At 37.9% G+C, this 59393-nt stretch overlaps 2 protein-coding genes across 5 annotated transcripts; both read left to right on the top strand.

Moving 5' to 3' along the window:
* Positions 1–3379: 3379 nt before the first annotated feature.
* trpa1b (transient receptor potential cation channel, subfamily A, member 1b) lies at positions 3380–47933 on the top strand. 4 transcript variants are annotated; one of them, XM_051882780.1, is made up of 30 exons: positions 3384–3607; positions 6058–6188; positions 6401–6560; positions 13214–13389; positions 14055–14162; positions 14238–14346; positions 15291–15436; positions 20853–20989; positions 21538–21586; positions 21811–21910; positions 22007–22107; positions 22281–22450; positions 22673–22837; positions 24463–24577; positions 24963–25129; positions 26387–26471; positions 26558–26617; positions 26717–26815; positions 27019–27089; positions 28852–29005; positions 30364–30453; positions 30774–30943; positions 33625–33754; positions 33862–34044; positions 34148–34216; positions 35337–35432; positions 35543–35661; positions 37968–38123; positions 43778–43893; positions 47792–47933. In XM_051882780.1, exons 2-29 carry the CDS (start codon positions 6093–6095, stop codon positions 43827–43829), a joined length of 3333 nt encoding a protein of 1110 aa, XP_051738740.1. In that variant the 5' UTR covers positions 3384–3607; positions 6058–6092; the 3' UTR covers positions 43830–43893; positions 47792–47933. The 4 variants fall into 4 exon arrangements, with proteins under 4 accessions (XP_051738741.1, XP_051738742.1, XP_051738740.1 ...); XM_051882779.1 differs by having other exon boundaries at positions 3403–3607; positions 6070–6188; XM_051882781.1 differs by lacking the exons at positions 37968–38123; positions 43778–43893; positions 47792–47933 and having other exon boundaries at positions 3380–3607; positions 6070–6188; positions 33862–33934.
* Positions 47794–50399, top strand: LOC127506391 (transcription factor 21). The gene is made up of 2 exons (XM_051882853.1): positions 47794–48333; positions 49453–50399. Exons 1-2 carry the CDS (start codon positions 47926–47928, stop codon positions 49534–49536), a joined length of 492 nt encoding a protein of 163 aa, XP_051738813.1. The 5' UTR covers positions 47794–47925; the 3' UTR covers positions 49537–50399.
* Positions 50400–59393: the final 8994 nt, after the last annotated feature.

Raw genomic sequence — 59393 nt, 5'->3', positions numbered from 1 at the left:
ATCCATGTGTGCACCAAACCCATCTGGTGGGTTTGCTGCCAAAAAGGTCTTTTTTTTTTTTTTGTTTCATCTGACCATAGAAGCCAGTCCCTTTTGAAGTTCCAGTCTTGTCTGACAACTGAATATGCTGGAGATTGTTTCTGGATGAGAGCAGAGGATTTTTCTTGAAACCACTTTCGGTGATTTAGGTGCTGTTTGATATTTATTTTAGGCTTTCTGAGAGTCAAGACTCAACTAATCTCTGCAATTCTCCAGCTGTGATCCTTGGAGAGTCTTTGGCCACTTAAACTTTCCTCCTCACCGCGCATTAGGACGATTTAGACACACGTCCTCTTCCAGGCAGATTTGTAACATCTTTAGTTGTTTGGAACTTCTTAATTATTGCCCTGATAGTGGAAATGGGGATTTTCAATGCTTTAGCTATTTTCTTACAGCCACTTTCTATTTTGTGAAGCTCAACAATCTTTTGCTGCACATCAGAACTATATTCTTTGGTTTTACTCATTGTGATGAATGATTAAGGGAATTTGGCCTTTGTGTTTCCTTTGTGTTTATACTCTTGTGGAACTGGAAGTCATGGCTGGATAATTTCATGCTCATGATCACCCTGGTGTGCTAAAAAAATGTAAATATGAAAGGGAATATACTTCAGAGATATTTTACTCATAAAAAATTCTAGGGGTGCCAATAATTGTGGCCAACATGTTTTGGAGAAAAACATTTATTTCATAATGTGATCCCCCCCAGATTTTTGCTAATTTTATTAATTAAAGATCAAAAGGATAAACGATGCTGATTTATTTTTACAGTCATCTTTGATCATATTTACCAAGGGTGCCAATAATTGTGACCACAACTGTATTATGGTTGTGTGTGTGTGTGTGTGTGTGTGTGTGTGTGTGTGTGTGTATATATATATATATATATACACACACACACACACACACATATACAAACTTTTATGTTTGATCAATTTGACAGCACTAATTCATATTAATTAAGTTTGTGTCTTTACAAAACATAATATACTTAATGAAATTAGCATTAGCAAGACAAAATGAGTCAGCAGTTTTATACCAAATACCACAGGATGTTATAAACATAATTTTAGATGTGGTGGAAATGACATTTGTTAATTCATTGAAAGGATTTCTCATATGATGACATTGTTAGCAGACAAATGAAAAGAAAAAAAAACAAAAAACAGCCAGTAATATTTGCATGCAAGTCACTTGCTGTTTATTATAACAATCACAATCCCTCATTTTAAATGATAAAGGACATACAAGCATTTGAATGGACTTGAAGTGGAACAGATGGATACAGGACAATCTGTTTGTCCTTCTCTGACATGGTAAAAAGATAACTATGCGTCTGTGTTTAGCTTTCTCTCTTATGTTTATAAATAATAATAAAGTAGGAACAGCTGCTCAAAACTCACTTGCCCAAACCTCATAAATATTTCTACCCACTCGAGAGTATTTCATGGACTATCACTGTAATGAAAGTTGCAGATGAGTTTTACAAACTGCCGAGAGCAAGATCCTCATGTTGATTATCTAGTATCCTACCCAGAGTTGACACTTGCGACCAACACTTGTGGTGTATTATGCAAAACATTCATGAATTTTGATTGAACTTCAGCTGTTGAAATCGTATGATGCAAGTAGTAACCAAGCACACCATGTCCACAGTGAGAATACAGTAATTCTTGATATCCCCCATGATACACGTAATCCCTAGTTAATGATGTATTTTATCAAATAATCCTTTTTGATAAACAGTATGCCCACTTTTAATTCCAGCCTTTCTTTTCCCGAATGAATATTGTATAATCCATGCAATCAAAAGCCTGGGGAGTCCAGCTGAGTCCAGCTTGATTTGATCTTGTAGCAAAGGACTGCTTTGTGATAAAATATCAAGGGGATTTACCTTAGAGACAGATTGGAGTGTGAGCTTTATCAGATCACGTGTGGACATGTTAGGAAGTTCAAGGGACAAAGGGCAGACAGTTTGAGAACAAGCCACAAAAATATGATTAATATTGAGGGTAGCTCTTTGAATGTGAGCTTGACAATGCCTGAATTCTTTTTGTAAGCATCTGATAGGGTCAAATGAAAAAAAAAAAAAAAAAAAAATTTATATTAGGCAGCAAGTGAACATTTTGTCCTCAAAATTGATGTGTTAGAAGCAGGAAAAATGGGCAAGCATAAGAATTTGAGCGAGTTTGACAAGGGCCAAATTGTGGCAGATTAGACGACTGGGTCAGAGCATCTCCAAAACTGCAGCTCTTGTTAGGTGTTAACTCAGTCCGGGGTCTGCAGTGGTCAGTATCTATCAAAAGTGGTCAAAGAAAGGAACAGTGGTGAACCGGCGACAGGGTCATAGGCGGCCAAGGCTCATTGATGCACCTGGGGAGCGAAGGCTGATAGAAAGATGTCAGAATACACAGTGCATCGCAGTTTGGGTTTTGCATATGGGGCTTCATAGCCGCAGACCAGTCAGGATGCCCATACTGACCCCTGTCCACTGCCGAAAGCGCCAACAGTGGGCACGTGAGCATCAGAACTGGACCACGGAGCAATGGAAGAAGGAGGCCTGATCTGATGAATCACGTTTTCTTTTACATCACGTGGATGACTGGGTGCGTATACGTCGCTTACCTTGGGAACACCAAGGATACACTATGGGAAGAAGGCAAGGCACGTACCACCTATCTAAGCATTGTTGCAGACCATGTACACCCTTTCATGGAAACGGTATTCCCTGGTGGCTATGGCCTCTTTCAGCAGGATAATGCGCCCTGCCACGAAGCAAAAATGGTTCGGGAATGGTTTGAGGAGCACAACAACGAGTTTGAGGTGTTGACTTGGCCTCCAAATTCCCCAATCGAGCATCTGTGGGATGTGCTGAACAAACAAGTCCGATCCATAGAGGCCCCACGTCGCAACTTACAGGACTTAAAGGATCTGCTGCTAACATCTTGGTTCCAGATACCACAGCACACCTTCAGGGGTCTAATGGAGTCCATGCCTCGATGGGTCAGGGCTGTTTTGGCAGCAAAAGGGGGACCAACACAATATTAGAAAGGTGGTCATAATGTTATGCCTGATCGGTGTATATAACAATAGAAAAATATCTGTAACCAACTAAGTGTAACATGCAAAATCTAAAAGCGATGGATTTTTTTTCTAATAAGTCATCATCTTTTAAATATTATTTGTAAAACTTTTCCTTTTAAATAATGCAAAGGTTTAACCAAAGACAAACCAAAAATCCATTTTTTAAAGATTTCAGTACTCTGAGGGAAGCCACAAGCCGTAGTTTTTCTTTTTTTCAAAAATCCTTTTTTCAGTTCTGGGAAGTAATAATACATGGGAAACCACAGGCCATTGTCTGGACATTTACTTTTACATTTACCAGCATTTGAAGTACTGAAGTCTCATGTGAAATTAGCATGGTCTTTAATGATAGCGTCAGATGACATTACCTCTGAGTGAGAGCCACTGTAACTGGATCTCCTTCAACCAACACAGTATATAACTCACTTCATACTGAGAGAGAGCAGGACCACAGCGCACAACTGCTCAACAGACACATCATCTAGGTAGGAAAAAGTTCCTTCTCTTTATGTCATTTAAACAACTATAAATAAGTAGTTTGTGATGTATGTGATATAAAATATATGACTTTATTTATTTTGACTTTATTTTTGATTTATGGTTAGTAAGTATTCCTAGATATGTTCAATTTAAGTACAATACCAGTGCATGATTTGGTACAAATCTTATGGTAAATATATTTTTAATAATAATATTTTAATTGGCTATCAACTCTAATTTCATAAATGTTATTTTTCATTGACTATTGTGAATAAAAAAAAAAAAATTCTTTCTTTATAATTTATTATTATGTTCTACTGCTGCTGGTAAGTTTCTTTGACACGTTTTTAATGATGAACTTTGATGAGTCATTGTTAGAAGAGGCATGGCTTGCATGCTTGATGAATTAAAGACTACCGGTAACACACATTATAGGTAATGGGTAAATTCTGGAGAACTACAATGTGTATTTTCTCCTGAAATTATTTGATGACAACAAAAACAAAAGAAAACAATTTACATCTCTGCACACCTGTGCGATGGGCCATATTCCAAGAGCAGACTGCTGCGTTTACAGTAGCCGGGGTCTATCTCATTTAACAGTGTTTGCTCACTGCTTGGTAACCATATTTAGTGCTTCATCTTGAATATAAAAAGACTTCCTGTATTTACTGTGTCTGTTGTAAATTACACAGATGGAAATTCATCAATTAGCGCACTTATGTGGCAGAGGATATAATGCATTTTCCTTGAAAATTAGATGTTCTATTACAAAGTTCCCAAATTGGACCATTTTCCAAGAACAGTCTCACACAAAAGATGCACACTGCACTGTCTTGATCTGAATTTAAAAGCACGTGGATGTTGTCAGCAAGTGTTTGGATCTTCAGTAATTTGACACAATAGGAGACTATGTGGACAACTGTAAACAGTAGTTGAAATGGAATAAAGCTTTTTCTGTAGTTCAATCAGACAGGCAGTTGTTTCTATTTGATATTCCTGCTTAACAGCTTCTGTACTTCCAGCACTGACTGATTATTCTCATATGGTCTTGGAAAATCATTTTAGTAAATCAATTTTATTTGAATAATTTATTTCCATTAAACTGTTTTGAAAAAACAGGGTCAATTTAAATAGCCAAAAGTCTATAGTTTACATCACATCAATGAGCCATGACTTGCAACTTACTATTCAGAAGTTGGAGGTATTCGGAGGAGGGACAGCCTTATTCTAGAGAGAATTTGATTGGACAAAATTAGTCAGTGCAGGATGAGTCATCAATAGTATCGTGCTGAAAAAAAAAAAAAAAAGAATACATTTTACATGCATAAATCTGTTAAAAATGAATTTTAGCAGTATGCTAGCATATAGATGTTCTCACATGGACTAAAAACCAAAAGATGTATGTTTTTGATGCAGTAATTGTAAAGTTGGTTGTTTTCTGGTTTAAATTTAGTGTATATGTATCTGTTTTTTCACTGTTTATGTTTTGTTTTATTGCTACTCTGATAACAAAAATAAATTATACTATCTATATACAAAATGTAAAAAGTTTAAAAGTTTAAAAATATATTTAATAATAATTAAGCAAGGATGCATTCAATTGGTCAAGAGTAAATTGGTTTAAATTAATAATATTTTCACAATATTACTGTTTTTACAATATTTTCATCAAATACATACAGCCTTGGTGAGCATAAGAGACTTTTTACAGACAAATCTTACAGATTTTACTCAGATTTTACTTTTACTTTTGAACTGTAGTGATTACCTCAGAGAGGTAATGCACATGGACTAAAAGCCAAAAAAAAAAAAAAAAAGTGTTTTCGATACAGTCATTGTATATATATATATATATATATATATATATATATATATATATATATATATATATATATGTTGTAAGTTGGTTGTTTTCGAGTTTTATTAGTTAAATTTAGTGTAAAGTATATGTTCTCATGTGTTTGTTTTATGTCAGATAAATACTCTGACATAAATACTTTGATAGCAAAAATAAATTATATTATCTATAGTTATTATATAAAAAAAGAACAAAACCAATAATTAATTTTGAATTGCACTTTCAAAAAGTAATTCCGCCCTCAATAAAGAAGCAAGTTGTTACAGTTGTCATTGTAAGTAAACAGATTCACTGAAGTGGAAGCTTAATTTTTTTTTTTTTATGGCCTGAACACCTCAGGCAATGTTTTTCTTAGATGTGCACTAATATCTGTGAGAGGCTCTTTTATTGCTACAATGCTTTTCTCATGCCACTCTCTGAGAATTTACATGGTAGACTGACATCGCTATCACTTTCACCTTGTGGTGAGGTTATTGTGTGCAAGTCCAGTCACCTGCTCTCAGTTCAACCTTGGGCATCAGCGCACAAAAGCAGCCACTAAAAGAAAACACAATCAATGCCATTCTGAGGTTGTTATTAATATCACTGATTCAGTTGTCTTTACAGAATATCCTCACTAAGCTCACCAAATGCAGGTTGGAAAGGAGTTTGTGAGGCAAAACAGCTTCTACAAGTGTGTGATAAATGCAGAGGAAACAGACCTGGATTCTGCGGATGTATTTGAGGTGCGTGTTGTTTCAACTGCATATATAATTTAGAGAGCTGAGGGCGGAGGGGAGCACAAATATTTACAGAAGATGATGCCATCAGCATGTGTGTATATGTTTAGTTCTCTATCCAGTACAGTAGCGGCCAGAAAAAATACCAGGTTACTGAAATTGACTTATGTTGTGCTTCACCTTTCCTTGACAATATGCTTTTATAATCTGTTCCTCAGTTGGCTTTCAAAGGGAAGGCTTCTGCCATTGACCACCTGATCCAGAAAAGTCCGGAACTAAGCTTCAGGGATGAGAATGGAGCTAGCCCACTGCACTACGCCTCAGCCGGAGGAAACGTGGATATAATTCGGCTTATTGTTTCTACTGTGGGTCCTGAGGGTAAGACTTACTCCTCGACACAGTTTTAAAGTCGCGATGTAATGGAAGTAGTGACAGATCTTTACTTCTGTATTGTGATGCACAAAAAAATGTAGAATGTTAACTTGGTTCTGTCCAACAGTTGTTGATTGGATGGAGGCAGATGTGAATGTGAGCATGCAGTAGATTGTAAGATAGAGGCAGAGTTTAACTGAAATAAATTATTGGAGATCGATATTGTCACCAGAGAGAAGTATGCTGTTCCCTATCGATACGGTTCACTCATATTGCGTCGTAATTGACTCTATGGGAAAACTTCTTTTTCTCTGAAATACTGAAGCCTGATTGAATCACACAGTGAAACTGCACAAACCTATGGCATTGCAGCCCGCAGAAATGGGCGGGGCTACCCGTCTATATAAGCGAGCAAATCTCACTGACTCTGCAGACAACACAAAAGCCTCTCTACTCGCTGTTGAAGCAAGCCTCTGCAGCGGACCCACGGCGCCTCACAACTGACTCAGCGCTCACCCCAGTGGCTATTCGGCGAAAGCACAGAAAGAGCATTTTCTGTCTAAAAGAGCAGCGATGTTTGATGCCAAATGTTTCCTGACTGCAGTTCGGACTGAGCTGAGTGCATCAATTGCCTGGGACGCACCCACGCCATGGCTGCACTCGCTGAGACCATCTGCTCGCTGCTCAACCAGCTGCTCACAAGAACGGCGCTGACAGCCCTGCAGCTGAGAACAGCGCTGACAACTCAGCAGCTGAGTATGACGCTACTCCCCTGCTACTATTAGGTGAGACTAATAGAGCATATTTCTCTGTAAAAGAGCATCTTTTAAAACGCCATGCCTCTAAGCGTGTCGCTTGCCGGGGCTGTGTCCATGGCAAGACGCGTTTATCAAAGACGGACGCTCTCACTGCAAGTTTTGCCTTGCTGCACTCACAGACTGTTTTCTTTAAGGCCACCTCTGCACTACATACACTAAATACCGCCAAAGCCATTGGCCGCACTATGGCCAGCCTAGTTGTGCTGGAGCGCCACTTATAGCTCAATCTTACTGAGATTAAGGAGAAGCAGTCCTGATGCCTCAGGGCAGAGGAGGAAAGGGTTAAGTCCCACCGAGGCCAGAACACCCTCAAGGCGTGCCCGTGTCCAGTCCCCTCTTCAGCTCAGGGCACTGGGGACGATGTGTTTAATACTGGTTCTGGGCCTGCCCTATCAGTCTGTGCACCCAAACCCCTTCTCGCTGTTATAGTGAACCTAACAAGTATTTACATTTCAGTGCTATGGGCATCAGTCCCCTGTCTCAGCACAGCGGCCTGTCAACCGAAACGCTTGGGCCCCTTGCCACCCGGGCTCAGGCTTGGAAAGCCATCCCTGAAGTGTCCAGATGGGTTCTGAACACAATCAAATGAGGTTACTCACTTCAGTTTGCTCACAGACATATCCGTGGCACATGTCCTCCATTCCGACGTGATGAATTTGCTGGCAAAAGAAGCTGTAGAGACAGTTCCACCAGCCTACAGTGAGACAGGCTTTTACAGCCATTACTTCCTCCTTCCAAAGAAGGATGGTGGCCTCAGGCCCATCCTCGATCTCAGGCAACTGAACCATGCTTTAATGAAATGGCCGTTTAAGATTGAAACAAATCCTCTCGCAGGTTTGCCCAGGGGATTGGTTCTTCTCAGTGGATCTGAAAGATGCCTGCTTTCATATCCAGATAGCCCCCCCATCACAGACCATTTTTGAGATTTGCGTTCGAGGGGGTGGCTTACCAGTATACCGTCCTTCCATTCGGACTGTCCCTGTCCCGTGCACTTTTTACAAAGTGCATGGATGCGGCCCTCTCCCCTCTGAAACAAAAGAGAGCATGCATCCTGAATTACCTCAACGACTGGCTCATATTGGCCCAGTCGGAGGCTGAGCTGAACATTCATAGGTCCTTGCTCCTCAACCATTTGGAATGCCTGGACTCAAGATCAACCTAGCCAAGAGCTCACTGTCTTCCAGCCAACGAATGTCCTTCCTGGAAGCAGTTCTCGATTTGACCCAAATGCGGGCCTGGCTCACAACAGAGCGCGCTCCGACAATTCAGCAGCTTGTGCCACCATTCAGAGTCTGGGTTTCACTTCCACTCAGAGCCTTTCAGAGGATGCGGGGCCTAATGGCGGCCACATCATCAGTAGTTCCGCTGGGCCTGCTACACATGTGGCCCATGCAGTATTGGCTGAAACCCAGTGTTCCAGCCCATGCTTGGAGCCTCGGACACCTACATATCAAGGTGGACCATTGCTGTGTCATGGCCCTGGCCCCTTGGATGGACCCTCACCTGTAACAGGCCGGCACAGACCTAGGGTTGGTCTTCAGAAGGAAGGCGGTCTCAACAGATGCTTGGACAACATGGGTTGGGGAGCTCTGTGTTAGGGCAGGCTGACATCCAACATAAACCACCAAGGTGGGCTCAGATCGAGGCCTCTGTACAAACTGGTGAGACGCCTCCTCTTATGGGCACAGCGCAACTTACGCTTGCTGAGAGCGGCACACGTGCTGGGCAAATTGAACCAAGGAGCAGACATGCTGTCCCGGGGCAATGTGTCCTTAGGGGAATGGACGCTCCATCCCCAGATGGTTCACACAATCTGGAGTATCTTCGGGAGGGCAGAGGTTGACCTCTTTGCCTTAGAAGACAACTTTCACTGCCCAATATTCTTCTTGAAGGACAGGATCTCGCTGGCCTGCGAGTGGCCCAGCCTTCCCCTGTATGCCTTTCTCCCAGTCGTCCTAGTCCTTCTTGTGGCCCCTCTCTGGCAGAACCAGTCATGGCTCCCCGAGTTGATGCAGCTGCTGGCAGAAGCCCCCTGGACAATTACCCTGAGAAAGGACCTCCTTTTCCAGGTGAAGGGGACAATTTGGCACCACCAACCTGAGTTGTGGGCCCTCCATGTCTGGCCCATCGACAGGAGCCTATCTCTGAGGCTAGAGCCCTGTCTACTAGACTCCTCTATGCCCTTAAGTGGCCTGTCTTCTCCTAATGGTGCGCAGTCCAGAATGAAGACCCAGCGTCCTGTAACGTTTCACTGGTGCTGTCTTTCCTGCAGGAGGTGCTGGACATGGGCCGCACCCCTTCCAGGCTCAAAGTTTACATGGCGGCCATAGCTGCGAACCACGCTCTTGTGGCTGGCCAGTCTATAGGCGGGAACGACTTAATGATTCGTTTCTTGAAAGGGGCCAGACGGCTGAACCCACCTCGCCCCCTTACTATTCCAACAAGGGATCCGTCTATGGTCCTTCAAGCCACTTCAGTCGGCTGAGTTTCGCTGAAGACTGCCCTTCTGCTAGCCCTATCATCAGTCAAGCAAGTGGGTGACCTGCAAGCATTCTCTGTGAGTGCGTCTTGCCTTGAGTTTGGGCCAAACGACTGTAAAGTTGTCCTCAAACCAAGACATGGTTATGTACCTAAGGTGCTCTCCACTCCATCGCTATCTTAGCCTTGCTGCCTTCAGGGCCCTTATCTTTAAGTGCCTTAGGCCAGGGCCATAGAATGATTGTCGTTCTGCGATTGTAGCACAGCGTTATTGGATTGCGTTCCAATAGCGTCAATTATGATGCAATACGAGTGAACCTTATTGATAGGGAATGTACTTGGTTACTAACGTAACCTTGGTTCCCTGAGATAACGGGAGCGAGTATCGTGTAGCTGGCCGTGTTACCACGCTGCACGACTTGGCACTTGCTTTCAGTCAAAAGATTCTGAAGCCTATGGCGAAATTTGCCTGCTTATATAGATTCGGCGGGCTGCAGTGCCATAGGTTCATGCAGTTTCACTGCGTGATTCAATCAGGCTTCAGTATTTCAGAGATAAAGGAATTTTCCCATAGCGCCAATTACGACACAGTACTTGTTCCCGCTATCTCAGGGAACCGAGGTTAAGTTAGCAACAGAGTAGGTTTCAAAATAAAAAAATTAAAAAATGCATAAATGAATTGTTTACAATAAAGTGCTGCAAGGTGTGATGTATTTTTGTTGGCTAAAACCCGGAAACAATTTAGCTACTTCCTGTTTAATCGTCCTGAAGGCAATGAATTTTTACTTCTGCCGATTGTATTTAGGCTTCAAAATTCATAAAAGTTGTGTTAATTTGTAAAGATTATCATGATGAACAAAACATGTAAGAATCATAAACTTTTATTGGTCACAGAGCTTATTTTCATGGGAATGGGAATATAAGTCAATAGGAAAATCCTATTGGTATTTTGTTTAGGGAGCCAGGGTGATGCTAACCTCCGGGTTGGCCTGCAAAAATATGTCAGCACTCTATAAGATCAATAAGATGCATTCAGAAATGCCAAGCACTCTCCTCATCTGCTATTGGTCAGACAAACAGATAATCCGAGCAAACAGTAAAATCTGTGACATTTTCATAAATTAAATTTAACAACCAAGAAATATAACTAACATTTTGTAGGAGGTCATAAGTAGGGTGACCAGATTTCTCATGGTGGAATACAGGACGGGATGGACAGGCCCCTTTGCACTACACATTTAAGCAGCATCCACTAGGGGTGTGCAGGGCAATATGACCAAAAACTTATTTCATGATATTAGAAATTTTATTTCATGATAATGATATATACTTATTTTATTTTGTTATATATAAAAAAGAAGAAAGCAAATTACAAACAATAGGACAAATACAATAGAGATAATGTTTTTCAGGTACAGTAGGTTTATTTAACATGTATATATTTATTTAACATCTTTTGTTGTTTAACATTAATGACACAGACAGGTATTTTAGGCTACTGTCACTTTAAGCCCGAATCCTTTTATCTAATAATGACACATATCCGGTTTTCACCGAGCTGTTTGTACATTCACAAACCATAACCGAGTGTATTTACGTAAGATACTCCACATGATGAGAGAACTGAATTCGGGATTGCGCACTGTCTGAGAGAGCGCTTCTGGTGTGTCATTCAGCACAATACTGCATTGTGTTGCTCTTTTCACAACTTACTGCGCACAATAATTTGATAAGCTCGAAGATTCTTGTTAAATGTACACACACACTTCTTTGACATCTTCATGTCTGACTTCACTTGATTTCCTAAGCGATATATCTCGCCTTCACTAATGGTTAATCGATAACAAATTGTGATTGGATGGTAATTTTGTCCTCCAATATATACTATGACAAGATTGGCTACCGTGATTTGGCTGTTCTTGCGTGACAGAAGACTACTACTAGCTTTTATGGTCACTTAGCAAAGACAATTTAGGAAAGAAGAAATACTTGAAAAAACATGATTTTTTCCACAATAAGTCGGGACACTAAAAATGGAGCTTAAATACGGGACTGTCCCGGAAAAACGGGATGTCTGGTCACCCTAGTCATAAGACTACTTTTAGATCAATCTACAGCAAAAAGGAAGGAAACAACTTCAAAGTTTAAGATTCAGTTTTAGGAATTAAGAAATTGGATCCGACTCTGGAGGCAGCAAATATGTCATCTTCATAATCTGCATAAAATGACATTTTAACCATCATAACAGACAACATATTTTGAGAAATTACATTTGAGTCAGTCTATGCTATGCACTAATTTCATTGTAAATATAGAGATTTGTTTTGAAGGCCTTGTCCTTAGGCCTTGTTTATTCACCCTAGTCTTTTGCTATTCAGATCACATCAGGTCAATGTGTCATTATGTTCTAATGATTATAAAACTATCACATAATCTCCCCAGGGATCAAACACTTACGTCACTGGACGGCTTATTGTGAACACAGTACTTCAATAAATCATTGACAAAACAGAGCCACTGGTTCACTCACTACAATGGAAAAAGACCAAATGATATTTAGAGTGCACATTTCTCTTCCTAATTACATCTATTACAGTGCAATATCCTGTTGAAATAAACAACTTTAACCAGCCCAAGGTGGTTAGCTGATCTCCTAGCCTGTCTAAGATGTCTGGTCTGGTCTGGTTTTGGGGGGGGGGTTAAACACTTATTAGCTCACCAGCATGGGAGATCAGCTGACCAACCAGCTAAATACTCATTATCTTTTTCTCAAACCAGACCTAAACTCCCCAACAGCCAATTCTAAAAATTTCATTGGTCATTTCCACCACAGTGCTGATTGCCAACACAATGCTGAAACAGTTGGGCAGTTGTGGTAAGAGAGTCGGACTTGTAACCTGAAGGTTGTGGGTTCAAGTCTCAGTACTGACAATATTTTTTATATATAGACCATTTAGAAGGTAGAAAATATGTACAATATAATATTGTTTCAATGTTAGTCTTGACAAGTCCAGATATCTGAGATGTGCACAATAAAAGCGTCATGTAGTTACTGTCCTATTTGAACTTGAAATCAAAACTCATGGAAATTTTTTATGCATAAGTTCACAATTTATTGCCTTTATAACATTACCATTGCGTGGTAATTTTAAATATATTTTAAAAAAATTCCTTTATCTTTGTGCTTTTTGCACAATCAGTAATTAAACATTTTTTGTTATTCTGTAGAATTCTCATGCCTTTTCAAATAAGGTATTTATTTCATCGCTAGGACACACTGCTTACCTTTGAAATCGTACTGAATTTCCTACTGTCCTGAAGGTCGCAACCATTGCATATATTCAGTGTTTTTCTGCTTTTTAGAGCTGAATGTACAGGATGAGCAGGGCAGAACTCCTCTGCACTGGGCTGTGGAGCAGGATCAACAGCAGAGCTGCGAATTACTGCTGGAGCTGGGTGCTGACCCCAACATCCTCAACAGTGCTATGATGGGCCTTCTGCATCTGGCTGTCACAAAAAGATACAATCATCTTGTAGAGGTCAGTCACATATGCTGCTGGTAATCTGTTGGGGTTACTGTCGGGGCAAAGAGCAGAGGTAGATATGCATTCTCTTGAATATCTTGTTATGATGTGCATCAGACTGTATCAAATATACACTGTTGGTCAAACGTTTTGACTACTTAAGATTTTTTATGTCTTTGAAAGAATTTGAAATAACACTTTATTTTAAGGTCTTTTAACTAGTTGCTTATTAGTATGCATATTACTAGAATATTGACTATTTATTAGTACTTATTAAGCACATATTAATGCCTTATTCTGCATGACCTTATTCTACATTCTTAATCCTACCCAATACCTAAACTTAACAACTAACTTACTAACTATTAATAAACAGTAAATTAGGAGTTTATAAAGGGAAAAGGCATAGCTAATAGTTTATATGTGTTCCCTATACTAAAGTGTTACCGAATTCCCTCAAGGCTGCATTTATTTGATAAAAAAAATACAGTAAAAACAGTAATATTCTGAAATATTAGAATTTTAAAGAACTATTTGGTAACACTGTGTACACTGTACTAAACTTAAGGGAGTCCTCCATATAGAATCTGCTTCCTGTTGGGCTGAAATGCTGGAGGAATTATACTGATTGAGTGCCTTGCAGATAATGATGATCATTTTGCATTTTGTGTCTGGCACAGGTCCTTCTGTCCTGTGACAGAACAGATGTCAATCTGAAGGGTGATGTAGGAAACACCCCTGCAATGCTGGCCTGCAGCAATAATAATTGCCAAGCTCTCCATTCTCTTGTGAGTACAAAGGGCAATAAAAATCCAGAAACTTACATATTGTGTAATAAAAGTGATTATTTTCTTTCCTTATAGTTCAAACATGGTGCCAAGATGTGCGTTCAGAATAAACTGGGACACTATGCCATCCATACAGTTGCTTTTGCAGGTGCCAAAGAGGCCATGGAGCTGGTTTTGAAAATTGGTAAGCAAGTTTAATATTTTTGTTACACCAATTCACCATGACGAATCCACTTCCAACCCACTCACCATGCTGTTTAGACAGGCACTGTGATTCTGCACAATGCACGGGTGGTCTTCTGTTCCGGAATGATGAGTTCAAGACATAAATATTTGTGGGTTTTTCAGACAGCTCCCTTTGGCTTAGAGACAAATGACACAGTTTTCATTTACATTACAGTCCAATATTTTCAGATTCTGAAATGCAAAACAGTTAAAACAAGAAGGGTCAACAGGTGAAACATTACTGGCAACCCTGCAGCGCTATGGGATTTATTTGCAAGCATGTCACATGGTAACCAAACAAAGTGGTGATGCTTTCATTGTGTCCGAGGTTTGTGACATTAAATAGATAGTTCATGCAAAAATGAGAATTCAGTCATTCTTTACTCACCCTCATGTCATTCCAAACCTGTGTTACTTTTTGTTTTCCTATAAATATGAATGTAGATTAATTAATTAATCATGATGACCAAATGCATCAAAAAACATGCCAGAAGGGGACTGGCGCTTCAAATAAGATGCAAAAGCACCATAAAAAGGGGCCTGTATGCCTTATGCACTATATTCCAAGTTTTAGCTATTGTATGACTCCATAAGTCTTGAAATATAGAGCATGAGTTGTTATAAAACACTTTTATAATAACATTATGGTGCTTTGTCATTTTGGAGCTCCAGACCCCATTCACATCATAATATTGAAAAGAATGGCCAGGATATTCTTTAGAAATTAACCTTTTGTGTTCTACGGGAGAAAGTAGAGGTTTGGAAAGACATGAGGGTCAGCCAATGATGAGAGAATTGTATTTTTTGAAAATGCCTCTGCATCTTCTTTCATCTGTATGAACTGTCAAGTATGAAAAAATGAATCTGAACTTTTCATCTCCTCTCTTTCTCATCCTCATGAAGGAGAAGAGCTGGGTATTTCCACTTCAGTGCACATTAATTATTTGGATAAAACCAAAAGCACCCCCCTCCATCTAGCTGTACGTGGGGGCAACATTGAGGTGATCAAACTTTGCATCATTAAAGGAGCCAGAGTGGATCAGCAACAGGTAACTGCTGTTTCAAGAAATATAAAATGTCTCAGTAAGAACTGTAACCCTGCTTCTCTGAGAAGGGAACGAGAATGTTGACGATATGGGTACTTTTCTGTGTAACCTGTGTCTGAAGCACGTGTGAAATCACTTCAATCTTATGTAGTCTCATGACAGATGACTGACGGAGCTAAAAAGGACATCCAGAACAAACATTGTCAGCTTCTATTGACTGAAGTAAGATGCTCTCAGGCACGTAAAGTATGCCAAAGTGACGCAGCATCCCATTCTCTTCTCAGGGTCGCAAACAGCGCTATGTCAGAATGTTGAATCTATGGGAATATTCATACCCACTTTAGCTATACTGAAAAAAAATGCCTGCTCAAAAGTTGTGAGTCATACCGAGCACAAAGCTTAAGTAGCAAGCACTTGAAAACCTGATGTAGATTCCATGTCCAGACTATAGAATCTAATGAATGTGTGCAGAGAGAAATAGTCTTCCTTGAGAATCTCTTGGTCCACCATCTGTCGTAAAGTACCACTTAAGAAAAAGGGACACTAAAGTGTGTCTCCCCAATGAACCACCATCAAAAGGTGCTTGGTAAGCAGCAATGGCCACCATTGCATTATAAACCTTCAATATGGAGGGGGTTAACCCAAAAGAAAAGCAATCCTGAAGGAACTCCAGCACTGAACCAACCAGGCAGTTGACTGGGTCCAATACATAAAGTGAAGAGTTTCCACTTTAAGGCATACAGTTTCCTCATGGAGGGAGCTCTAGAATTAAGAGTGGACTCAGCAACCTCAGTTGAGAGACCTGAGTTCAAGAGTTGATCCCCCTCAGAGGCCAAACCCTCTGTAGAATTCCTGGAAGCAGAGCGGTCAGGGGAAATGTGTACAGGCGTAGCCTTGGTCATATCTGAACCAAAGCATCCAGCCCCAATAGAACTGAATGCTTGAGGGAGAACGAGAGCGGACAGTGAATACATTCCTCTGATGTGAACAAGTCCACTTCTGCTTGGCTGAACTTCTAATCAACTCCACTGTTTCTGCGTGGAGTCTCCATTCCCTGGGCCCCAGCCCCTGCCTTGACAGGATATCTGCTCCCTGATTCAGGTACTCAGGGATGTAAACTTCCCTCACCGATAGCAGCTTGCCCTGGGCCCAGAGGAGTATCTGATGCACCAATCAAAATAGATTCCTGCACACTTCCCTGATGATTTATGAATGAGACTGCCTATGTGTTGACTGAGTGGATATGGTCATGGTATCTCAGTGCTAAAAATACAGCCATCATCTCCAGGCAATTTATGTGCCATAAAGGATGGTGACCTCTCCATAGACCTTGAGTCGAGCAGTTGCCTAGGACTGCACCCCAGCTTGTAAGGGAAGCGTCTGTCATTAGCGTCTTGTGACAATAGGAGGCCCCCAGCACAGGAACCTGGACCACGAACCAATGCTTCTTTCACATCACTAGGCTATGAAGGCATCTGCGCTTAACCCTCTGGAGTCTGAGGTGTTTTCTGGGCCCTGGAGATGTTTTGACATGCCCTAAAAATTGTAACATTATAGTAAACTTATAACATTTTCATGGCAAAAGTCTGATTACACTGTATGCAGCATGTGTGTAAAAGTTTGTAGTTTTGAGAAAATGACATTTATGTGTGGTGAGTGAAAAAAAAAAAATTAAGTCACTGAAATAAGGCCATAAAACTTATACTGAATATTTGTTCATAAGACTTTTAAGAACTGGATCTTGTAGCCTAGAATTTTTGCTTCAAAACTATGTGAAAATCATCCTGCCCACTCATTCACATAAAATAATATATTGGTGTGAATGATCATGAATATTGATGAGTTTCACACCTGGGAAGACAATGACCCCTCCCCAAATGGCCCTAATACGTGAATGGGACTCTGAGGGAACTGGAAGAAAGAATGTGAAGAGATTAAAAGAATGACTTTTTGATTGTTTGTATTTTAATTACAACACAGCATAATCCAAATATACATAACAAAGGCACATTATTGAGCACACTGATTTAAACACAGAGACTTGAACAATCACATACTTTTGTGCCATTCCTAAAACAGTTCCCGTTCAACATACCTGGCATTTCTAAGGTGTTTACTATTTTTGCCATGCACTGAAGAAAAGAAAAAAAAAAAAAACTACCCTGCTTTTTGTAGAATATCAGTCCATTTTGAAGAGACTCTTGTGAAAGTTTGAATCTGCAGGACTCATCAGTGTTACAGTTTCGAATGTATTACTTATTTCTGTAGAACAAAAAAAAAAAAGAATATTTTAAGTTCTTTTCGCCATTATCAGGAAAAAATGCAAGTGATTGTGCCAGCGCCTCCGCCAACCCCAGAGGGTTAACCCTGATGATGTGAAATGGGTTGCCCCTCATGGAAAGCCCCTTGATCTTGAGTCACCACTGCAATGGTCTCATGTTTAGAAGACCCAAAAGAATCATGTTGGACACTACTGCCATGAGTCCTAACAGTCCCTGAAACCATTTTACAGTGACAGTTTAGCCTAGCCTAATCTAGCTTATGCCTGTAATGGAGAAAGCACTTTCTTCTTGGAGTTTAGTCTTAACCCCAAGCACCTTGTGTGAGCGAGGACGACATCTCAATGCTGAACCATCATCTGATCACTGGTACAGGCTGAATAATATGCCCGGTGCCCTGAAACGGCTTGCGGGCAGGGAATGACTGAACATACTTCTGCAATATCCTTCTCAGAGTGAGCAAGCATCCCTGTTCCGCCAGGTTCCAGGTGAAGACTGGGCAAAGAGCACGCTGGAGTCCTGAAGTCACAGAATTAGCAGACTGGCCTCCTGAGGACACAGAGAAGAAGTGGGCACATTAAAACTTGGTGCTCAACAAACTACACTCTGTTTTTGTTGTTCACGTCTAGAGGAGCTTGTACTTAGCTGGGGCTGCTCTTTAGTAACAGCCCCAAAGTCCTCCACTCGCCAGGGGATGTACCTCTGGAATGCCACTGCCTGTTTCTTGTCCTCTTGAAACCTCCCGACGACAGTATTAACTGCTTCGCTGAAGAGGCCAAAGAAGAAAGGGTAGTGTCCAGCAGGAACATCTTGTCCCAATCTCTTATCCCTGAGAGGTTTAAGAAGAAAAAACAAAAAAAAAAGGGTCTGACATGGAGGTTGTGAATCACTTGACAGAAACTCCTCGTCTAACTTGCTCTTGTGATGTGCTTCTTGCTTCTCAGCTGGCCAGTCGATGTCTAGTTTAGCAACAGCATTAGTCACAACCTCCAAACTTTCCTCATAAGCAGGGGAGAGAGATGGTGATCCTCAAATCCTCAAACTCCCCTGCCTCGATGCTAGCTATATCCAACTCCTCAGAGCTGGATATAGCCAACACTGGGGCCTCACTCGGCCTTTAAGAAACCTCAGAGGTGCTTCAGGGTCCGGAATGAAGCCACTGGAACTGGCAAGTGAGAGCTGAGAAAGGAAAAAAACCCAGTCTCAAGCTCCTCTGTCAATTTCATTTGCGACCCCCAAGATCTGTGCAAACGCGCTTGCCTGGCTTCCCTCCTCGAAGAGTGCCATGCAGGAACAAAGTTTTCTCAATGGCAGACGCTCGCAAGCTCAAGAGCTGACTGTGCTTGCTCCACTCCCAAGCAGACCACAGGTCATGTGTGTCACCTCCCATAATGCAGTGCAGGCCGGGAGACACAGATGTTAAACTGCTGCTTATTACTTGCCATAATGATAATATAATGAGACGAACAACACCAAATAAGACTCACAGTGACACAGAGTGCTTACTGAAAATACAGAAGCTGACAATGTTTGGTCCGGGTGTCCTTTATAGCTTCCGGGAGTCATTGGACTATGTTTTTCCAATGAGATTGGAATGATTTCACATTTGCTTCAGATGCAGGTCATGCAGAAGTCTTCCCATAGCATTAACATTCTGATGAGCGTTGAGTTCCCTCAAAAGGGAATTTTCATTTCAAATATAAAAGTTAACAAGAAAAACTAAAATGATCAAAGAACTCAACAGACTCGATGGCCTAAGGCTTGTGACGAAAAGAAAGAGTTTATTTTTTTTCTGTCAGGGAGTCTGTGGCAGCCCATAGAACTGTATAATATTGTGGAAATAAAAATGTTGACACTAATTGGAGAGACTTAAAGGGGTAATTAATTCAAAACTGAAAATTCTGTCATCATTTACTCATCATTCTCATGTCATTCATCCTTATGCCACACACACACACACACACACACACACACACACACACACACACACACATATATATATATATATATAATTTTGTGACTTTTTGGACTCTCAATTTCAATCCCTCTTAAGGGTAAATTTTTTAAATGTCATAACTGAGACTTTTTATGTCATAATTATGATTTACCAAAGCTTGATTTATTTGGGCTTACATACCATTTGGTTTAAAATAGGAACCTAAAATCTAAATTATGAGATATTAAGTCATAATTATGAAACAAAGAGTCAAAATTATGACATTAAAAACATAATTATGAAACATTTTAAAATAATAACATAAAATAAATACAACTTAAAAAGTCAAAACTGTGACTGAGACAGAATTATGAGAAAATAATTATTACTTTTTATTTTGAAATATGTTATAATTATTATTTACCAGGGCATTTTTTATGTGGTGGAAATGGGCTTCCATAGAGTGGCCTAGAAACAGAAATTCATGGCAAGTGGTTTCAGTTTCCACCTTTCTGCTGACTAGATTATCCACCAATTTGAATCTTGTCATAAACATATTTTATCATACTCCTCCTACAGCTGTAATAAGATACTCTGCAAATTTATATAATATAATCATGAGCCCATTATCATCAAGACTTATTTCTGTAAAAGCTTTTTGATACATTAAACCACACTATGTCCTGTAAGAATTTTGGGGACAAAAATAACAAAATTGTTAAATATGCCTAATGTCGGGCTACAATGTCACAATTCTGAAAGAGATACCAAAAAAAGAAAAAAAAGAAAAGAAAAAAAATTCCTTTCATGAAATGCAGCCATAGAAGAATGTAGCTTGCAATGAACACAAAAGCAGCCTGATTTCCTGACTCTCAATCTAGACCCCACAGACACAAACACACTCGCCCATTTATCGTCTTCAGTCTGTAGCAGCAGGGTTGATGCATTCAGTAATAGCTTCAGATAGTTAAATTGATACAAATTGCATCCACTTACATCTATAACTGAGCTTGGCCATTCAGTCCATTGCCCCAGCAATTCAGGGTGCTCTCTCATTAATGGTTTGTGTTATTGGTGCAGCAGCTGAGAGATTGTCCCCCTCTTGCATTACCTGGCCCAGCCTCTCCTACTTATGTCAGGCTAATAGCTGACTTCCATCTCAGTGTCTGTGTGTGTGTGTATGTGTGGCTTGATTGTTTTGCAGTGTGACAAATCCACGGCCCTCCACTTTGCCTGCACTCAGGGTGCTCTGGATGCCGTCAAAATCATGCTTTCCTCTTACAACAGAGTGGAAGACATCATCAACGTCAGGGATGGAGCCAACCAGACCCCCTTACATAGGTCAGTGTGATGCCATACTGCTGTCCAGTAGTCATTATGAAGTGAACTAGCCTTCTGGTTTATCTCAGAGCGGATCTCAGTTCATGTTAAAGGGACAGTTCACCCAAAAATGAAAATTCTGTCACCAATTACTCACTCTCATGTCATTTCAAATCCATAAGACTTTCGTTCATCGTCGAAACACAAATGAAGATATTTTTAATTAAATATTTTTAATGATTTCTGTCCCTCCACTGAAAGTCTATTCACCCCAAAACTTTCATAAAGAGATACAAATGAATTCATATGATGCTTGAGCTTCCATTTACCAAATTTGAGTGCTCTGTATGTTCACTGATCAATGTTTTTATGTATGGCTTGTATGCCTCAATAAAAAATGTTAGAAGTAATTCTGCTTATGGCTTTTAAAGCACTTTTTGCTATGACCAAACAAATGTATTTATAATGGTGATGCCATTAGTGTGCTTGTCCTATTGCAATTTGCAGCTGTATTTGTTTGATTAATTTCCATGCTTCAATGATTAACAATGACTTTCTTTTCCTAATAGAGCCACATTGTTTGATCATGTCGAGTTGGCTGAATATCTTATTTCAAAGGTAAATGTTTGAATGGCTCCTTTGTGAGAATGTGAGTGGCTGAAACATCCAAACTCACACCATTATTCTGCTGTCTGTGCATTTTGCGTACCAGCAAGCTGCTATGCTTGGATTGATCTTTTGATAAGATGAATATTAACCACCCAATATCTCATTATCTTATTGTATGTCCTTTGATAAAACTGGTAATTCACTGTTATTCGGATCTCATTTGTCCTGGAAAGGGAGCAGAAATTGACTGCATTGACTGTAAGGGACTGTCTCCACTGCTGATGGCCTCCAACTGCGGTGCTTGGAAAACCGTTGCATTTTTACTGTCAACTGGTAAAACATTTTCATAAATTTTCAACACATTTTTTTCTCCAATATTACATGCATGCACGTTTCTGCATATTTAACATTTTCTCCTATTGAAAAAAGGTGCCGATTTCAAAATCAAAGACAAAGCAGGTCGAAACTTCCTCCACTTTGTCATTCTTCAACCAAAAGGGCTGAAAAATCTTCCTGAGACAGTCTTGCAGGTATGAAAATCTTCCTAAACGTCAAGTTCAGTTTGTCAAATGCAGAACACTTTCATTTTGAAAGAAAATCTGAAGAGTCCAAGTGACCCTGTGTTATGGATTATTACATAATGCATTGTTTTGAACATGCGTATGTTCTGTATATAGTTATAACGACCCATTGCCTCCTCCAGAGTAATGCCGTGAAGGAGATGTTGTCTGATGAGGATGTTGAAGGCTGCACTCCTCTGCACTACGCCTGCAAACTTGGCATTCACGATTCGGTCAAAAATATGCTGGGTCTCAATATCTTCTTGGGTCAAAAGTCACGGGAGAAGAAATCAGCACTTCACTTCGCTGCAGAGTGAGAACGTTTGTAATGCAGTCAGAGCTATATCAAAGCCAGTGATATTTGTGCTTATTTTCTTAGAAGTAATAAGTATTGACCTACAATAACATATCATTCCTGACCATTTATGAGAATTTTGCTGGAATTTATACAAATGAATGCAGAATAATGCCAAACTTTAACATTTCACATGCTCCCAAACTTGTTAATATTATTTTTTTCTCCAATGTCTGTTAGATATGGGCGTTTAAACACATGCCACAGGCTGCTGGAGTCCCTCACGGACTCCAAAATGCTGAACGATTGGGACGAAAAGGGCCTGACGCCCCTCCATCTTGCTTCAAGGGCAGGACACGCACAAGTAGTGGAGCTGCTGCTTCGGAGAGGAGCGCTGTTTCAAAGGTACACCATACTTTTCTGGGAAAGCAAAATATCTAAATTTTTGCAGTCATCAAGCGGTACTTCATTACTCTAATAACTACCAGGCAGTGTTATTTTAATACCATTGAGATACTACACTGTAAAAAGTGGTAACCTGCAGTTGTTACCTTGAAGAGCTGTTTTTTAACCCATAAAAATGTGTTTTGTTGGTATAAATTAACATATTTAGGTTGATTCAGCAATATTATAAAACAGATAGTTCCGGCCCTTGATTCTGATTGGTTAGCTGCGTTCAAAGCCAATGTAAAATTCCTGAAAACATACAGCTGACCGCATTACATAAGTATCGCTTTGATTGACAAGCGATCTAACCAATCATAACGCTGAATCCGCCATTTTGTCCAACAAAGCAGTCAGGAGTAAGAAGATTAACCTCGGTGGACTTGAACTTGAAAAATGGTGTGTACTGACGTCTTTCCGCGTTTGAAACAACATTCCTTCTCATGTTTATTCATGTGTATTTGATGCTATAAATTAACTAGTAAGAAGAGATGATCGTTTTATGAGCTGCTTGAGCTGAGGCGCTACAGCAATCTGTCACGACACATTAAAAAGCCACAAAATGATTTTTATTGTTCAAATTTCTTAAAAAATTACACAGTTTGAAAGCTAGGACTTTGTTTTAATGTCATAAGTAACCTGCTCTGTCTTGTCTGTCGACGTGTTGTCAGTGTCCTCTTTGCTCCGCGATGTCTAACTAAGGAGGGACGGGTCTTTGTGAAGGGTCAATTGATTTTTTTCATTGAAGCTTACTGCATTATGTAGAAGAGTATTGTGAGAGAGATATTGAGTGTATTACCTGCATTCAAATTTAGCATTTTCCTTCAGGTCAGTCCTATGTTCATAATAAAAAATCTGTTTGAATGTCCGCTGCGTTCTTGTCCTTTTAACATTTAATGGGTTTTCCTGTGCCCTGCTGACACTGACAGCGCTAGTCAAAGCATTTATCATTTGCTCTTGTTCCGTGTTCACAACAAGTTTCAATATAAAAGTCTTTGCGACTGAGTGACTCGCTCATAAAGACAATCTTTGCCGCCAATGGCGTAATAAATGTAACTTCTGTTGCTGTTCACAGTCAGGGACTATTTTTTCCAGCAGAAGGAAGGCTTTTGATAGAAAGTTGCATTGATAGATATCTTTTGGCTTTAATATTTGTATTGTGTGATAACCGTTTTATAAAAGCAATAAGCCCTGTGAAGCCATGGTTTACAGTGAATTTATAACAGCTAAGGGGGTTTTAGGCACTCCGCTCCGCGTCGTTATAAATTCACTGTAAACCACGGCTTCTTGTGGCTTATTGCTTTATGAAATCACACTTCTGACTGGATCAAAACCAGTTAATTTAGATGTTATCATTTTTAGGTTAATTTTTTTAGTTAATATTTATTTTATTTCAAGTAATGAAAATGTTTTATGGTTTAAATATTGATAGTAACCCTGCTACAAGGTCACGATTGGGTGAAAATATCAAAAGCTAAAATTCCAACTTTTCAGCTAGGTTAGCGGCAGCTTCACAAAATGCACTTGGTTACATTGTGAGTTCATTTAGCTGGACATTCTGTCATAAGGTCTGTTGTAATCTCTAGTGATTACAAAGGCTGGTCCTGTTTACATCATGCTGCGGCTGAGGGATACACACAGACAATGAAAATCCTCCTCGCAGCCAATGTCAAACTGCTGGACGGAACAAATGAAGATGGGGTAAGCAGCGTAAAAATCACTAACACCTGTGGAGCACAGTCAGTTTGAAGAATACAATTACCAAGCTATAGGAAAGTGAGCTTTGAAAATCCAAAGAACACAACATAATCACAAGACTAGATTACATTTTAAAATATATTAACTGTACTTTAACTTCACTTTAAAATATATTAAAACAGGTATTTTAAATTATAGTAATATTTCATAATATTATTACATTTACTATATGTTGTCAAATAAATGCATACTTGTTGAGCGTTATACTTTTTTCAAAAATGTATTTTTTTAATACTTTTAATATACTGTATTTATTGATGAAAGCAATTGTCATTTATGATAAGTTTGAACGACACTGCCTTTTAATCACACATGTATGCTTTAATAGAACACAGCACTTCACATTGCTGCACAAGCGGGACATGTAGGTGCTGTTTTGCTGTTATTGGACAGAGGAGCTGAAATCACTCTCAACAATGCTGACAACTCTTTTTTGCATGAAGCTGTGCGAAATGAGAAAAAAGATGTAGTGAACGCCACCATCGAAAGTGAGAGGTAAAGAGACATCCACATTCAAGATGACCACGTTAATAGCCTTGCATTGCTGGTACACCCCAAAGTTAAAGTTAAGTTCAAAAACAAAGCCTAGGAGGGCAGGAATATTTATTTTAATATAAAAATAACTTGAAATGCAGATTAATAATAATATATGAATTAATACTGTAACATTGTTGCAGTGTTCATTTTGCTGATTGTTTTCTTTTTCTGCTTTAAAGGAACACTCCACTTTTTTTGAAAATAGGCTCATTTTCCAACTCCCCTAGAGTTAAACAGTTGAGTTTTACCTTTTTCGAATCCATTCAGCTGATCTCCGGTTCTAGCGGAACCACTTTTAGCATAGCTTAGCATTGTTCATAGAATCTGATTAGACCGTTAGCATCTTGCTCAAAAATGACCAAAGAGTTTCGATATTTTTCCTATTTAAAACTCGACTCTTCTGTAGTTACATTGTGTACTAAGACCGATGGAAAATGAAAAGTTGCGATTTTCTAGGCCGATATGGCTAGGAACTATACTCTTATTCTGGCGTAATAATCAAGGAACTTTGCTGCCGTACCATGGGTGCAGCAGGCGCAATGATATTACGCAGCGCCTGTGACCCCCTGCTTGCACAGGGAGTGTGCCTTGCAACCATGGAGACATTTGTGAGAGACGCTGCGTAATATCATTGCGCCTGCTGCACCCATGGTATGGCAGCAAAGTTCCTTGATTATTACGCCGGAATAAGAGTGAAGTTTTAAATAGGAAAAATATCAAAACTCTTTGGTCATTTTTGAGCGAGATGCTAACGGTCTAATCAGATTCAATGAACTATGCTAAGCTATGCTAAAAGTGGTACCGCCAGACCCGGAGATCGGCTGAATGGATTCGAAAACGGTAAAACTCAACTGTTTAACTCTAGGGGAGTTGGAAAATGAGCCTATTTTCAAAAAAAGTGGAATGTTCCTTTTAGCTAATAGATAATTTAATCTCAAATCATGTATTTGTTTGGTAATTAGTTATGTAAAAAAAGTAACTTTTTTCTAAAATGAGGCAACAATAAACAGTTAAGTTTCCTGTTCCCTTTTAATAAAACACAAAAATATCTCAAAGAAAACAATTTCAGTGTAGGATTTTTAATGGAACAATATAAGAGAATAGGTTGAGGGTTTGCCTTTGTAAAACTCTGTAAATATGTTTTTTTTAAAACCTATATTATTTTTCTCCTCTCAGTAAGCCAATGGTTGACAAAGATATATTAATGCACTGTAGGTTTGCTGAGGCATTAACATCATTTAAAACAACATCTCGCTGTGTCGTGATGGACATCATAGAGTTCCTCCCAGAGTCTTTCAGGGTCTGTCTAATAACTTCACTTTATAAAACTGTTTGAGCTATTGTTGATAAAATCTTTGACATGAAACCCCTCTCTCTTCTGAACAGCACCTTCTGGACCGGTGTATTAAAGAGTCTGATCACGACGCCAACAGTCCGGATTATCATGTAAGCTTTCCACAAATGTCCAATAAGTTGTATTCAAACTATTAATAAAAAAGTTCATTAATGCTATAAAGTACAAAATTTGTTTAATGGTATTGGCAGATCAAGTACGATTTTCGGTGGCTTCAAGCTCCTTTACAGTTGAAGAAGTTTGCTAAAACAGATAAAACAATGAAGTTCCAACCACTGGCAGCCATGAATGTAAGTCTCTTTAAATCACATTCCTTCAATGCACTCATCCTTTCTAAAAATGATGGAAAACTGTGTATTAAAGTAGAAAAATATGAGCATTTTATCTAGTGATATCTGATTTTGGACCCCATTGTGCAGTATACGTTATTATATACAAACTTCTGGTTCCTAAAATGGTTTGAGAATAAATTATAACCCTTGTACCTCACTAGGCAATGGTGCGGTACAACCGTCTGGAACTCCTCACTCACCCCGTTAGCCGAAAATACCTGGAGATGAAGTGGTATGTTAAAGATGTACTGTAACTCTCAGAAAGTCCCTACAGTTCTGGTTGGTAATATTTGGGTGGTAATTGTTTCTCATGGGGGCATAAAGTATCACTGTAAAATCAGTGATTTTGAAAAAATTCACGGTTGCATTATTATGGAAACACCAAGGTGGAAACGAAAGAGGGAGGAGCCAGAGGATGACCCAGAGCAGAGCCAGGATGAAAGCTCACGACGGAACTGATGGAGGGAGGAGCCAAGATGGAGCCAGGAGCCCGACCAACTGAGGTGATGTTGTGATAAGAGGAGACCCAGGAGGAACAGAGGAGATGAAGACCCTTGGTGATATTGAAGGCCTAGAAGGCTGAGGGAGCATTGAGTCAAGGTGGAGCCAATGGGTGAGAGGCGGAGCTAGGAGATCCTCAGACCAAGGCAGAGCTGATGACTGAAAAAGCCCAAGGTGGATGCAAGCAGCTGGACAGAATCAGTGAAGGAGGAGCTGAGGGACTGAAGGGAGACAGCAGAGGTGAGGCCAAGGAACTGGATGGCTTTGGCAGAGAAACGGGGAGGCTGGGCGGGACCATCCACGAAGAAGGACACTTGGAGCTATGCAGAGCCAATGGCGATGAAGTAGACTTTGCTGGATGACAAAGGAAACTTAGTGCTGGATGACGAAGGAGACTTGATGCTGGATGATGAAGGATACTTGGTGCTGGACGATGAAGGAGACTTGGTGCTAGACGCTGAAAGAGACTTGGTGCTGGGCAGAACTAGCGGCAACAATGAAGACTTGGGGCTCGGTGGAACCGGTGGCAACAAAAATGACTTGGGACTGAGCTGAACTAGCGGAGATGAAGACGACTTCAGACTGGGCTGAACCAGCAGAGGCGAATGTGACTTGGAACTGGGCTGAACCAACTGAACTGGGATAAAAACCACTTGGGGCTGGAATAAACCAAGGAAGGAAGACGACTTGGAACTATACAGGTTCAGCGGAGACTGGAGATCTTGCAACATTTCATCATCCAGTTTATCAAACAATATTTATCCAGCCTGCTCATAGCATGCACCTCAGCGACGGGAGTGTGTACGGTGCTTGGGCTCTGGGACAAAACTGGCCACTAGCAAACACTCTGGTTTTCACTTTGTGGTGGGCTCAGAGTCTGCGGTGGGCTCTGGCTTATTATCCATAGCGGGCATGACTGAAGGCTGGCTGCGCACTGGGTCCAGAGTGGGGCTGGTGTTGTCCTCATCAGCGAGGCAGACTGTGAATGGCGATCCACATTGGAAAACACATAGGGAGTGGTTGGGATAGTGGGTTATTTTAATAAACACCAGGAGTACGAGAGGTACACTACACTTTAACACTGACAACTCCAAACAATGAGCAGAAAGAACTCAGGGCTTAAATACACACAGGGATAATTAATGGAACAAGAAACAGGTGTGAAACATAATTAGAAACTATGGCAACAAACAAAGAACTCAAGCAAACAGGAACAGGGTAACCATTAAAACAGGACATGACAATAAAACTATGAAACTAATAAGACAAGATTGTGCACTGCACATTTGTTTTTTCAGATGTCCCCATGAGAAACAGTTATTGATATGCTAACGTCTACAGTCACTTGTTTTTATGTCATATACAAAATAGTCACTGCTTTTTACTTTTGTGCATATGGTTAAAAATAGCAGCAGTAGACATCACTTAAAACAGACTGGTTTACCAAAGCACATTATTGAATATTCTACTGATATTGTATTTTATTTGGACAGGAAGGCGTATGGAAGCAAGGTTCATTTGCTCAACCTGGCTGTCTACCTGCTTGGCTTGTTGCCCCTCACATACCTCATCCTCAATCTGAGACCAAGCCAGAACATTTCTGCCAATGGCACATCTGTCATCATGGTGCCCGTATCTTTTAGTGAGGTAGACAGCTTCTATTCAGAGCTCTCTAGCATCTTGTACGGAAGAGATGAGCTTAAAGAGTTCTGTAATTTGTGCAACAGAGGACAGCTAGAGATGCTTATCTGTGACAAGCAGAGAAGGGAAAGGTGAAAGAGAATAATGATAGCTGAATTTAAATGACAATCAAATTGATTGTGAATTACTTTTCAAAGTCATAGAGTGTCATAAATTATAAAAGAGAGGAAAATTATTATATGTCCTTTACAAAATTGGTAATATAATGTGTCTTTTAACAGCTGTCTTCTTAATGTGGTACTCCACATCAGTGGTGTGAAAACACATGGGAGGCTCTGTGTGTTACGAGACAATTTAGGGGGCACTTTCCATGAATAGAAATGAGTAGAAAATTCACAATACTTTTTACATTAAGGCTACGAAGGCAGGTTTTTAGTGCAACCATTTTACTTTATTGTAAGAAAAATTATTGTACAAATACTGTTCTTTAATATAAGGTAATTTTTTTTCTCTTTTTTTTTTCAACCTTTAGTCTAGGTATTCATTTGCGGTATTTTTAAACATTTTTTAATGTTTACTATTAGAAAATAATGATAAAATCATGAAAATCTGGGTTTAAAGTCACGATGTAACAGAAGTAGTGGCTGAAGGAGTGATTCGTTAAAAAAGGAAAAAATGTAGAGCGGGGACTTCTGTACATCGGTTGTTCAGAAAGGGGAAGAGTCAGACCACTTCATAGATAATGAATGAGACATTTTGTAGTGCTTAAAGGGTTAGTTCACCCAAAAATGATTATAATTCTGTCAAAAATAATTCTGTCATTAATTACTCACCCTCATGTTGTTCCACACCCGTAAGACCTTCGTTCATTTTCGGAACATACAGTATTTTTGATAAAATCTGATGGCTCAGTGAGGCCTCCATGGCCTAATCTGTTATTCATTGACAAGCCAGTTATCTAAGATATCATTCACAATCATATGCATCTCCATTCTCACATTTGCATTCACTAACCATGTCGATGCCCTATTACTTAATTTGGTGAGTGTCATTATGAACTGAATGGCATCTATCAACTTCACACTTATTAATCAGCTCCAAGGTTATTATCTTCATGAAATTAGTCTAATCTCGTATGCATATTACTATTTATCTTTTGAGAAATGGTGCAGAATACTCATGATGGCATTAATATTATCTATTGTTGAGTGTGAGGAACATGCACACTCCATAGTAGATATTTTTAATTAATTTATAAATTTTTTTATGAATGAAAAGTGATACACTTATTATGTAAATGTGATTAATTTGGTGATAATGCTATAATGATGCTCTCTCCCTCTCTCTCTTTTCCCTCCATCCAGCAAAATTATTTAATCTCGGTCTGTATAATCATGGTGCTTGTCTTGAATGTGTATTCCATTTGCAAAGAGTTGGTGCAGTTGGCTCAGCAGGTAATAGTCATGTCATCACTTCCCATGATGCATCCACTATAAATTCCTCTCATACTACTACAAGAGACTCTCAGCAGAGGGCAATCAAACCGTCACTAATCATAAATGTCATGATGCACATTAAATACACATGCCTTTGCTGTGGGGATTCCGTTGTAGTGCTCTAAGCCTTCCAGCCAAGTGATTTACCTATAAAAACACAGCTCAGATTTTGCATGCATTGTTCCATGGTCTTTGCCACTGGCGAGAGTATTCAAATTGCACTATGTCTGGAACCTAAAAGTGATTTTATTTAACCCCTTATGTCTTTCACATTGTAGCGGATATATTACTTCACTGACTTCTCTAACCCTGCTGACTGGAGTGCAGCTATTAGCTCTTTAGTCTTTGTCATTCCCATGTGTTTCAATGTAGACAACACATGGCAATGGCAGGCTGGAGCTTTTGCCATTTTGACTTCATGGATCGGTTTCCTACTCTACTTCCAGAGGTAGATTTAATGGCCTGTAGTGTTCCTTTATAGAATTTATTATAATCCCATTTCTGCTTTTTACTTGGGATTCCAAACAGTTAATTACAGTACATGATATGCAGATTAATCACTATGAATTGCATTTACGGTATATACTGTAAAAAATGCACAATATATATTGAAACTAGTTATCTGTCGATATTCAAGATTTTTATTAATTTATTGTTATCAATCAATTGAATATATTAATTTTCCCATTTCAACATTTCTTTATTTGATTAAAGGGTTAGTTCACCCAAAAATTTAAATCCTGTCATTAATTACTCACCCTCATGTTGTTCTACACCCGTAAGACCTTCGTTCATCTTCGGAACGCAAATTAAGATATTTTTCATAAAATCCGATGGCTCAGTGCAACATGTTCTCCAACCAATATGCCTGTTTGTCACTTCCCTGAAATACGACCCATAGAATCGTTTACTAAAGTTGTTCCCCTATCGACAACAGGACACTTTCATTTTAATTCATGAAATACGATCCATAGGAGCGTTTGCTAAAGTTGCGCCCCTATCGACAACAGGACACTTTCATTTTAATGCATTGTTCCCTTTTATCTGCATCATATTTCGGGTGTCGCGTAGCTCAATTGGCAGAGCGTTGCAATATATAACAATATACAATCATGTGATCATGCGATCGTGGGTTCGATCCCAGGGAACATGCACTATAATTCACTAAGGGTGGGGTGGGTGTAGTCGTTAATAAAAAAAATGAATTTTGCTAAATGGAAATAGGACAAATGGTGTAAAAAGTCCACACATTGCATTTAAATAAACACGCATTTTGATTGGTAACAACAGTCATATGCCATTTTATGACGACAGACGTAATACGATACTGTCATTATTTTTATGCCAGCTAGAGGGCGCATGACTTTAAAACGTAAATATAGGTCATAATAATGTGCTTGAAAAATGTCCTATAGGGTCGTTTTTTTTTTTTGGAGGACAGTCTGCTCAGTGAGGCCTCTATTGCCAGCAAAATAATTAACATTATCAGATGCTCAGAAAGCTACTAAAAACATATTTAAAACAGTTCATGTGATGACAGTGGTTCAACCTTAATATTATAAAGCAACGAGAATACTTTTTGTGCACCAAAAAAATAAAAAAAAATAACGACTTTTCAACAATATCTAGTGATGGACGATTTCAAAACACTGCTTTATGAAGCTTCGAAGCTTTACGAATCTTTTGTTTCGAATCAGTGGTTTGGAGCGCCAAAGTCACGTGATTTCAGTAAACAAGGTTTCGTTACGTCATAAGTGTTTCGAAATTTCAATAGTTCGCGTGACTTTGGCAGTTTGATACGCGATCCGAACCTCTGATTCGAAACAAAAGATTCGTAAAGCTTCGAAACTTCATGAAGCAGTGTTTTGAAATTGCCCATCACTAGATATTGTTGAAAAGTCGTTATTTTGTTTTTTTTGGCACACAAGAAGTATTCTTGTCGTTTCATAACATTAAGGTTAAACCACTGTAGTCACATGAACTGTTTTAAATATGTCTTTAGTACCGTTAGCATCTGAAAGTGTAAATTATCTTGCTGGCAATTGAGGCCTCACTGAGCCATTGGATTTTATCCAGAATACCTTAATTTGTGTTCCGAAGATAAACGAAGGTCTTACGGGTGTGGAATGACATAAGGGGTGAGTAATTAATGACAGAATTTTTATTTTTGGGTGAACTAACCCTTTAAAAATGCAGTAATTGTCTATTTTAATACATTTTAAAGTGTGATTTATTCCTGTGATGGCAAAGCTGAAAATTTCAGCAGCCATTACTCCAGTCTTCAGTGTCAGAAATCATTCTGATGTCGTGTTTTGGTCCTCGAGAAACATTTCTTATTATTATCAATGTTGAGAACAGTTTTGCTGCTTAAATTTTTTTGTGGAAATGGTGATACATTTTTTCAGGATTCTTTGATGAATGTAACGATCAAAAGAACAGCATTTATTTGCAATAGAAATCTTTTGTAACATTATAAATGTCTTTACTGTCACTTTTAATTAATTTAATGAACCCTTGCTGAATAGAAGTATTAATTTCTTAAAGAAAACATTTTACTGACCCCAAACTTTTGAATGGTAGTGTGTAGTATATAGTATAGCCATCATATAACACTCACTTAAAGTTAGTCTTTAGAAATGTTGGCAAAACACTTTAGTTTATGATCCAGTTATCAATAGTTGCTTATTTGCATGCATATTACTAGGATATTGGCTGTTTATTAGTAAATTATTAACATTTCGGTCACACTTTAGTTAAGGGTCTAATTTTTTCTACTAACTAACTAGTAACTATGACTTTTGCCTCAATAAACTCCTAATTACTGCTTATTAATAGTTAGTAAGGTAGTTGTTAAGTTTAGGTATTGGGTAGGATTGAGGGATGTAGAATATGGTCATCCAAAATAAGGCATTAATATGTGCTTCATAAGTACACTGTTAAATGTAAACTTCATCAAATCTAAAAAGGAATATCCATTTTTTTCGCACTAAACATTACAATGTTGTGATGGCTAAATGTACTTTTAGCATTTACTATGATTGATTTGAGTGTTTTTTTTTTTTATTATTATTATTTCTACAATGTATGTATAGAACATTTGAACTCTAATATACCGTTTTCACATGGCAGGTTTGAGCGAATTGGAATTTACGTGGTGATGTTTGGTGGAATCGTTAGGACCCTTGTGTGCATCATGGTTCTTTTCATCTTCCTTTTGCTGGCATTCGGATTGTCCTTCTACGCTTTGATGCTTCACCGGGTACGTCCAAAAAGAGAGATCATATCAACCCAGCATGATAGACCCTTCAAGTCTTGGCAAATTTGTGCAGTTTGATAACGATGTTTACTGTTTGCTGCTTTCAACAGGCTGAGTTCAGCTCCATCAGCCTTGCCCTAGCCCAGACGTTTGTGATGACAGTGGGAGAGCTGAACTACCAGAGTACATTTCTGAACACTTATGAAGAAGGCCACATGGCATTCCCTGCGGTCACCTATTGCGTGTTTGTGTTTTTTGTGCTTCTCATGCCTATTCTTCTCATGAATCTAATGGTAGGACACTCAGCACTGGCTTGCTGGAAGCCAGCTATTGATGTTAATGACAGCTGCAGTTTGTCAGGATGTATTAGGCTTATTTGTCTAAATCATGTTGCAGATTGGTTTGGCAGTAGGAGACATTGCAGAGGTACAGAGAAATGCAGAATTGAAACGGATAGCCATGCAGGTGAGCAGAATGGATTAAATAATGCTTATACCTCTAAATTAATGTGTATTTTCAACAATTATTTGCTAAATTGTTAGCAAGTTTTAAAGACACACAAAAAAATGCTGGGTTAAAAACAACCCAAGTTGGGTTGAAAATGGACAAACCCAGCGATCGGGTTGTTTTAACCCAGCGATTGGGTTGTTTTATTTAACCCAACTATTGTTTAAAAATTACTGTATTGCTTGCTTAAAAAGAACCCAAAATATTTTGGAAATTAACATTTATTAATATGCTTAATAAAGGAACATTTATTAACAAGTTTAATGAATCATAATTAAACAATAAACATTTATTAAATTGCTTATTAATAAATGTTCACCTTTTATTATTGTTGCCTCTAGTAATTATGTGTCTGATTTTTAATTTCCAACCTATTTTGGGTTCATTTTAAGCCAGTCATATAGTAATTTTTAAACAATAGTTGGGTTAAATAAAACTGCCCAGCACATTGGGCAAACATTTAACCCAACCGCTGGGTCTGTCCATTTTCAACCCAACTTGGGTTGTTTTTAACCCAGCATTTTTTTAGAGTGCATCATTAACATCATTATTTTTTATTAATATAATTTGTTGCAGTAAGCAACAAAAACTAAAAAACTAAAAAAGGGGATCAGACCCGAGCACCAAAACAGACTTGAAGCCAATCAGCAGTAAGGGGCTTATACACTCTTTAGGGGGGAGGTACCTGTGTTGCATAGCATGTTCATGAATTTGGAGGCAGAGCTAAAAAGATGGGGGTGTGATCATTTTGGGTAGGCCAGTGTTTGTTTTGGTGATTTCAAAAATCAACAGCGTTTCTCAGAAATCACTTACTGCACCTTTAATGACTCATCTTGTACTCAGGGGCATGTCCAATTTTTTTGTCCAATTAAAAATTCACTAGAATAAGAAATCATTCTAGTAAAATCAGGATTCACAGCTGTGACATAAACTATCGGCTATTTAAAAAAAAAAAAAACATGTCCCACCCCAAACGTCCTGTTTCAGTAGGAAATATGTCAACACAGCAAGGAGAACGCTTATCAATAGAAGTATAAATACCATGGTATCGTGTACATCACATTAATCATCATTACAGATAGATCTTCACACTGCCCTTGAGGAGAAACTACCTTACTGGTTCCTAGAGCGAGTGGACAAATCATCTATTACCGTCTATCCCAATAAATGCAAGGTTTGTCTATCAGCAAATGTGGTTCCTACTCTGAACATGAACTGTAAACTAACATTTTTTCAATTAACATACGGCATCTCTGTGAATATTAACACTGACCTGTTATACAGAAACTGCTGATGCAGGTCTTCCTTAACGGTGAGATCCAGAACACAGTTCGTACCCGTCTGAACCTCTGCTCACGGCAGGGAGGGCATCTAGAGAGAGAGCTGCACAAACAGAAAAACAGGTGATCTCTTTGTATACAAAGTATATATATACCACCACTTCTGTTTTGGGTTTACTTAGGAAGGGATTTCAAATGTGAGCATAAACTGTTGTGCTTGTGTGAACTTTATAAGAAGAATTTCTATTTCTCCCTTTATTGAACGTCACAATGGAAATGGGAGGGTTTATCAGACTTTATATGCAATATGGTGCCTATAAAACTATCAAACAGAAAAAAAGTACAAGTTGACAGGAATTTTTTTAATTATTTACAGGTTAGTTGACACTTCTCAATATTTGAGGTATATACTTCTTTTTTCTTTTTTTTCTTTTTTTGGTAATGTGCTAGAAAATAATGCACAAAAAACTCTAATATCTAATCAGGAGGATGCATGTAAGTAAGAATAAAGCTTATGTACTTCAGTTTTGAAATCTGAATATCACAAAGCTTAGACTTGTGGAGAGCAGCCCCTAGTGTTCATCAGCTATAATGCACCATCAACCAGACATTCAAATTGCAATTTGGAGTTTGGTTTGCTACATCAATCATCACAAATTCAATTGAATTTTAATTTTTAAAGTATTTTTTATTGCAAATGTGAATGGCTCTGATTCACATACAGTACCTCACCTACCCCACTTTTGAGTCAGTTTCAGATAATGTGATTTAATATATATAATTTTCAAAGTAATATTTAAAATATATTCTGCTTTAGTTTTATAACAAATACAAGCATATAGATCTGTGCAGATGTGGTGGCATCACTTAACATTTTATTTATATTATTTATTATTATTATTTTTTTTACTTAAAGGCAAAAAAATCTGTTATCATTTACTCACTCTCATGTCGTTACAAACCCATAAGACTTGTGTTCATCTTTGGAACACAAATGAAGATATTTTTAATGAAACTGAAGCTTCAAAAAGTTCATAAAAAGATCATAAAATAAATCCATATGAACTGAGCGGTTTAATTCAAGTCTACTGAAAAGACATAATCCTGAGCCTGGTTCCCTTGCAACTGTTGCCTCTGGCTTGCTTAGGTGGGAACACATAATATTGATTCAGAACTAAATCAACACTAAAACTGACCTCAGCTAACAATGACAATATTTTCTTTTAAGAGCTGTTTTAGGCGTAAAGAGTACCTGAAAACCATGCTTGAGTAAAAATACAGGTACCTTACATCAGAAATGACTCCATTACAAGTTACAAGTCACCAGTTCCAGTACAACTTGAGTAAAAGTCTTAGGGCCCTATTTTAACGATCTAAGCACATGGTCTAAAACGCACGCCGCAGGTGCACTTAGGGCGTGTCCGAATCCACTTTTGCTAGTTTAACGACGGGAAATATGGTCAGCGCACCAGGTGCATGGTCTAAAAGGGTTGTCCCTATTCTCTTAATGAGTAATAGGTGTGTTTTGGGCGTAACGTGCAATAAACCAATGAGAGTCTCATCTCCCATTCCCTTTAAAAGCCAGTTGCGCTCGCGCCATGGTGGATTCGTTATTTATACGGCGGAATTTGCAAGCAGAAAAACTGAACGCTTCTCTAGTGAGGAAACGGATCTGCTCGTGCGCGAGGTTAAAGCGCGTAAGCAGACCATCTACGGGACAAGCCGGATTCCACCAAAATATTTTTATCTTTATGCACACAATAATAATCTTTTACATTGTAATCCTTTTATTTTTAATATTTGGCATGTTTGTGTGCTGCTGCGCATCCCTGTGTGTGTAATAAGCAGAATGTACGCGCGTTGTGCACCCGCATATAGAGGCATATTACTAACGTGCTCTTTAAATAACAAAACAAATATTGCGCCATTGACTTTAGACCAGGTTTCAGTTGGTCAATGATGCAGTCTATTTCAGTTGCCTCAAAATAGTAACGCACCAACAATGTGCCTGAACACACCTTGTTTTCAGACCAGCACGCCCATGGGCGAACAGATGGACGCAAATGCATTTGCTATTTAAGCAACGTGGCGCAGGATATACTGCGTCAGAGTTAGAGTGTCTTATTTTTAAAGGATTTTACTCATACTGAATGTAGGCTCAAAGATGCAATAGTCCTCAACACCTAAGATACAATCTCTTTATGAAAGTGTCGGAGTTTTGAGTGAACAGACTTTCAATGGACAGAAATCTCTCAGATTGCATTAAAAATATCTTCATTTGTGTTCCGAAGATGAATGAAAGCCTTGTGGATTTGGGATGACATAAGGGTGCGTAAATGATGACAGAATTTTCATTTTTTGGGTGAACCGTCCCTTCCTCAATGAGTTTATCGTGGTATGAACTACATTTGATCTGTTCTTCCCTTCAGGATGAAAGCGATGTCCTGTATGCTGGAGAAACAGCATAACCTGCTCAAGCTGATCATCCAGAAGATGGAAATCACTTCTGAGGCTGATGAATATGATGGCCCACAGCACCCTAGAGCTCTGAAACAGCCCGCTTCCTCCTCATCTCAGAAGTCAAAGTGGGTCCCACTGATGCAAGCTATTAGGGCAAAGAAATAATATTAGAGACTATGACATTCGTAATGTAAACATAAGCCAAATACTCAGCCATCGTTACTTATATTGACTGTTTTGATGTTAGTTTTAGTTTTTCTTCCCATCTGATTAAGTGTAAATGTGTAATCATGGGATCATAATGTATTTGGTAGGTTGCACTGATGAATATATTAAATCCACTTAAAGTTTGTACTGAACTCAGAACAGAAGTGTTTGAATAATATCCAATGCTTTAATGCATAATGAAGATCCTATAGCTCAAGTATTGAAGATAATGTGGTTTGAGAAAAGCATTTGGAATTAATGCGATAACAAGCTCCTAATGCAAACTTAAAGACTTCAAACTCTGTGATGAATCACATATAGATTTATCACACCGATCGGTCCACATTTGTAGAAGAATTAGCATGTAAATTTCATCTGGCCTTGTGCCTGGACGCTTTGTCATGTCACTGATTTCAAAGTAGTTCTGCCAATGGAGAGCACAAGTGTGTAACCCTCGTTTTTTTGAGCTCTCTTTTTAGTGTATCCACCATTATATCATGATGATATTCCCATGAAAGCTGCATTACATAAAACCATCTTGTTGATCAGATTGTCAATGGTGATTTCACAGACTTAAGCAAAAGTCACTCATGTTGGGAGTAGATTAAGACATGCACCTGCATGGCCAGAACACTGTAAAAATCATTTTGTGATTTAGCATGCACATTGTGAGATGTAGTAAAATTGATGACAAGGATCACAATATCCAGATGGAATGGATTTGCTTTAGATTTGGTCACTTGAAGCAATAGTAAACCTATACCTTTACTGCTGAGTACATTTGATTGAAGCATGAAAAACCAAAAAAGAAATGATAAATGCTAAAAATATACTGTGTTCAAGCCAACCAGTGTCTTTTGAGTCTTAAAGTGCCCCTATAATGTTTTTTTTTTTTTTTTGAATATTACACTCTAAAAAATGCTGGGTTAAAAAAACAACCCAAGTTGGGCTGAAAATGAACAAACCCAGTGAATCGGTTGTTTCAACCCAGCAATTGGGTTAAATGTTTGCCCAACCTGCTGGTAGTTTTATTTACCTCAACTATTGTTTAAAAATTAATGTATTGCTTGCTTAAAATGAACCAGCTATATAGTAATTTTTAAACAATAGTTGGGTTAAGTAAAACTGCCCAGCATGTTGAGCAAACATTTAACCCAGCCGCTGGGTTGAAACAACCCAATCGCTGGGTTTGTATATTTTCAACCCAGCTTGGGTTGTTTTTAACCCAGCACTTCTTAGTGTGTACCTTTCATGCAATGTGTATGTTGGTGTCTGTGAATGTAAACAATCTGCAAAGTTGTGAAGCCAAAAGTGCACTATAAATAAAGTTATTGTGTCTCAAAAGAAAGAATCGACTCTGAACAGCCTAAATGAGTCGTCAGTATTCGAATCCCACTTCCATGATGGGTACACGTCACTGGGTAACACATTTGCCCGCTTATGTTCTACGTTCTCCGCCTGGGAACAACTTGACCTTCCTTCAAACACAGTAGCATTTTCGTGTGGTTAACATCATGTCGAGAAGTCGCTGTGAAAGTAAATTTGTTTTATTTTCACTTCGGAATGATGAGGCTGCGAAGAATCAGTGGTTAATATATTAATTTTTTTCAATGATACCACAGCAATCCCAATCTTTTGTTGTGTTCCTGTCATTTTACTGACGACTGCTTCTCAAATCTTGGGGAGTTCATGCAGGATTCGCAACACGCTTGCTCTTGAAAGATGGGTCAGTATCAAATTTATTTGGACTGGCTTGCTCCTCTGAATCACAACCTTTAACAATGATGCTGCTATCATGTTTTATAATGTGCCGCAAACTAAGCTGACACTTAACCACTGAGAAAAGTCCTGCTCCAGTCGTGCTTGCGATTGAGTTTCTGGTTGATCGACTACTTCAGACTTTCATCGTCGGTCTCAGGTTCGAATTGATAAGGTTAAATCGATGCCATCTTTTCTGTCCATACATTGTATATGATCTCTTGAGAATTGATAAGCCTCCAGACAGAGCTGTAATTCAGTTATAGTAATGGGAGTTTTGTTTTCGACACATGCTGTATGCGGTAGACCAGTAACAACAGACTGGGCCATCAGACCAATCAGAGCAGAGTAGGCTCACGGAAAGGAGGTGTTTAGAGAGACTGAATCTTTAAACTGCTTCGAACGAATCGTTTAATAATCTTCGAGAAATTAGGTGATATTGTATATTATGAGAAAATGAAAGTGTTTTTTGACCTTGCATTCATGTAAACCTGTTTTAGGACACTCCCAAACAATATTATGAACCTTAAAAATGGCATAATAGGGGCACTTTAATTTATCTGACACTGAACACCAATCAGCTATGATTAGGCTTTGGAGACAAATAAGAGAAAAGCAACAATCTGTCATTTGCTTGTCAGTGCTTCACAGCATTAGGAGTTTACAGAGCCCAGATACATCACTTCCTCCTCCAAAGGGTAAGCAGCATTTCTCACACCCACCACCCAGTTCTCAGCTAGACAGATATAAAAAGATGTCAGTGACAGAGCATGCGCGTCGTTCCATATCACAGATTTGATCAGCAGATTCATCGATCTTGAGGGCCTTAATGTGCAGGAACATCAAGACATTTTGCAGTGTTTGGCATTTTAAGGTGTATTCTATTACCAGGTGATTGTAACAAATATCCAGAACACAGTGGGCCCTATCATACAGTACACTCGGCGCAATGCGACACCAGGCGAGACGCAAGTGTTTTTTGCTAGTTTCAGCCTGACGCAGTTATCATTTTCACGTCCTGCGCCATATTGTTTAAATAGCAAATGCATTTGCAGCCATTTCTGTGCCCATGGGCGTGCTGGTCTAAAAACGAGGTGTGTTCAGGTGCATTGTTGGCGTGTTGCTATTTTGAGGCAACTGAAATAGACTGCGCCATTGACCATTTGAAACCTGGTCTAAAGTCAATTGCGCTGTATTTTTTGTTGTTGTTGTTATTTAAAGAGCGCGTTAGTAATATGCGCCTATAGGCAGGTGCACAATGTGCATACACTTAGCTTATTACACACACAGGGAAGCGCAGCAGCACACAAACATACCAAATATTAAAAATGAAAGGATTACAATGTAAAAGATTGTTATTGTATGCATAAAGATAAAAATGCTTTGGTGGAATCCGTCTTGTCCCGTAGATGGTCTGCTCGCGCTCTTTAACCTCATACATGAGCAGATCCTTTTCCTTTTTGTTCAGTTTTTCCGCTTGCAAAGTCCGCCATGTAAATAGCGAATCTGCCATGGCGCGAGCGCAACTGGCTTTTAAAGGGAATAGAAGATGAGATTCTGATTGGTTTATTGCACATTACGTCCAAAACACACCCATTACTCATTAGGAGAATAGGGACAACCCTTTTAGACCATGCGCCAGGTGTGCTGACCATTTTTCCTGTCAATAAACTAGCAAAAGTGGATTTGGACATGCCCTAAGTGCACTTGCACCGTGCGCTTTAGACCATGTGCTTAGATTGTTAAAACAGGGCCTAGTGTGTTGAAATTGCCCAGTGTTATTATTTTGATTTTACAGTGTCGTTATATAGTAATAACTATAAATTATGCATAATTACATGCAACTAACCCTAAACCTAACCCTATTGTAAGTGCATGTAGTTAATAATTATTACTCAGTACTTAAATGTATAATTACACTGTAACAAGGACGCCTTAAAAAGTGTAACCAATAATTTTATATTATCTCTATTTTCTTGGACAGGTTTCATGAGATTCACTCCATCAAAGTCTAGTAGGAACTAGGAGCAAATGGATAGTTCACTCTTCAGCCACTTCTCTCATTCAATTAAATGTGCTTGATTCAATGTAGGGGGAGGCTTCACTAAAATGGGGGCGTATTGATTTTCCTAATGGCCGTTTTGATGCTGTTACATGCCATTTGTTTTACACTGCAGCTGTGAGAGCGTGGTGACCATGGGAACCAGGGGAGGAGAGCGCACATAGCTGATGTCATAGTCCTGCACCTGTCTCGCTTACTCATTCACACAAAACAGACGGAGAGAAAGAAGGAAAAGAGCCACTGCCCACACTACGACCCTTAACACGCTTACCGACAGACAACTGCACATTTCTCATGTTAGCTCTGACCTAAAACAATGTGGGCAGCATTGTTCCCATGTAATTAGTCCCTATGTGGAAGCTTGGGAAAGATGTGCTTACACAGTTGTTTAAAGTAGAGATTAGTGTTAAAATGCTATGAAAGGTTGTTGCTTGTTGCTGTTTCCCTCAAAGAGACGTAGTTATTATTAGTTGAAATTAATGCAAGCAAAGCAACAGGTTCCCATTGGATGAACTGATGTTTTCATGTAAAACAGTTTAGACATGATAGACTGAAAAAAGCATGTGAATGTGTTCTTGGATAAGGAGCATTCCTGAGCAATGATACGTGAGAAATCCTGTTCATTCTGGAAGAAAATGCAGGTCACTTCGCTACTGTACCTTATGCAATATGCATCTGCAGATTTATAGAGATTCTTACTGTTCATAGAGGCTATAAAAATCATACACGGTTGAATGGTTCTCATTGTGAAAAATTCCCATTTTTTTTATTCACTGTGGTGCTACAAAATCAGGATTAGACCAAAAATGCGGTCACATTTACCATTATTTAGAGAATGTTTGCTGGCTAAATCCATTCATTTTAAATTCAAATCCATGCAATCATGATTTTTTGTGCGAGGGTGAAAGATGTAGATTTCACAATGGGTTTAACGGAAGTGACTTCTATGTGAGCTGTGCTTCATACATATCTACGCTGTTGAAAATTTTGCTAATGTGACTGCACCGAACCTTCGCAAAAAAAATATCCTTTGTCCATCAATAGTGTAGCTATGTATGAAGCACTGCACTCACAAATATCACTTTTAAACCAAGCAGCTTTCCGTTGGCCAATTTATGTGACCATTTTGGACATGAGCAAAATGTACATGAGGAACTTTTTGCCCTCATGCGAATTCCTATTGGAATGACGGTGCATGTCCTCTGGCGCAGAGCGGAGGGATTGTTTTCAATTTATTCCTATGGAAGTTGAGCTTTACACTCGCGCTCTGAATTGTGGGATTGACAGCGGACCAGAGAAAGTCTTAAGTGCGAATGATGAGTGTTAAAAGTTCGTGCAATTCTCAACTGTAATCATTTGTATCTGTGATGATTATATTGCCCGTATGTTGAAAAAAAAACATAGATTAAACACACTCGCTACAGACACATCCCAAAGCGGCATTTTATGGGGCTTTTCCACTGCATGGTATGGCTCAGTATGGCTCGCTTTGGCGCTTTTCCAATGCATGTTACAGCTCGATACGGCTTGCTTAAATAGTACCACCTCGGTTGGGGTTTCTAAGCAAGCCGTACCGCTTGCTTAGAAACTGGTTTGTCCAGAAGTTGCAGGAAGTAGTGTAGTCCCATGTTGACTGTGATGTCTTTCAGGTGGGCCAACACCAGTCTCTCAAATAACGTCATGGCAACAGATGTCACAGCAACAGATCTGTAGTCATTTAGTCCTCTATGATTTTTGTTTTTTTGGGTAAAGGGATGATGGTGGAGAGTTTGAAGCAGGAGGGGACTTCACACAGCTCCAGTGATCTGTTGAAGATCAGTGTGTGAAGATGGATGACAGCTGGACAGCACAGGCTTTGAGACAGACTGGTAAGATATTGTTTGTGCTTTTGGCTTTCCTTATCTTCTGTTTCCTGAAGACCCAGCATACATCCTCCTCACAGGCTCTGTTTCCACTTGATATTACGATGTGTTTTGGTTGATCGGATCACAAGTAGACGAGGGAGACACATACCTGTTTACACCTGGTATTTTAATCCGTCTCTTTTGTCCACTTTCAACAACTTCTGTCCTGATTTCTTCGAGGAGAGTGTATGGGTTTTGTCAGATCTTTCGATCTAATGGACAAAACAAGATTGCGCAAGTTACATATGAACGCACACGGAGAGGATGAAAAAACATACAGAGAGCAGCAGCTTTTGTTTCTGCTCTGATAGCCGCAAGACCACGCTTGTGTGCATGTTAGAATTTAAGAATGGTGAGGGAACATTGTGCTTGGTACGTTTTTCATCTTCAAACCAAACTTAGGTCTTCAGCTGACAAAGTTTAAATCCATCTGGCCAGCGCGCTTCCCATACTATTCACGCATTAGGTCAGTAAGTGGAGAGTAGGCATTTTTAGTGGCTGTTCGAAGTTGAACATATTCGACCACATGAGCATTTCCACTATGGAAGCAATCCGGTCAAATGCGTTTTCGACTACCTCTGGAAGTGGTCGAAAGTAGACAAGATCAAAACATTTTACACCCTGTTTACACCTGTATTTAGCGTCGTCCACTTGTGATCCGATTGACCAAAACGCATCTTAATACCAGGTGGAAGCAGGGCCACAGATCTTAAGTGCAGGCTGAGAAGCAGTAGGGTGGAGGCAGGCGGGTGGGGGTGTTGATGGCTGTGTGGTGAGACAGTCAGAGTGGGCGTGGGATGTGAGACCAGGCTTTTAAAACCTGCAATAAAACTCATTCAAATTGTCAGCTAAATGTTGATTCTCCAGAGTGCTGAGGGATGATGTCTTATAGCTGGTGATGGCTTTCAGTCCCTTGCACACTGATGCAGGGTCGTTAGCTGAAAACTGATTTTTCAGCTTTTCAGAGTAGCTTCTCCTAGTTACTCTTTGCTCCTTATTCAGTGTGTTTTTGGCCTGTTTGTACAAGGCTTTGTCCCAACTCCTGTAGGCAAGCTGTTTAAGTTTTGCAGTGAACCATGGCTTATTGTTGTTATATGTTAAATAAGACCGATCTAAACCAAAGAGATCACATAATTCAGTGGATTGAAATTATATTCTGTATAAGGAAATATGAAGTAAACGTGAGAATAAATCTGTTCTTAGACATGAACAAGAGGTCAACATCAATTTTCTTCTCTCTACTGGAACACTTTTTTTTTCTTTTAGGTGTTTACACAGGTTTTCAAAACCAGCTCCACCAATCTTGCCCTTTTGTGCAACAGCAGCGGCTCTGGGTACATTATCTGAAGCTCAAATCTAATTTGATGGCCCCGTTTCATCGCGGGCGATGGGGGAAAAAATCAACACACTGGTCAAAAAAAATATATCTTGCTTTGTCGCGCTGTGATTGATCGCACCCAGTGCGAATAGCTCCATAGGGATCTATTGTTTAGATTCAAGAGCATTATCGCATACCTTTGCGTTGCTTAATAGCACTCAGTATGAAAGGCCCTTAAAAACACAGTGTTCATGAGCAAGATGATAAAAAAGCAGTCAAAGACGACCATCTAAAAGCAAGTCTTCATTTAGAAAAACTATTGAAAATGCACAAAAGGTGTTCTTGGTGAAGAGGTCCTTACAGTAAGAATGAATATTTTAAATGCCACAGAGCAAGAAGCATAAACTGTTTATTGTAGGTTATTCCAAAGCTGTCTACACTTGGCAACAAACCTTTGCAAAAAATGAAGCATGCAAGTCAGCTATGCTTTTGGATAATTGTTGGCTGAGGGTGACCACTGTAATATAAAATCTTAATTTCACACTCATTAGGCGGGAATGAAAACTCATACATATCAAGTTTACTGAGAGATATTGTGAGATGCTGAGAACATTTCAGCTGTGGGAAATTTGGTTTAATGGTTTAGGAAATTTAGCTCTTCATGTATAGTCACAAATATCTTATGCAGAGATATACAGACATTTTGATGCATTGTGTAATTTTATACAGATAATGCGTTATGGCTAAGGACATTATAACTTCTTTAAGGGCTGATGGTGTTCAAAATGGCCAAACTAAAAGTCCTCATATTCATGTATAGCCTACATGTTCTTAATAATACATTTTGTATAATCCTTTGATGTGTCATTTAATCGCCAATTCTATATGTGTGGACAGGCCATACAGAACAGTTACACTGAAGAGGCAGTCATACAAAGTTTCCTTTAACAGCTGAACTGACATCTGCCAAGAATAATTAAATAAAAATCATTTTAATTTGCCAGGCATGTGTATTTCAATCCTCCGCCACGCACCTCATGCTTATATGTTTCTATATGATAGGAGAGACAAATGAGAGCACAGTGTGATCATGTGAAGAATGTCAACATGTGTATTTTTCCTTTACCCACATGGTCCCAGTGATTGCCCCCCATCCTACAGATGTAATGTAAAGTGCTGACAGCTGTGGCCAATGTGCACCGAGCGTGTGTGAGAGCGTTCTAACCAAGCAGAAACCCAATATCTCTGTGAAATGACCAGTGGATTAAGAACGTTTGATAAGCCTTTCAGACATTTCTATTTGCTTAAGAGCATGTGGGAAAAAGCATTTAAGTGGACCGTGGGTGACCACTGAACTGAAGAAATAAGAAACGAAAGTTTTAATGAAATAGTTTCACTGAATTATTTATTTGAAGTATCGCTAGGTTGGTTTGGGTTACACTGGTGCAAATTGTTTTGAAGCCTTTTTGATTGGATTCAATATTTATTATTTTTTAATAAATAGACATCCAATACAACCTATCTATCTATCTATCTATAGATGATAGAGTCTGCAATTAATTGTATTAAATAAATAAATATTAAATAATGATTTAACTAATAGATATAAATATATTTTCATGACTAAATGTCATTTATTAAATATTTTACTTTATACATTTAATAATAATAATAATAATAAAGAACTTTATTTGATGTGTTTATTTGATCTGTATAATCAAAAATTAATGTATTATGTTCATTGGCATTATTATTTATTAAATAAATGATGAATATATATATATATAAAATCCCCAAAGCACTGGTCGAGATGAAGCTGTTCTCGGCGGGTACACGGCCACTGATGGCCTGGAGCTCGCATCTCTGAAAACGTCTAAACAAATTTTAAAATAGGTGCTATGATTAAATATGAGTCACATATTTCAGGTCTAAACAACTACATTCTCACCTAAAAAACTCTTAGAACTACAGTTTGTGGTAAACAAGTGTAGTATTCGTTAAAATTACGGTGGATTTGCTCGGCCGCCATGACAGTCGCTTCAAGCGGAGTGATACAAATGGTGAAAAGGAGTTCTGTTATCAATAAAATATAGCACGGCTATCAGCCAATCAGAGAGACCAGAAAGAACTGTTGTATATATATATGTATATATATATATATACATACATACATACATACACACACACACACACACACACACACACAAACTTTAATTAATACTAATTAAGCAGTTCTGCATTTAACGCGGTGTAGTTAAACAATACTACATGGTATCAGTGCTGCTGTGTCAAACAATCTTGCTAAAAGTTAGATGTGAAAAGGGGAGGAGAAATGCCTGATCCATAATGACCCGGCCAAACCCCAAACCTTAAATGTGCTTGGTACACCACAAGGCAAGCTCTGAGATGCTCAGTGAGAAGGGGCAGAAGATACAGTCTGCTTGGTCTACGTGACAATTTTAATAACCAGATGCTGAATGACTTTGAATGGTGATTAAATAATGGCCTTGTTTTGACGCACCTTTTCCTGGGCTTACTTTACAGAGATTGGCAATCAAGGCAGCACCTGTTGCTTTGAATCTACAGCGAGGACGCTGAATATCACATACTATTAAATCGCAGGACATCAGTTTTTTTCAAAATCAAGTTCTTTGCTCTGAAGCAGAGGTGCAGTCGTGATGTCCACGGGTTCGGTGAGTGATCCTGAAGACCTCCAGGAGCTGTCAATCACTCACATGGACACTCGTTCTCTGGAAGACTCAGAAGATGAGTTTAGTATCGATGATAGTTTGAAAGCAAAGACCAAACAACCTCGATCTGGTGCCAGCAACAACAAGCAACAAATGAAGATGGCAAAGGATGGCAGACAGTCTCAGAGAAATGCAGCAAATGCCAGAGAGAGGGCACGCATGAGAGTTCTGAGTAAAGCTTTCTCTCGGCTGAAGACCAGCCTGCCGTGGGTACCAGCAGACACCAAACTGTCAAAGCTGGACACGCTGCGTCTGGCATCCAGCTATATATCTCACCTCAGACAGCTCTTACAAGAGGACAGATACCAGAACAGCTTTGTGCATCCTGTAAACTTGGTATGAGTGAGTGTTGTCTAAGTTTATGACAGGATTTTATACACTTCCATCTGGTTCAATAATGTTATTGTTCAGTTATATTACTTGTATAATATATAATCTATATTACAATATATAAATATATCAAACAAATACCACTAACATTTTTTTTAGAAATGTACCATAATAGTATATCATTTATTATATCATATCACTGTGTTTTTTAAAAGTATTTTATTTTTTAATTGTTCTATATTAAATATCAATAATATAATAAATAAACACAATTGCCATAAACATAAATACATAATAATAATGTATAATAATTTAATAATTATTATAAATACTATAAAGTAAATTAACTTTATATTGTACATATTGATTAAGAATAGATTCAGTATGCCTTTTTAAATATGAATGTGTTTATATATAGAGAGAGAGAGAGAGAGAAAATTTTATTTATAATTCTGTATTTAATATCAATATAAAATATTCACATAAATATAAAAGTATTCTTAAACATAAATAAATAATACTTCTTAATAATTACTTTACATAATATAAAATACATTATTTAATATATAGTATTTTATCATGCTGCAAAAATATCAATGATACAATATTAATATAATATTAAATATAAACAGAAATATAATTCATACCTTTTATTTAGCATATTACTTACAGTAACAGTATATATATATACATATATATATATAATATTAAAATAATATTAAATATAAACAGAAATATAATTCATACCTTTTATTTAGCATATTACTTACAGTATATATATATATATATACTGTTACTGTAATATGTAATATAAATGAAAAGTGATATGTACTATTAAGTATTATTTACTTACATCAATGAATGCAATGCAACTGCACCTGTATTAAATATAATATAATATAATATAATATAATATAATATAATATAATATAATATAATATAATATAAATACACTATATATATTTAAGGTGAATTTGGGTTGATTGTGACACCTTTTTTTTTCATTGAGATCAACCTGAATTCCCCCCTATAAAGTAATACTTCACTGAGCATTACATGTGTTCGCATCTGCGTCTTAGGGCATTCAACCAGCAATGTGTGGCTGACTTATTCTTTTTTCCACAGACCTGGCCTTTTGTGGTCTCGGCACGATCAGAGGACACCAAAGAAATTTCAGCAGCGGTCAGACTATGTGGAGCTACAGCATAAACATCTGGCACCTCTCTGTCTTTTATCCCCCTCTATCTCTCCCTCCTTACTGTCTGTACTCATGCACTTCCTTTGAACTTACATCAATGGACATTATGCAATGAACGCAACTGCATGTGGGACATACCTATAGTTAAACAGCAAAGTCATTGCACACAAATCTGTTTTTATAGCATGATTGTTATGTTTATCTAGCAAATATAAGCAGATATTACTATGTGTTTGATTATTTTGCTGTCTGTGTGTTGCTTAAATGTAACTTTTAAAGAAAAAACACAGAAAATCACTTTTATTGTTTTAAAGTGCTCGTAATTTTTCTAACTACCCGTCAGACATTTAAAAATCTGATTTTGTCAGGATGTTTTCAACCTTTGGAAATTGCTTCAGTTTGTTTAGAGTTTTATTTTTCACTAAGTAGCAGGATCACGTATGTAATTAAGGCTACAGGTGGAATAGAACAGAAAATATTACACCAAGGTATGTTTAAGTTTATTTATGATTGTGATATTTGTGGTTTGTTCCATCTTTCTTTTTTTATTTGCTTTACATCATAACTAAAATGAATCGCTCAATGAATCAACATCCTTGATACATAATTTTTTTAATGTAGGCTACCAGATGAAGTCATTCATATCACTGTAGACATGCCTGTTGATCAAGTGTATCTAATTTTTCATTGGTATAGTTACGCTGTGATTCAGTTGGGAGAACTACACTATATTACACATAAACTGTAATGTGTCACTTAATAGGAATTCTTTGAGGAATGTACTAGTTGGCTAATTAAATGCCATAAAGTCTACAGTGTGTTAATATGTGTTTTAATTCCTATAGTGCCTTTGCTTATAAAATGCAGACTTTTTCAGGATGCTTATTTTTTCTCTTTTGCATGGAAACCGCCTGGCCTTCAAACTCAGCACTTGCTGATCTTTAAAGTTAAAGTTAATTATTAACTATAAAATACACAACTTAAAATACATTATTTTCCAAATTGTAGAACCCAAATGTGAGCTTGTGTTGTGCCCATGTGTGCAGCGGTCATTAGAAAGTGTGTAGTTTGAAGAGGAAGCCGACTTTTCACCACATTTGTGGAGGACTGCAGCTGTCGAGCCATTAGTTTCCCAGAACACTGAACGGGTCCCTTGAGGGAGTCTCACAGGAGATGAAGCACTTTGTCAGGCAAGGACAGCTCAGAAACGGCTCTCACGTTCTCCACCGCTGCTGGGATGAGCGCTCTGGGGTTCACTGAGCTTACAATGAGGAAAGCATTATCTGACTGCTAAAACTCATGACTTCATAAACCACTGTGATTTGTCATCCTCTTATAATGCATCATTATATCAGAATGGCGCTGGAATGTAAGAGTGAAATATAGTATATAGTCTAGTATGTGTACAAATACAAAATAGTACCATCTAGTGGTGACAGAGCTTTCTGGACACGTGATACAGTAGTTTTCAACTAGGGGACCTCAAGAAATTGAAAAACAACAACAACAAACACCTTCAGAAACCCTTGTTATTAGCGACACTGGTGGCCAGTAACTGAACTGCAGCCAGCAACGTATTGCTCGTGCTGCCACTAGTGCGCAAGTAACGCACAAGACAACATTCAAGGCCCCATGGCGAAGTTCTTTTTCTTTCTTTACATAGAAGTAAAAAAAGAAGATGGAAATACCTTTGCAGCAATATCCCGACGCCATGCGAGCTGCTGAGAGCAACTTTTAGATGAATATGTAAATATGTGCTGCGCGGTTTCCCTATCAGAGCCTCAATATTAACACAACAAAAATGACAGCGGTAAGAAAACAGCAGTTAAGAAAGCATCTGATCGTAGAGATTTGGATATGTTTGCACCAGCTCTGCAATTCACCGGCATCATGTCAACAGATGAGGTAGGCTAATTAAAACTACTCTGTTATGATAGTTTGATTTAGTATTTTTGAGACTAATAGACTATTACAGTAGCCTACAGAATGGGCCTTTCGGCATTATCCGATTCCTGAACACTGAATAAGCATTAATGATCTGATCTTTGATCAGAAGAGAGGCTTTCGGGAGCGCGCGTAAACGTCCTTTTGAATTTCCCGGCAAAAACGACCCGGCTACTTCACATAAAATCAGTCTTCTACAGGCTTTCATAGACAAACGTCCTAGGAAATCGGGAAAGGTCTCGTTTTTTAAGTTTCGTCACAAGCTGTTCACACATTGACAATAAAAGGAGATTAATACATGAAAATTCTGACATATAGCCCCATAATGTATTAGCCTATTTTAGCTAGGCCTATATTAAGTTATATTAAAATAGCCTAACGAATTATTCCCTCAACAACTTTTCTTTTAAGAAAATACAGTTCTTGAAATGCCTGGAATCACATAAAAGTCTATCTATCTATCTATCTATCTATCTATCTATCTATCTATCTATCTATCTATCTATCCATCCATCCATCCATCCATCCATAGATGATAGAGTCAGCGATTAATTGTATTAAATAAATAAATATTAAATAATAATTTAAATAAATATAAATATATTTTCATGACTAAAGGTATTTATTAAATATTTTAATTTATACATTTAATAATAATATCTATCGCACTAAAAAGAATTAAATAAAAATAAAAATAATAATAAACATATAACAAAAATACAAAGAACAAAACGGATAAGGCTCACTGTTTATTATTGTGATTCTTCTACCGTCAGTTTTATTAAATGAACAGTTTTATACATCGCCAGCAGAGGTCGGCATTGCTCTACAATAGGCCTACGCCACAATACGCCTTAGCCTCAAACTTTTGACACTCTGTCAGTAAGTTTTTATATTTCATTTGAACCTTTATGTTTTCCTAATTTACTCTGAATGATGAAAAAGTTATTTCAGTCAACGCTAAACTTAGCAAACTACCTTTCTGTAGACCTACTGGTGTGTGTTTGTATTGAGAGCAAAAATGTCCAATAGATTTAATTAAATTCTTGAAATACTCTGTATGTTTAGCCTTCCTTTTCTCAGGTGGAACACATTTTCATTAATATGGAGCTGTGTTTTCAGGCATTAACCCATAAGCACATCAATTTTTTTGTGTACCAAAAACATTTCAGAGACAAAAATTTCCATGAACAGGAAGGAACTGTAGGTCCAAAGCCAAACAGCACAGTTCACTGACCGTTTCTTTGTAGTTTAACCAAAAGCACTAAATGCAAACCCACAGCGGGCCAAGATTCAGAGAACAGTCTTTGAGGTTATGAAAGACATTCTGAGTCTATTTGTTACCTAATATCCATTCACTCAACAGCAAAGAGGAAGAAAATGTTAAATAGGACCTATTACTTTGATAATCAGTTTAACATCGGCTTTGTTTTGGTTTCATTCAAAACACGTAGGTCATGTCTTGTTAGCTTTATCTTTTTATCTACATTTTTCCATCATAAAAAAGTGCCATAATTTGTAAAATAAATCACTAAACTGACAGTTAACATGCATAATTGCAGCATAGGCCGAAAAGCATCCAAAATACACATTTAAGAATTTATTTTAGTATACTTTATTTGCGTCTGTACTGTAGATTTTAATTACAATACATATCTTTAAAGGCTGTTTTCTCAAAATGAGTTATTTTCTCAGAAATGTCTACTTCAGCAGCACTTGCATACACCAAACTTTCCCATTTTATTCCTATCTATATTCTAAAGGTTTTTACAGAGTGGTTTGTTCATATATCAGTCACCTGATTTAAATTTAAATAAACATTTTATTGCTTTTTTTTTCAGTGCTAAAGATATCCAAAATCCCTTCTGTAAAAAAACCCAAAAAACCCAAAAAAAACGTTTACTTTAATATGTCAACAAAATGAAACCTGGCTTCATTTCATCCAATGCACAGCTTTTTGTTTCGGAAATGTATGCAAATGTGTGCATAATTTAATTAGATAATTCCTTATTTGCATATTTAAATATATATATATATATATATATATATATATAAAATGGTCATGTACAGTACTGCGATTAATTACCTGGAAAAGTATGGTGATATCTATAAGTTAGCATTTTTAATAAATATGTTGAGAAGAAATATTGATTTTTTTAATATTTTTTTTATATTATCTTTGGCTTCCGCTAAGAAAAACTTTAAGGAAAAAAAAAACATAAAAAACAATCAGTCTAGGAGACGAATATTATAATACATATATACAGTGTTGACCCAGAAGATGGCAAATATAACGAAATCACATGGCATGATCGACCAATCATAGTCAAGTATTCACAGAGAACCATATAATAGAACGTTGTATATTTACACTGGCAAACCAGCAAACCTTGGCACATTCTTCCTTTGAAGATGGCTTTCTTTTCAGAGTGCCAAGTCACTACCCTGTGCTCAGTGTAATCCATAACTACATCCAAATTGTAGTGTCATGAAACATGGCAGACTGTGAGAAAGTTTGGTGGCGCGCTGAAGGTCACTGCGAATATTACAGGGTGTGTGATCTGCTTGGCTGGAGACTTCCTGCTGGGCTGGGGGGGAGATGACACAGTTTTCTTTTAGGCAGGTGATAGAGTTTCAGCACAAGAGCAAGGCGCTCTATCTCCCGAGAGAATGGAGCCTCTTTGTGGCTGGATGTGCTCACAGAGGAAGGTCAAACCAGGGAAGGGAGGGGTGATGAGGTTGAGCATTGACAAGAAAACATTTCATCAGATATTCCCCTCTCTTCCTATTGATTCTTTGCCCACTCAGACCTTTCTTTCTCTCTTCTCCATTATTTTTGAAGTTCGAGGGGTGGCGCTGGCAGCGTCCATGAGCGTTTTCATACAGTGGCCTGATTAGGAGTGTGATTCAGGATACTGATATTTTCTCGCAAGGTATGTGTTATTCTCTCCTTGCTGTTTACAAGAAAAGGGTGGGAACCGCAAGCATTGTGGGCCGAACAAAAGGGTTTAGGTGAGCTGCTGAAGGGCATTGTTGTTCACAATGCCACACATTTTACTAGTCTCCAGGGCTAAGGTGTGTTTGGGGATAATGTCAGCCTGTGAAAACGTTCCAAGTGTTGGTTTTCACAACACAGAAATGGCACAAAATATAATAACTGTATATAAACTATAAACATATATATATATATATATATATATACATACATATATATATAAACTGTATATAAATATATAAACAGTACTACCAGTACAGAATGCTAAAACCATACTGCATTGTGAGCCATTGGAATTTAATTGAGAATTCTTTTTAAATTACAGTTCAAATCTGGAATTTAATTAGAATTTGAAGTAAGGCACCAAACATGATGCAGAATTGCCATTTTTATTTTAAGGAAGTAAAATTCACTAAAACTCAAAGAAATATTAACATAATAAGTGCATATGCAATAAGTACACTAAAAAATGCTGGGTTAAAAACAACCCAAATTGGTTTGAAAATGGACAGACTGGGATGTTTTAACCCAGCAAATGGGTTGTTTTAACCCAGTGGTTGGGTTAAATGTTTACCCAACCTACTGGGTAGTTTTATTTAACTCAACTATTGTTTAAAAATTACTGTATTGCTTACTTAAAATTATCCCGAAAGTATGTTGTATGTTTAATAAATGTGACCCTGGACCACAAAACCAGTCATAAGGGTCAAATTTTTGAAATTGAGATTTATACATCATCTGAAAGCTGAATAAATAAACTTTCAATTGATGTATGATTTGTTAGGATAGGACAATATTTGTTCGATATACAACTATTTGAAAATCTGGAATCTGAGGGTGCAAAAATATCAAAATATTGAGAAAATCGCCTATAAAGTTGTCCAAATGAAGTTCTTAGCAACGTATATCCACTCACAAAAATAAATTTTTGATGTATTTACGGTAGGAAATTTACAAAATATCTTCATGGAACATGATCTTTACTTAATATCCTAATGATTTCTGGCATAAAAGAAAAATCGATCATTTTGCCCCATACAATGTATTGTTGGCTATTGCTACAAATATACCCGTGCGACTTATGACTGGTTTTGTGGTCCAGGGTCACAAATGAGCGTTTATTAATAAGTATGAATAATAATTAAACAATAAACATGTATTCATTTGCTTATTAATAAATGTTCACCATTTGATTATTATTGGTTGCCTCTATAATTATGTGTCTGATTTTTAATTTCCAATTTATTTTAGGTTCATTTTAAGCCAGTCATATAGTAATTTTTTAAACAATAGTTGGGTTAAATAAAACTGCCCAGCACGTTGGGCAAACATTTAACTCAACTGCTGGGTTTGTCCATTTTCAACCCAACTTGGGTTGTTTTTAACCCAGCATTTTTTAGTGTATAATGTTTAACTATAAAAAGGAAGGTTTGTCAAGCCAAATTTTGAATGATGGCTTAAAAAAAGTTTTTAAAACATTTATAAAATGTTCCTTGAACTTCTTTATAGGTTTTATAGACCTTACGGACATACAAATGAATCAGATTCAAACTATAGAAATTTGCAAGGATAGTTCATCCAGAGCTGAAAATTCTGTCATCATTTAGTCCATTCCAAACTTGTTTGACTTTCTTTCTTCTGTGGAACACAAAAGATGATATTTTGAAGAACGTTTCAACTGTTTTTGTCCATACAATGAAAGTCAATGTTGTTTTGGACCCCATTAGCTTTCATGGACAAATATCTTCTTTTGTGTTCCACAGAAGAAAAAAAGTCATACAGGTTTGGAAGAGCATCATTTTTGGTTGGACTATCTCTTTAATTTCCATGTACTTATCAAATTTATGAACCCAGGTGGACGAACACTTCATTTCCCAGAATGCATACCTGCTGAAGTACTCTGAATTGTAAAATTCCACTTCCTTTAATTCTGAATCAAATTACGGTTTTGCTTCCTGTGTGTTTTGGCAAGCCAATTCAAATTCCAATGGTAACTCTTGAATAATCACTCAACCCTGGAACTAAGATGTTTTTGTAGTCATTTATAGGACACAGGTACAGTACATCCAGGATGAGTGAGGTGAGTCAAATCTGAGAGACACCTGCTTTATGAAATACGAACTGCAATTCTTTCTCTTCTTTATGGGCCAGTTTCATTACAAACATCTCCTGAAAAGCTTTCATGCAGTGAGCCATTTCCCCTCCAGACACATACTTTCTCATCCATCAAGTGATGCTATAATGACGACCACGGTTTGACAATGGGGATAATATTTTTTCTCCCACAATGGCTTTTGGTTCCCTCCTTTTGGCAAGATTCTGGCTACTATAAATACTCCCCGTTCCCATCGCTGTGGTTCACAGACACTGCTCTGAGTGAAGATGAGGCCTAGTGTGGCTTCAGGCCTGAGCTGTCAGCGCTCCACAGGGATTAGTAAGTCACAGTCATTGTATTGTTCTCCAGGCTACAATGGGCACATGGAGCTCTGGTCTTTGTCTTGAAGTCCGTTGTGAACTTCAGAGAAGGTAACAAAGGTGTGACACACCTGTGAATATGGATTAAACTCTTTTTTCCTCTTTCGTTCCTGTCTTTTCTCAGATTCATGGCTATAGCCTATAGCTATGTCCACCACATCAAACAAAGAACTTGCTAGTCATGAGTTCCTCAATAGTCATTTGGTTACAATGAGATATTACCCTTATATATTACAATTACACCCTTTTTATTCTTCTGACATTTGTGACGGTGGGCGCTCAAATGATTTGTTTCAGGTGACGTAGCGTTCAGACAGGGAGGGAATGAGGTTTTATTTAATGACACTGACCACCTCTGTGGTTAATTAAATCAACAACACACCCTTACTGCAAATTCCAGCCAATCCATTCAGAGAACAAAAACAAATTTCCCACTAATTTTTTTCCCAACCATCAGTCTTATTTTGACAAGTCGGGAATAAGCTATGACTTCAAAAGACAGAAATATTCTGTCATAGGTTTTGATGGAGATGTCTAAACAGCTTGGACGCTAATTCAGCGTTGTGTTTTTCTCCGCGGTGAACTTTTAGTGACCGCATCAGAGAGATTTCACGGATATCAGGTACAATGTGTAGTCCGAGGAGATTGTGTTTGACAAATGAATTATAATTACTCAATTTCGTTTCTTTGAATGGTCAAACAAATGACTCAGTTTTAAAGTTTCACTATTATACAAACAGAGAAAGAAAGAATATATACATATTTAAAAGTTAATGAGTACAATAGACAAAAAAAAAAAAATCCAACTTTTAAGAGCTATCAGGAAAAAATGAGTAAAATCATGGCAAAATCGAAGACTGTTCAATGTTTGACTTGATATTACCACACCATAAACAATCATCAGTTTCATAATTAGGGGTTTCTACAACTATGAGCACTTTTGGGCCTGTGGACTTTTATAAAATAAACTCTCTTAAAACTGTTTCACACTCTCACTAGTTTTTAATTTGTCTACTAACAATGTCCAACAGTAGATATACACACATTACAAAATAATTTAGACATTTTTATCCTAAGAAGTCAAGAACATTCCACCACATCTTTGAAATAAAATGGCTAATCTTATAGATAGCATTTTTAATATGCACAATTAAATACACTACTGCTCAAAATTTTGGGGTCGTTAAGTCTCTTATGTACGGAGCCCCTAAAGGGACATGGTGGTGGAAAAAATATGAGATGGGAGGAAAAATGATAAGTCAATGCTTTTGCGTTATCTCGCAAATGTTTTGCGTTCCCCCGAGACACTTTGTGTTCGCTCACAAAATGTTTTGCGTTCCCTAGTAAAGTTTCTTGGTGGATAGCAAAAGTTTTTGTGAGGGAACGCAACGTTTCTTGGTGGACCACAAAACATTTGCGAGAGAACGCAAAAACATTGACAAATCCATCTCATATTTTTTTTTCCTTCACCATGTCCCTTTAGGGGCTCCGTACTTATGCTCATCAAGGCTGCATTTATTTGGTAAAAATACAGTAAAAAATAATATTGTGAAATATTATTATAATTTAAAATGACTTGTTTTCAATTTTAATATATTTTGAAATGTAATTTATTCCTGTGATGCAAATTTTTCAGCATCATTACTATTCTATAGTCATTCTATCATTCAGTCTTTCTTATATACTGATTTGCTGCTCAAGAAACATTTCTTATCAATGATGAAAACAGTAATGCTGCTTATTATTTATTTGTGGAAACGATGATACATTTTTTTTTTTTTTCAGGATTCTTTGATGGATAGAAAGATTAAAAAAAAATTTTTTTTTTTTTTAACGCATCCGTGCTGAATAAAGGTATTCATTTCTTTTCTTTTTTTAAAAAAAATCTTACTGACTCCAACCTTTTGAATGGTATATTTAAAAAAAAAAGAAAAAAAAAAGAAAAATTGTTCGTAGACAAAAAAAAAAAAAAAAAAAAAGATAGGTCAAAATATAGATTTAAAAAAAATATATATTTGAAATATGTAATAATTCAATCAATGCATTCACCGAACTCTCCCAGCTACTGTGTAATAAATATGTAATACATATGTAATAATTCACATTTTTATTATGGATTTTATATTGTAACATTGAAATCTGGGTCTTGGACAAGAGTAAAGCAATACAATCATTACAATCATGTAAGTGTGTATATATATATATATATATATACACACATTACAGTTCAAAAGTTTGGGATCGGTAAGATTTTAAATGTTTTTAAAAGAAGTTTCTTCTGCTCACCAAGACAGTAAAAACAGTAATATTGTTAAATATTTTTACAATTTAAATGAACTGTTTTCTATTTGAATATATTTTACAAAGTAATTTATGTGATGGCAAAGCTGAATTTTCAGCATCATTTCTCCAGTATTCAGTGTCACACTCTTCAGAAATTTGATGAATAGAAAG

The sequence above is a fragment of the Ctenopharyngodon idella genome, chromosome 23, assembly GCF_019924925.1.
Source record: "Ctenopharyngodon idella isolate HZGC_01 chromosome 23, HZGC01, whole genome shotgun sequence".
Lineage (NCBI taxonomy): Eukaryota > Metazoa > Chordata > Actinopteri > Cypriniformes > Xenocyprididae > Ctenopharyngodon > Ctenopharyngodon idella.
This window is presented reverse-complemented; position numbering and strand designations above follow the sequence as displayed.

Excerpts from the sequence above, each read along its gene's own strand:
- trpa1b (XM_051882780.1), top strand. The coding sequence starts at position 6,093 with ATGCAGGTTGGAAAGGAGTTTGTGAGGCAAAACAGCTTCTACAAGTGT. Across the intron at positions 13,390-14,054 it reads GATACAATCATCTTGTAGAG|GTCCTTCTGTCCTGTGACAG; the intron begins GTCAGTCACATA and ends TGTCTGGCACAG. Across the intron at positions 21,911-22,006 it reads TGCATTTTTACTGTCAACTG|GTGCCGATTTCAAAATCAAA; the intron begins GTAAAACATTTT and ends TATTGAAAAAAG.
- LOC127506391 (XM_051882853.1), top strand. The coding sequence starts at position 47,926 with ATGTCCACGGGTTCGGTGAGTGATCCTGAAGACCTCCAGGAGCTGTCA. Across the intron at positions 48,334-49,452 it reads TTGTGCATCCTGTAAACTTG|ACCTGGCCTTTTGTGGTCTC; the intron begins GTATGAGTGAGT and ends TTTTTTCCACAG.